A 72,089-nucleotide genomic window follows, 5' to 3' on the forward strand; every position below is an offset into this window, starting at 1 on the left:
AATAATAGAGTCTGGACGAGATACACCAATGATTGATATTATGAACAACGTCCAAAGCCATCGGGGTACGATCACACGCAATTAACCATGGCCAAATCTGAACACCCGATCCATTCAATCCCCTCTTGTGACAAGCTCAGGTTACTGGGGACCATTTCTTTCTCGGAATAACAACTTGCGTAACACAAAAATCGCAAAGGACATTCCAACGCATTCAATCCACCAGATGCTTGTCAAGCAGTATATTTGATGGCTATATATTTGTTTTATCCAGTTTACATATGTATGGTTCACCAGAAAAGTAAATTTGCTCCGTATACATCATATACCACTCACAAAAATGAAAGAACACATAATTTTTTCATATGACTATAGTTAACCTGTCATATCAATGACATACATGTATTAACAAGAGCCATATGAAAAGTCGGATGTTTTAACTTCTTTTGAGCAGTTTTGAATATTTATCATATTTTGATTTAGTTTCGAATGTCAACACACATACCCGCCAAAAGAAGGAATTTAATACATTCAAGTGAGTGAGTATGGTTTTACGCCGCTTTTAGCAATATTCCAGCAATATCACAGCGGGACACCAGAAATGGGCTCCACACATTGTACCCATGTCGGGAATCGAACCGGGACTTCGGCGTGACGAGCGAACGCTTTAACCACTAGGCTACCCGACCGCCTCTAATACATTCAAGGTTAACTTAGTCATAATTAACGTGTACATGTTACACATTGCTAAATTACCTACTTCCTTCAGGTGATAAGTCATATCTCTCTGAAATACTTTGACAAGCGCTAGCCCGCCATCTGTACTTGTACTACGTGACTGGAGCGGTATGCAATTAGACGTGCCTTATTGCATACACACCTGAGTCAGGGTCATTCTGTTCTGATGTTACTGATATGCAGACTTTGAGTAATTGTATCCAAGCCATTCAAATCCCTCAACACAATTTGCATACATGAACATTCATTGTTGTAGCTTGTAGCCTCATGGTATGTTCGCGCAATGTCATTGAACTGGAAGCATATATTTTATGTATAAGCCGCTGTAAAGTGTGACAATGTTTTATGGTAGACATTTGGCAGACATTTCCAAATTTGACGCATCAGTGATAAACATATTTACCGATGCAATTCCCTATTTTGACTTGTACCCGTGTGTTTTTCAGGTGAACATATGACGTGCCTTTGCATGTGTTTGTGATCGGTGCCACCTGTGGAGTAGGATACGCCCAGCTTTTAGCGAACACCTGGTATCATTACTAATTGATAGACCCGTGAAGATTCCGGGGTAGAATAGGTCTTCAGCAACCCATGCTTGCCGTAAAAAGTGACTATGCTTGTCATAAAAGGCGACTAACGGGATCGGGTGGTCAGGCTCGCTGACTTGGTTGATGCATGTCATCGATCCCAATTGCGTGAATCGATGCTCATGATATTAATCACTGGATTGTCTGGTCCAGACTCGATTATTTCCTGACCGCCGTCATATAGCTGGAATATTGCTGAGTGCTGGCGTAAAACAACAAACCAACCAACCAACTAATTGATAGTGCTTATGCTCATGTTATGGTCGGAATCGTACAATCAATTCTGCTTTTAGCAGAAATTTCTTGTGAATATATGGAAAGGTTGAGTCGTTTTTACTTACTTTCTAATGAAGGCAGCTAGAAACATGGACGGTTTGTTTGAAGTTTTACTGCAAAAAACAACATCAGTGATCAGAGATGATAAATGAAAATATATTGTTGAATATGTATAATGTTTCTGTTTGATTTTTAGCATTTTGATTGTTTCATAAATGACTTCTTGTTTCTCGCAGCAAACTGAAGTTAACTAAAAATTGGAATTTGCACACGTACCGTACGAGTATATCTGACAATGACAAATGACAAATGGCAAATGACAAAACATTTACAAAATAGTCTATTAGTCAGTAGTTCCGTGCATGACTGGTATGACTATTGAGTCATATCTGTGTGTTTCAAAATCACAAACTAGTTGAACAACTAACTCAAATTTAAACGGAGGAATGAAGCATATCTGAAAGTGGCGTAAAACCACCTCGCCCCATCCACTCACTATTCATTCACTCACATACATGCTCATTCGGTTCACCTATGTTAGTCTCAGGTGATTGTTGGCTGCAGGAATTATGATTTGATTCCCCGTGAAGACCCGGGTTATAATTGACCTTTAGCAACCCATGTTTGTCGTAAGAAGCGACTAACGGGATCGGATGGTCAAGCTCGCTGGTTTGATTGATGCATGTCATCGTATCCCAAATGCGTAGATGGATACTTATGATGTCAATCACTGGATTGTCGGGTCCAGATTGGATTATGTACAGGTATTTGCAAATTGAAATTTCAGGTTTCTCACCCGGATAGGGATATTACAAGAATTGCTTTTAGTGAGTGAGTGAGTTAATGTTTATAGTCACATCGGCAATATTTCAGCCATATCGTGACTAAATCAAGTTGGACATGAATCATATATAAATAAAGACAGTTAAATCTGTCGACGAAGGACAGTAAAAACACTAGACTATCACAGATGTAGATTTAAAACTAGCAGATCATCATAAAATTGGAACAATTCAAAACAGTACACAATAAAAAAGGGCTATAGATCACCAATAACCAAAGGTAGGTCACCATACTAGGTACCATGGGGACTTATGATACTTCTGCTACCTACATGGTAACCCAGCAGGATTTACACCATCGCTCTGGCTACTGGTGATTGTCAGTGAGTTTTAGCCACGTCAGTAAAAAACAACAAGAATTCTACGATTAAAAGCATGGAAAATTAAAAAATACTTTGAATGAAATAGGACTGACATACCTTCTCAGGGGGACAATTATTTTACGTTACTTCAACCCCCTTTGAAGGTACAGCCACTAACAATCTCAGTTATTACTTCATTCTACCAAATTAAAAGCACATACTTATTACAATACATATCAAAATTTATCAATCAATTCTATGTCTTTTAAAAAACCAAGAATTAAATGAGAATTAATCTGATTAAAAAGGTCCTTGATGGATGAAACTTTGAAATACTTATCCCTTGTGATGGAAAAATCAATACAGTCAAGCAGGACATGCTTGACCGTGATTCTTTCATCACAAGGGATACAGAACGGAGGATCTTCACCTTTTAATAAATATTCATTTGTATATCTTGAATGGCCAATTCGACATCGTCGTAAAATGACCTCTTCAAATCTGGACTGACAACCCAAGTAGGTGTAACCGATATTTGGCTTAATTTGATGTAATTTATTGATACCTACTTTGGTGTCCCACTTCTTTGCATCAGATCACGGATGTAAGATCTAATTGCAGGTTTAAAATCAGTGTAGGGGATCAGAAGTGGTGTCACAGATTTGTTGAGTGCTGCCTTTGCAGCAGCATCAGCCATTGTGTTACCAATGATACCAACATGGCTTGGTAACCAACAAAAGACGATGTCGTATTGGCCAGTAGCAAGATCATTAAATAATTCGAGAATTTCGATTAAAAGTGGATGTTTGGGTGACATATTTTTAATCGCCTGAAGGCATGAAAGAGAATCTGAAAACAATATGAATTGTTTATGTTTAGATTGATTACTGATATATTTAAGTGCTGTAAAAATGGCGTTTGCTTCTGCAGTGAATATGGAACTGTTAGCAGGTAAACGTGAAGATATAGTTCTGGATCCAATGACGGTGGCACTAGCAACTGAGCCACAAATCTTGAATCCATCTGTAAAGACAGATTTATAAGTGTCATAATTGTTTCTTAATTGACTGTATTCTTGTTGGTAAATTAATTCGTTAGTGTCTGATTTCTTTAGTTTTGTTAATGTAAGGTCTACCTCTGGCTTTACCATTTGCCAAGGAGGAGATGAGAAAAGTTTAGTAGGAGCTATATCTTGGAGTTGAATACTAGAAGCTGATATTGCAGATTTCATTCTGATTCCGAGTGGTGGAGTGAGTGTTGATTTCTTATTGTAAAGATCTTCGTAGAGAGGATTAAATATGCATTCAAAAGCTGGATTGGACTGATTAGAATATAATTTAGTGATGTATTGTAAAGATAATTTTAAACGGCGTTGTTTAAGAGAAGGCTCATCTGCTTCTATATAGAGACTGTGAATGGGAGACGTTCTAAAGGCTCCAAGGCAAAGCCTCAGGCCTTGATGATGGATGGTATCGAGTTTTTGTAAATTACTTTTACAGGCTCCACCATAGATGATGGAGCCATATTCAAGTTTTGAACGGATCAGTGACCTGTATAAGTGTAAGAGGGTTGTTTGATCCCCTCCCCACTTTGAATTAGAAACAACTTTCAATAGATCGAATGCCTTCAGGCATTTAGCTTTAAGGTATTTAATATTTGGAAGGAAAGTTAAGTGGTTATCAAAAATAAGTCCCAAGAACTTGGCCTCCTTAACAACTTTGATAGGGGTGCCATTCAAAAATAGTTCAGGGTCCTTATGTGGCTTATATTTTCTGCAGAAATGTATGCAGTTAGTTTTTGATTTGGAAAATTTAAACCCGTTTTCTAGACACCACTTGTGAATTTTATTGAGACATAATTGTAATTGCCTTTCTATTGTGTGCATATTTTTACCACGACAAGATAAGTTAAAATCATCCACAAAAAGTGATCCATCAACTGAATCATTTAAAACTTTTGACAAACTGTTAATTTTTATACTAAATAAAGTGACAGACAAAATACTGCCTTGTGGGACACCCTGATCCTGATTATAATGATCAGACAGGATTGTACCCACTCGGACTTGAAATTGCCTGTCTGTTAAAAACTGTGATATAAAATGAGGCAGACGGCCTCTTAATCCAAAATCATGAAGATCTTTTAAAATACCATGTTTCCATGTTGTATCGTAAGCTTTTTCTCAATCGAAAAAGATCGATACAGCATGTTGCCTATTTACAATGGAATTTTTAATGAACGATTCTAAACGCACTAAATGATCGATAGTACTTCTGTTTTTCCGGAAACCACATTGTATATTGGTAAGAAGATTATTTGTTTCCAAGTACCACACTAATCGATTATTTACCATGCGTTCCATCGTTTTACAAACACAACTAGTGAGAGATATAGGTCGGTAATTTGATGGATCAGAATGATCCCGCCCAGGTTTGGGTATGGGGATAACAATGGCATTATGCTATGAAGCTGGAAACGTCCCAGATGTCCAAATATCATCAAATATATTTAACATAGTTTCAAGGCATGATTCGGGCAAGTGTTTCAGCAGCTGATAATGAATATTATCAGCGCCTGCTGCTGTATCATGAGCTTGCCCTAAGGCAGTATATAGCTCATGTAGTGAAAATACTTCATTGTAATCTTCACCATTATCAAATTTTCTTTTTTCTTCTCCTGTTGGAGCTGATATTTTTGAAATTCAGGAACATAATTTGATGAAGACGAATGTTGAGATAAAGTTTTGCCAAGTCTATTGGCAATAGCAGTTTTATCAGTTAGTAAAGTATCACCATCCTTCAGATGGTTAACTGTAGAACGTGATCCCTTGCCGTTGATCCTTTTGATCATGTTCCATACCTTGGACATAGGAGTACGAGTGTTTATTTTGGAGACATAGTTCCTCCAAGATTGGCGTTTATTTTGCTTAAATAGACGTCTTGCCTTAGCATTTGAAATTTTGACAGTGTTTAAATTATGGACAGTAGGATGTTTACGGAAGTATTTCTCCGCCTTCTTACGACATTTCCTAGCTTGTTTGCAAGTGTCATCAAACCATGGTTTACGAACACGTGGGTTGACGGAGGACTTAGGAATTGATTCATCAGCAATTTTATTCAGTTGATCTGAGAACAACTGAATCGGGTCAGTAACATTCTGAAAAGACGTAGGTTTTAATTTATCCTTCATAAAATTCCATCGAGCTGAAGGTGGATCATCAGTGGGATTTATGGGTTTAAGTACAGTGGGGAAATGGTCACTTCCACACAGGTCATCGTGGACTGACCAGGAGAATTCGTTTAACAAAACTGAATCCGTCAGAGACAGATCTGGAGATGAATACGTGCCAGTAGCAGGGTGTAAATACGTGTCGGAGTCATCATTAAAGATGCAGAGATCATTATCAGAAACAAAATCCTCAATCACTTTTCCCTTTTGATTAATGATTGCACTTCCCCATAAAGGATTATGCCCATTTAGATCACCCATGATGACACAGGGCTTTGGGAGTTGGTCGTATAGTTTTTGTAGATCATTTTGCTGAAGATTTGAAGAAGGTGGAATGTATAAGGAGCAAAGTGTAAAGGCAATATGCAGTGTAAGTCTAACTGCAACTGCTTGCAGATTTGTGTCAAGCGGAACAGGACTGTGAACAACGCCCCGCCGCACCAAAATTGTAGCACCTCCAGTAGCTTCATCGCCCGGAGGAGAGAAGGAATGATACGAACTATACTGCCTTAATTCAAATTTATCAGTATTTTTTAAGTACGTCTCTTGTAAAGAAATTGCTGATGGACTTAAATCTGTTGTTAATAATTGCAGTTCGTTAAAATTGTGCCTAAGTCCTCTGCAATTCCATTGTCATATATTGGAATGGGTCATGGCGGTTCTATAGGAGATCGCTCACTGAACGTGAAGAAGAGTCACCACTCATAGAAGATGGAGTAACATCCATCTCGAGAGGATCAAAGAAATTCTGAACATCTACAGATGTTTCAGTGAGAGTAGGGATCTTAGTAGTAATTTTCTTGTTTTGTTTCTTCTTTTGTTTTTTGGGCATTTCAGTTGATGGTTTGATAGTTGCTGGTAATTCAGGAGTTGGTTTAGGTGGGGCCATAGTCTGAGTCACAACCTGAGATGCTGGAGAGATGTCACATGATTGATTATCTGAATCGTTTGTCTGACTCTCTGATGTTGTAACCACAGGCACAGGGTGTTCAGAGTGTGCCCATGTCAAGTCAGTTTGACATTCTATTGATCTTGTGGTAGAAGGTCGAGAGACAGCAGCAGCATAAGTTTGCACTGATGGAGGTGACCGGCTGGCAATGACTTTTTTTGCTTCCTGAAAAGAAATGTTGTTTTGACATTTGACTGTTAAGATATCTTTCTTATGTTGCCAAAGAGGACATGATTTTGAAGATGCAACATGTTTACCCTTACAATTCACACATTTGGGGTCAGCTGTACAATCTGAGGCGTCATGATTTGCACCACAACGGTGACAAACAATCGGCCGATCGCATGATTTGGAACCGTGTCCAAACTTCTGACACTTGTAACATCGGAGTGGATTGGGGACATACACCTCCACTCCGATGTGAAAATAGCCTGCCTTTATAGATTGTGGTATGGTCGACAGTGAAAAAGTGAACAAATATGTATTTGTTGGGACAATTTTATCTCCATCCTTTCTTGTAAAACGTTTCACTGAAGTGACATGTTGATCATTGAGTTCATCAAGAATTTCCTCTTCTGTCATTTCTGCCAGACAACGGGCTCTGTCGCGGATGATGCCTCGACTTGAGTTTAACGTTCTGTGCGCAGAGACAGCAACTTCAGTGTTTGCGAATGTAGTACATTTCAAAAGATTGATAGCTTGCTGTTTCCGTGCACACTCTACCAAAAGAGAACCGCTCCGGAGCCGTGAAACATTCTTGACTTCACCACAAATACCTGCAATGGCTTTAGAGATAGCAAAAGGATTAATTTTCAACGGTAGTTGATTTCGTGATTCAACTACTATAAAACGTGCCCAAGAATTAGAATTTTGTGAAAGCGAAACATCATCATCAGATGATAAAATCTCAGCTTCGAGTCGTCTCTTCTTTTCATTTCGGTTGGAACCAGGATGATTATGAGCCATGATGAAAGTAATTTATTCAGCACCCCTGCTCCCCACCCACCATGGAGTGCTACAAAGAGCGATGTTTTATTGCACCGGATCTCCAACATGCAAACATCAGGGATACAGAGGTGGTATACTCCAGTAAAAACAACATGAATAGCTGAATTTGTCTATCAAATAAAATGCCAGGCTGGTCCGGCCCATGACAAGAAATTGAAGACATACAGAACTCAGAGGTCGAAAGTACCAGATTGGCCCATGAGCCACCGCCTTCTGGCGTAAGACTCTAGGCAATTTAGTCCATCCAAAATTGGTAATTCATACAAAGTATGCATGGCCAAGACCAAAATATACATATTAATACAACACAGGTGTGCATATACAATATTACGCACAGGGCCTGGCATGACCAGCCGATTGATAAGACCGGGCCCATCTTACCACCCGTCTAGGCGAAGTAAGGGTCGAAGTAGTGTGTTGGGCAAAGGAACACAGTTCCAGTAACCAGTGCCCTCAACTACCAGACTCCCGTCCTCCGCCGACACAGGGACGCAACCCACGGCAAACGGGCTGCCCACTTTGGTCGCCTCTTACGACCAGCAATGGGAGGCTGTGGAAATATTCTGCCCCGGTTCCACACGGGGGAAGAGCTATTAGCGCTATCCAGCACTCACCACGAGGAGGTTGCTCTTCACGAGTGCCAATTGCTTTTAGGATTTATATACAAATATTACTCTGTAAGGATTTGTTTGTTTAACGCCACACTCAGCAATATTCCAGCTATATGACGGCGGTCTGTAAATAATCGAGTCTGGACCAGACAATCCAGTGAGCATCGATCCACGCAATAAGGATAAGATGACATGCATCAACCAAGTCAGCGAGCCTGACCACCCGATCCCGTTAGTCGCCTCTTACAACAAGCATAGTCGCCTTTTACGGCAAGCATTTGTTGCTGAAGGCCTATTCTACCCCGGAGTTTCACGGGTCACTCTGTAAGGATAAGATATATGGATGAACAACGTCTTTATTACAATTAGGAGCGACGTTTCGATGCAGGTTCTAACACCGTTATCAAGCAACTGATGATGTCAGAACCTACACCGAAACGTGGCTCCTAATTATAACAAAGAAGTTGCTCATCAATACATCTTATCCTTACTAAGTCCTCTAACTTCTAAATGCCTCTCAAAGAAAAATATTATTCGACCGATTTTACAACCCTTAATTATTCCTCTTTCGAGACCGCCTAATGGTAGAGCGTCCGCCCGGAGAGCGGAAGGTCCGGGGTTCGATCACCGGCCGCGTCATACCAAAAGACGTTAAAAGATGGTACTTGTTGTTACCCTGCCTGGCGCTCGGCATTAAGGGGCTAAAACAAGAACTGGTCGGCTCGGAGTCAGTATACTGTGTCTGAGTGGGGTATCCATGTTAAACTGCGGCATGGTATCTCAGTGAGCTAGCACTATACATCGGCATCAGTCCGGACTAGTACAAGCAGCCACACAAACACACACTCGTACATGCACGTCGCTATATAAGTGCAATAATCTTGGACGCGACGTGATATTGCTGGAATATTTCTTAAAAGCGGCGTAAAAACATACTCAGTTATTCACTCTAAATATAAATCATCGAACGACCAAGGTACAAAGTCCTGATAATAGTGCTCGTGGGCTGTAGTTTTGCACATGCGCAAATAGCCAGGTGCATCTGAAGCAGTGATAACCAGACACTGATTCGGTATTGAAAGAAATCAATGTTTCTCATCTTCAATGAGATCATTACAGTTGAAACACACACTGTCTTCAACATTTAAGTTTACATATCTGCCTGTTTCGATTTTTAGAGGTTCAATACCAATGATAAGTTTTGCAAAGGAAGAACGGTAACTCCGGGGCATACAACTCCTGACATAGCTTTTACAGCAACACCCATATAAACTCTATATGTGCGGGGTGGCTTGTACCAGTATTAAAAGTCTTTTTCCTGTCAGCATACTATTATAATATTATTTTCCATAAAAAAATAAACATCTTGCATTTTGGTCACAAATAACTTTATTATTTAAACCAGTGGTGATGTTAAAGATCATGCATGTTGTATTTTGCAGAAAAACGTGAATGCCAATCCTTACGAATAGCGGCAAATCTTTCCGTCCATATAAAGGCCGATCAGGCATTTTTATAAAACGACACCACTGTCTAGCTATACATATTCACTGTTTGACAATCCCCATTAAGAGCTAGATAAGATGCATATCTGACCACGCCAAGAATAAAACTGACAGCCAGATGGTGTACTGCAGAATGAAAACCGAGGTCTGTAATCTTATCTCCAGACATCGAGTCAGGACGTGTGATGGCTTCACGCTGGATATAACTATTGATATAAATAACACGCCAGGTGCACCGACTAAACAGAACATTACGTTACTATTGAGATTACTCATATTTGAATATTTGACTTGAGTGGTTTTCTATCATCCTCGAAGCCAAGGTGCCCACTTATATGATAACCAACCTCCTATGTCAAGATATGTATCACCCTCTCTTGTGAGCATTGTAACCAATCAGAGACTACAATATTAAGGACCTCGTCCGTGGACTTGTAGATAGTGTGTCTGCCCGGAGAGTGGAAGGTCGGTGGTTCGATCCCCGGGCGCTTCATACCAGAAGACATTAAAATATGGTACTTGTTGGACATTAGACAGTAAGGAGATAGAACAATGTCTGGTCGGTCCGGAGTCAGTATACTTTGTCTATATTAAACTGCGGTATTGTATCTTAGTGAACTGGCACTATAAAAACGACGTAAGTCTAGTACATGTCAGCACTAGCAACCAACCCACACATACGTACACGCACGTCGCTTTATAGGTGCAACAATCTTGAACACGACGTTAAACCCCCATTTCATCACACCTCACCTACAATTTAAGTAAAGTGATACTTTCTGCTTTGTGTTATTTGGACCTGTGGGACGTTTTGGATTGGTCTGTCACATGAATTTTGCTCCTCTATATGTTCTCTACATCAATTATCATCCCCCCCCCCCCCCCCCCCCATGTCAGAATGATGAGCTCTGATTGGTCCACGTGATCTTGTTAAATACTTTATCATACCTACATGTCAAAAGGATGAGATTTGATTGGTTCACGTGATCTTGATGAAATACTGGGTAACCCACCTTGGAGGGGAATACATTTCTCAGCGGGGGAATAAATATCGTATACCCTGCAACGAGCAAGTCAGTCTGCACGTGGATTTCTGAGAGGCAGAACACATCTCTTATACCCCGCTTCGAAAAAAACCCGCGCACGCTCTTTCCCCGATTCACGTGACACAGCACAAATAAACCCCAGCTCAATCGAACAACAGTTTCCTATCAATTTTAAATTCGTTTAATTCTTTTACAATGTTATATTAAAACATGTCTGTAAGAAAAATTCGTTGTAGCAGGATCACGAGGGGTACATTGGGTTTTATTCGTCCCGGCGCATAAAACCCCATGTACCCCAAAAGGTGATCCTGCTATAATTTTGACAGTAAGCATACCATGGACAGTAAGCATAACCTCAGGGGTATATAGGAGGCGATCGGTGGAACGGATGAAGGCTTTTCTTTCTGTGTGATAATTTACACCATCATATTGTTCATCATATAAGTCAAGGCCTTTATGCCACTGGTTCCTCTACAATATGACTGTACTGGTGTACATGCATTTTTTTCCGTGGTGTTTTTCAGGCGAACCATTTACTTGTCTTTGCATGTGTTTGTGACGGGTGCCACCGGTGGGACAGGATACGTTCCCTTTTTCGCGAACACCCGGTATCATCACTATTTTATAGTCATTCATAAACACATGCTCATGATATAGTCGGAATCGTACAATCGTCTCTGCTTTTAGCAAAGATTTCTATTGGATATGGAAATAGTTGTGTCGCTTTATTCAATCTGACAGAGACACAATTTGATTCAGCAACATGAAAAAAGTCATGCGTTCGCAAAAAGAATTGAATCATAAACAATGAATTGTAATGAAAAGTATGCTTGGTGAAGAATACAGCTTTTTTTAAGAACTGTTTTATCCAATTAAAGCATATCCCCAATAGACGCCCTTATTTTCAAAGCGTGTGAAAATTCTACATTGCCGTATATAATTAGTGTTAAACCATTCTGATGACGTCACGTTGTTCTTGGAGTTGGTTCTGGGCCATGGGTACACTAGTCATTCTGAATGTGCATTTTAGACAAGTAAACCTGACGCACCTTCAGGTCATTTTACAAAATCATAAAGGAATCAGGCAGGTACCATAACGTTATTTAACGTAAATCATTAGAAAAAATGTCTCGAGTTACTTATAGAATTGTCTAACATACTGTAGGGCGGAAGCAGGGACGCCATGGCCAATATTCATAACACCTAAAATGCTTACAAAACACTGTTTTGTTGAAGGTATCTTGAAAGATATTCAGGAACTCTTTGATCAACTGTAAGAACACTGTGTGAGGCGCCCCTGCGTGATGCACGTGAAATATGTTTCCTGAGCCTTTCGAACGTGCACCTCGCACTTTGCCGACTCGGGTTATGAAATGCATGTCCTGGGGCAAGCATACCTTTAATTTTGGACCAACACAATTTCCTGAATATAATTTGCCGATGTTGATGGGCCCATTATGAGCAAACATTGCCCTGATCAAGATAACAGCAATTTCTTTTCTATCTCTTCGTTTCGTTGAACGACACGCTACTAGATCACACGTACGTACAAAGCATAAAGTAACATAAAACGAACTGCATGAAACACATATGTCGCAGTTCATAAACGGATAAAGATTTAGTCCTGATGTAAGTAAATATTTAGTTGTTAATTTTATACAATTTCTTCCAGGTTGCCATGTTTACGTGTGTTTTGTAAAATTGCTCTGTCATCAAGGCACATTTTAGAGAAAAAAAGAAAGTTCCTTCATAGGACCAGCACAGGTTTCTGGGGACCTGTCCAACCCTGGCGCCCCATGGAGAAAATCCAATTTAATTCTGCGAAGCGGAATTTGATCTCTGATGTTACTTTAGTCCAGAAAGGACGATGTATTAAAATAGTAAATTTGTTGGCCCATGGGCAATGCATAGTTTAAGAAATCAGAAAAAAACCTCAAAAGAAATCATTATGAATGTGAATTACACTTGATTAATTTCAACAAATACAAGTTTGAATTTTTGTTAAGAATATTAAAAATGCTGGTTTTGGGTGTATCTAAAGCATTTTTTTCTAATATTTGGACACGAGCAAATCTTTGGCCGAAGCTGATTGTCTTCGGATATGCAGATAAACATTTAAATTTTGGTCACGAACTTGCTTATACTTAGATTTTCTCTTGAAGGTCGACACACCAGCCGGTTGGACTCATGTTAGCCATACTTGTGTGTCTGACCATGTCAGATGTCTGATATTTGCAGGTGTAAGAAAGGAAAAAAGGCTTGTCGTAAAACCATTTGAACATTTCTGAAAACTATCACACCAATATTTAATTGTTTTAGAATTTAACATTTCCAGTGGACCACAAAGGGTCCAATATCTCATCTCCTCCTTCAGGTGAACTGTAAAGCCCTGGTTCATTTATCAGAATTACCAATACGTACTTTTAACTACAATACTGGTTTACAATCAAGATTAAATGCGACATTTTTTCTGTGGCAGAGGTTAAAACGTGAGATAGGATATCCGTATGTAATCACAGAAGCACATATTATTGAATATTTCATTTTTGCGTCCATTGTTTTCAAACAAAAAACGATTTATACAAATTCTACAAGTTCAAGTGTCAAAATCAGTGAGTTTGAGTAGAAACTATTAATGACGTATCGAGACTATATCAGTTTCACAGATTAATGTAAGTGTTTTAGGTTACCGTGTGTTCTTGGCCTACCTGTAGGTATAAACCTACGCTGATTACGTTGTCTTCTAGATAAGACTTTACCTGAGAGTGTTTTGTTCACTTCCTTGTCAAAGAGACAATGGTGCCAACGCTCACATTCCTCACTGGGCTCTCCATATGTCTGCTGGTTAGCGGTACCGGTGAGTTGGCGATTATTATCGAACCGAGTCGAAATCAATAACTAGTGACAAGTAACGTTTTGTTGTTTTGTTGAGTGACTTGTATTTTGACATTCTTTTAACCTGTCAACTTTCAAATATACTGACACCGCCTCCGTGGTCTAGTGGTAGAGCGTCCGCCCGGAGAGCGGCCGGTCCGGGGTTCGATCCCCGGCCGCGTCATACCAAAAGACGTTAAAAGATGGTACTTGTTGTTACCCTGTCCGGCGCTCGGCATTAAGGGGCTAAAACAAAGACTGGTCGGCTCGGAGTCAGTATACTGTGTCTGAGTGGGGTATTCATGTTAAACTGCGGCATGGTATCTCAGTGAGCTAGCACTATAAATTGGCATCAGTCCGGACTACTACAAGCAGCCACACAAACACAGACACGTGCATGCACGTCGCTATATAAGTGCAATAATCTTGGACGCGATGTTAAACCCCATTTCACCTCACCTCACCTCAAATATACTGAACAAAAAAGTTTGGGATCATGAACATATGTGGGAATATTTAGTTGTAACGAAGACTGAGCACACAGTTTCATAAATAATATCCCCAAATATTCATGATCCTTCATTTGTTTGTTCAGTATACTTAAATCCAATGTAAGATTGACTTGATAGGTACCGTTTGTGATCGACCATTTGCATGGCATTCGAATTGTCTCAGGTTACATGATCATCGCTGAATGTTCCTGGGGGTGGTTCTAGACTATGACTAATAGTATGTATACCACATTTACGTGGGTTGCCCCTGAAATAAGGCATGTTAAGTGTGCTGACCAGTCTACATCATCAGTGTTGTCAAGACGTCATAGATACATGTATGTTTAACCCGGGTAATTTGCATTTTCTTATTACTACGAGTTGTCGTTGTCTGTACGAGCTGTCACTCGACGTCCTTGATGATGGAAACGGTTAGTAATCATGGATGAACTTCATCCATTATACACCTTTCGATTAACACCTATACAAAACCCTTTTCAATTTCCTCAGGATTTTTACTTCAGAGGGAATTATCCTATTCTCCAGAACAAGCAACATAGCTTTGATTCCATCAGATATTATTTATGATATACATTCTTTCCATTTTTTTCTGTGTGCTGTAAACATCGATTTTCTATTATTTGTCTTCCAATTATTTTCTTTGAGTAGATTCTTCAAAATCAGTTCTCATTGTTATTCATATTTCATTTTACGATTTAAGAGTGTCTATCTTGAAAATTCAAGGACCAAGTTCATTTTCTCATTTTATTTAAAAAATGCTTCTAAGTCCACATTTGTGGAAAAGACAGTTTTTCAACATTTGTTTTCTGACAACAGAATCTTAACGTCAATATGAAGGACCAAAGACACGAATGTACCACCAGGAACACTTTCATCTGGAGAGACATGGCATTTAAAAGTAATAATCAACCACAATAACGCCATCTTCCCGAGGCAAGAGAGTTAACTGACTATAAAAGTCCAGTTTCCACCCTTGCCGAACTTGGCTGGTACAATAGAGTAAGAGATTGTGTGAAGCCCATTTCTGGTGTCCCCCGCCGTGATATTGCTGGAATATTGCTAAAAGCGGCGTAAAACCATACTCACCCACTCTTGCCTCGGGAAGATGCAATAACACAGGGTAACAATATATACCACTTTTATAAGACGAAACAATGGCCACATGTTGAAGTAAGATTTGTCTCCCCTTAATAGCGACGCTACGACCTTCAGTTTCGATGCAAACCCTACTATGTATGTACGAGATCGCATGCAAATAGGTGAGACCACGTTTGAATACACTTCTTGAATTTGAGTAAGTAGCACTTACTTGCCATGTTTTGTCAGTCAAGGTCATGAAGTCATTTTGCGGAGATGTGGTTGTCATTCCGTTCCTTCAGCTCGTAGTCGCCATTTGGTGACTCTGATCGAGACGTTTAATGTTAACTTCACTCCCCACAAACTTTTGTGTGAAGTTTTGTGAACAAATATTTTAAACACTATAAATGAAGATTTAATTTGTATCTACATGTACCGAAAATAACAGGAACAGCGTGCCCCAGTCGTCTAAGGCGCCGTTGTGTGGGGCTGAATTCCTTCATCTTTCCGAGGCAAGAGAGTTAACTGACTATAAAAGTCCAGTTTCCACCCTTGCCGAACTAGGCTGGAATTACTGGGCTCGATCGTAGCGCCACCAGTGGCTATTACCAGTTATGTCCCTTCTAAGCCTCTCCCATGGACCAATCAGATTCCACCTCTCGTATCACTTGCGTTTGCTTCACACAAAATGGTGGCGCCCAGTCAAAACGATCTGATCGATAATCAAGTTCTATGTTGTGATAAAACGGGTCTTACATCGCGAAATGCATCAAATCACGTGAGCACTTGGAGTAAAAATTATGAAATGATTTGGAAAATATCGGCTGACAACGAGTTGGCGGTGCACATGTTTTGCAAATCCTGCAATCGACCGAAATCTGCACGAGTTTCCGAACCGGATTTCGATTTCGGTGCGCGAATTTGATTATACTATGCACAGACTCGTTAGTCCAGCCAAAATGTAACTCCATAATACCAGCCTAGTTCGGCAAGGGTGGAAACTGGACTTTCAAAGTCAGTTAACTCTCTTGTCTCGGGAAGATGAGTTCCTTAGGCTCACAGAAACGTGTGAGAGTGCTTTCGTATTCCAGATTATGTTTCTTGGTTTATCAGAACCATGCCCATGTTCTTGTGTGTTAACCGTCTTAAACTCACACATCAAACTAACACGCCGTGATAGAACGTCGTTAAATTGAATCGGTTGACTAGTAATGTAGAGACGTGTACTATGTATGTTAAAGGTCAGATTGCCAAAGTCGATCTCATGACTCCAAGTGAGGACATCCGACAGACGTGTGTGTTACCAAACAAAGTCAAAGTAGCCATTACCTCAGAGAACAAGACGGTGCATCTGAATCTGAAGAAAAACGAACATGTGGATCATGAGGCCCCAGTGTTTGTGATCAGACACGACGAAGGTGGACGTGCACACGCAACACAAGAGCCCACTCTTGAATTACAGGTCGGTCTAATGCCAAGTCTCTAATTGACATGTGTCAGCTTTCACTACCTAAAGCTTATAGTCAATAGATGATCAATATGCTGAATGTTTTGTTTTGTTTGTTGTTTAACGCCGCACTCAGCAATATTCCAGCTATATGACGGCAGTCTGTAAGAAATCGAGTCTGGACCAGATAATCTAGTGATTGACAACATGATCATCGATCCACGCAATTTGGATCGATGACATGCATCAACCAAGTCGGCGAGCCTGACCACCTGATCCCGTTAGTCGCCCCTTACGACAAGCATAGTCGCCTTTTACGGCAAGCTTGGGTTCCTGAAGACCTATTCTCCTCCGGATCTTCACTGGCATTGTTTTGTGAATGGTGTCTTTAATCAGCCACTTCACCAAATGTGTATACCAACATGTGTTCGGTATGACATACAACCTGTGCTTGATAACCTTGATTTTAACACTGTGTTGATAATGTTAACTTTTAACATAATGTTCCATATTTTTCACGAGCAGCAAAAGTATTTCTATAAGTCTTTGATAGGCAGGTGTGGTCGGGTAGCCTAGTGGTTAAAGCGTTCGCTCGTGACGCCGAAGACCCTGGTTCGATTCCCCATATGGGTACAATGTGTGAAGCCCATTTCTGGTGTGCCCCGCCGTGATATTGCTGTAATATTGCTAAAAGTGGCGTAAAACCAAACTCATCCACTCACTCTTTGATAGGCATTTTGAAGTTGGAAAGTTTTGTATGGATAACAACTTCTGCATCCTTTGTAACGACGTTTTAGACTTACTTCTTGTCCCTTCATCAGGTGTATTGATAGTTACAATAAAGTAGCATCATCTGTGAAAAATATATGTCACTAAATTGATGACGAGGTAAACATACATCCAAATAGATACATGAGAACAAATGGACCAACGTCACATTATTTCAGTCAGGTGTGATCTATTAAATTGTTGGTTGGTTGGTTTGTTGTTTAACGCCGCACTCAGCAATATTCCAGCTATATGACGGCGGTCTGTAAATAATCGAGTCTGTACCAGATAATCCAGTGATTAATACCATGAGCATCGATTCACGCAATTGGGATCGATGACATGTATCAACCAAGTCAGCGAGCCTGACCACCCGATCCCGTTAGTAGCCTTTCACGACAAGCATAGTCAACTATTAAATTGTAGTATTGACTTTTATATTTTGAGCTTATACTTCACAGGGTCTGGGAATGTTTCAAGACAGAGACAAAGGAGCCGCCATGAAGGTATCTTGCAAGAGACGACAGCGACAAGACATACAAATACAGCTGGTACGTATATTTATTGACGATAATATGTCTCAGATATTACATAGTTACAAATTAACATCAGCGTTAAATAATATCACATGAAATACATATGACCAAGGCTTGAGACATTGGTATTAATTTAATAAACTGCATGCTACATGTTGGTTGGTTGGTTTATTTTTACGCCGCACTCAGCAATATTCGTGCTATATGACTGCGGTCTGTAAATAATCGAGTCTGGACCAGACAATCCAGTGATTGACATCATGGGCATCGATTCACGCAATTGGGATACGATGACATGCATCAACCAAGTTAGCGAGCCTGACCACCCGATCCCGTTAGTCGCCTCTTACGACAAGCATAGTCGCCTTTTAGTCGCATGGGTGGCTGGAGACCTATTCTACCCCGGAGCTTCACGGGTCGCATGCTACATGTAATTTGTATAGCCGCCTTTAAATTGCAGGAGACCCGTGAAGATCCGGTTGAGAATAGATCTTCGGCAACCCGTGCTTGTCGAAAGAGGCGACTAACGGGATCGGGTGGTCAGGCTCTCTTACTTTGTTGATGCATGTCATCATATCCAAGTTGCGTGGATCGATGCTCATGACATCAATCACTTGATTGTCTTGTCGATTATTTACAGACCGCCGTCATTTAGCTGGAATATTGCTAAATGCGGCGTTAAACAAGAAAAAAACCCAAACAATCAAACACATTTCAGGAGTATTTCTGTTTCCGGCGTTAGGCAGCAAACGCTTAATTTATGAAAATTGTCTAAGTGGCGGGTGCTACCGGTAGAGTAGGACATGCTTACCTTTTTACGCGAACGCCTGGTGTCATGACTGATTTTCAGTGATCCATTCAATTTACGCCCAATGGAATCTATTTCGGCAGATGATCGAGACTCGTTATTCTCTCACGTTCATATTACACATCTTCAAGAATTAACTGGGATATTCCCTACGTTTACTTTATCTTAGGGGTCACAGGTGTCCCAGTCGTCTAAGGCGCCGCAATTCGCTGTGCAGAGTTGCGTCCCTTGGACACGCCAGAAACCTATGATTGTGGGTTCGAATCCCGGTTCGCCCCGATTATGTTTCTAGGTTTGTCAGCATCATACCCGTGCTCGTGGGTTTCACCGAAGTGGTAAACGTCTGAGACCTGCATCACTTCGGGCTTTCATCCCACATTAAGCTGACACGCCGTGATATATATATAACTTGAATACTGTTAAAAGCGGCGTTAAACACAACTCACTCACTCACTCACCCACTCACTACTTTCTCTTATGTTATGATGAACTTAATGTTTTGAATTTGAAAACGAGTACATTCTCTCAATATTGTTCTAGAAACAGAAGCATGTGTCATTGGATCCATATGACTTATTGCAGGAAGGACGTTTTGTTCACCCAAGTGGCAAGCTTTATCATCTTGCACCTCTTCAATCGCCATTGAAAACAGACTTCCAATTTGAAAAGGGGAATATGCACGAAATGACAACAACGGACCAGTTGTTTCATGCCACGGGTATGGTATTACGGTGTCCAGAAAATACGACTGATCGGTCTTTTTAGACGTCAGGACCATTGTCGCCATATTTAATTTGCAAAAATGTCTTATCATCAACACGTTTCTAGTTAATTGCTCGTGACTGGTCAATTGCTGGTTTATACAGGGAGAAAATGTTTATACTTGGTGGTGTACATTTATACCGCTGCAGTGTCACGGTAGATCAAAGTTAGTGCTTGTCCTTGAAAGGTCGCCGAATTACAGACTACTGAGTGAGTGAGTAAGTGAGTGAGTGAGTGAGTGAGTGAAGTTTTGGGCTGCTTTTATCAATATTCCATCAACATCCCGGCCTGGGACGCTAGAAATGGGCTCCACGCGTTGTACCCATGTGAGGAATCGAACCCGGGCCTTCGAAGTGACGAGTCTTACCCACTAGGCTACCCAACCGCCCCACATTCTCCTAGGAAAACCTACAAAACTATAGATGGAAAATATATACTTCTAAATTCAGATTGAAAGGCCCTTTTGACATAAGATATTGATTAATTGGAATAAAGTTAGAGTAACGTTGTGATCAGTATGATAGTGTGAGCAGTGCCTGGAGGAGTTTCTGGTCAGAATAACAAGAGGCGAGTAAATGGATCGGTGTTCAAACTCGGTGACGTATTCCGTTGTTAATCATATCACTGGTATGCATTGTCCAGTCGCCCGTGAAGATCCGGGATAGAATAGATCTTCAGCGACCCATGCTTGCCGTAAAAGGCGACTATGCTTGTCGTAAGAGGCGACTCACGGGATCGGGTGGTCAGGCTCGCTGACTTGAGTGGTGCATGTCATCGTATCCCAAGTGCGTGAATCGATGCTCATGATGTCAATCACATGATTGTCTTGTCCATTATTTACACTCCGACGTCATATAGCTGGAATATTGCTGAATGCGGCATTAATCAACATACAAACAACAACAGCATAGTCCAGTCTCGATTATTTACAAGCCGGCGTTATAAAACGTCAGTATAACTATTACTACATTTACAAATTCAGATAGGGCTGGACTATTCGTAGACAGACGACAAAAGAAGGCATCCGCGACACCTGACAGCAGAACAGTCGATATTGATACTACCACATTTCAAATAGACATCCTGGCATACGTCGACTGCCTGGAATTCCAAAGGTAAACTATTGTGCATTACTTCTTTCAGTGGTATTTAGAAGTTGGTGTGATGAAGTAAGACGAGTTTGATGAGTCAACAAGCAGAGTGGATCCACTGGCTTCCATCATCTCTATCAGTCTGCTTGTTGACTCTGTGTTCATTAGTCATCCACTGGCTTCCAATTATCTTAATCAGCTCTCTGTGTCCATCAATCAATTTACTGTATAAACTTTGATGTTAATAAGTATATATACCTATGTTGTTTAGCACTATCCATCACTTGCTTGATAAAGGTGTTAGGATCTACACCGAAACGTCGCACTAATTGTAATAATTGTCTTACTTTATTGTGCATTACCATAACGAAATCATATAATGTGTGGTAACCTTTTTTTCAACAAACTTGTTTATTTTACAACTATTTATGTTCATTATATCGCGAGTCGCACTGCCAGTTTGTTTTATCAGATGTTACAATTCCTATTTTTATCGTTGTGGCATACTGTGCATTAAATAAAACGAGTAACTGTCACCTGACTTATACACGGTATGTGAAAGTTAGCATGTGATCTTGATAAGACGACATCTTAGGGCAAATAATGTAGGCCATGATAAGGTTGTATACTTATAATCATACTGCATCTGTGATTTTCGGGGGCACGGGTGGCCTAGTCGTCTAAGGCTCCGCAATTCGCTGTGCAGAGTTGCGTCCCTTGGACACGCCAGAAACCTACTATTGTGGGTTGGAATCCTGGTCCGCCCGATTATGTTTCTAGGTTTGTCAGCACCATACCGTGCTTGTGGGTTGCATCAAAGTCCTGCGTCATTACGGGCCTTCTCTCACATGAAGCTGACACGCCGTGATATAGCTGGAATATTGTTCAAATCCGCGTTAAACCCAATTCACTAACTGTAGTTTTTATTGGATGATCGTGTTTCAGATGGATGAACATTTCCCATCAGGTTACACCAGCTCTTCGAAGACTCGACACTATTCAGCGCGTGAAACAGGCAGTGGCTCTCATTATGAACGATGTATGTAAATGGATCGTTTCACAAATAACTACTCTAAGAACCTGTTCTGGATCATCACTAGGTTACACTGACACGTGAAGATCCGAGTAGAATAGGTCTTCAGCAACCCATGCTTGTCCCAAAAGGCGACTATGCTTGGCGCAAGAGGCGACTAACGGGATCGGGTGGTCAGGCTCGCTGACTTGGATGATACATGTCATCGTATCCCAATTACGTGGATCGATGCTCATAATGTCAATCACTGGATTGTCTGGTCCAGACTCGATTATTTACAGACCACCGTCATATAGCTGGAATATTGCGGAGTGCGGCGTTAAACAACACACACACAAAAGAAAATGTTTACACTAGCTTTATTTTGCTCAATTACATTTACATCTCACAATATGCTGACAGATGAGGTATAAAATATTCATATGCGTATATGGAAAAGTTGCATGTACGTTCGTTCTCTTCCTGTCTGTCATTAAATGTATATTACCATTCCAGTTGTTTAATGCCCAAGAGCTTGTTCATTTTTTTCCATACACTGCAGATGAATCTTCGCTACAAAACGGTTTCTCCCAGTTTCAACATCCACTTGATAGGATTCATGATTGAGGTATGTTCATTTAGGCTCGATACATGCAGTGAGTGTGTGAGTGATTGAGTGTTGTTTCGCTGCAGTCAGCAATAATCTATCCATGTCACGGTAACCTTGAACCCAGAGGTTGATAGCACGAACAACAATTCTTGCAATCGGAAAAGTTGACACACAGTTACACAATTTTCATCGGCTATTATCAAAAGCATCTAATATTGTGGACATTTTCAATAAACTACACATAAACCTATCCTCAGCGTCATGATTCGGGGATCATGCAGATGATAAGACATAAAACGTCGCTTTTTCAACTTCCAAGAGTGCAGTTCAGCTGCAGCTGTAATGAACGATTTTATACCCACATTGAGTGAGTGAGTGAGTTGGGTTTAACGCCGCTTTTAACACTATTCCAGTTATATCGCGGCGTGTCAGCTTAATGTGGGAGGAAAGCCCGAAGTGATGCAGGTCTCAGACGTTTACCACTTCGGTGAAACCCACGAGCACGGGTATGGTGCTGACAAACCTTGAAACATAATCGGGGCGAACCGGGATTCGAACCCACAATCATAGGTTTCTGGCATGCCCAAGGGACGCAACTCTGCACAACGAATCGCGGCGCCTTAGACGACTTGGCCACCCGTGCCCCCTATACCCACATTGACTATTACTTGTCATGTTATGCACCACTGGTTCGGGTATTATTTTCCATCACCTTAAATCTTGTTCTTTTCATTGTTTAAATATTTATCATTTTTTCCAGTTTCATAAAAGCATCCAATCAGTGTCGCATGGGCGTAAACAACATGTTTGTTCTCCAACTGTTAATCACATTGTCAACATACTCAGACTTATTGACGCTTGTTGGACATGTTCATGTTTGATACCCTACAATGGAGGTGACGTTTCAATAATGACACCGAGTATACTGTTGAAACCAGGTTGTCCAAGGACCTTTCAAAATGTGTCACAGCTAACGCTGCCATTGACATATAAATTGTGTCACCGGTGGAGCAGGATACGCTCACCTTTTCGGGAACACCTGGTATCATAAAGTCATGCTTATGAAATAGTCGGAATCGTACAGTGGACTCGGCTTTCAGCAGATGATTATGGAAATGACTTTGTCGCTTTTATTTATATGCTTAAATGCAGGTGTACATAAACTTTCAGAACAGTAAGTAAGTCTTGTATAGTTGAACTGCTTACCCTTTAAAGGACACAGCGGAAGGGGGTTGGTTCCTGTCTGTAAATCAAAGGGAGAAAGATCCATCAACTGTAAATGGAATTCTCCTTCTTGACTCATTTTCGAATTGGACGAAAACAGTGCAAGATTTTCCTAAAAACGATTTCACAATGATTTTTACAAGGTAAGCAACATTCTTCTTTATATTTTGGTTTTATGTAAAACATAAACTGTAGTGATGTGAAGCTGTGTATCCTAGGGATCATGTGTCCTGTTCCGGGTCAGAATACGTCACCACAATGCCTGCATGACGTGATGGTGTTTAGTTTAGTTTAGTTTGTTTGTTGGTCAACACCGCACTCAGCAATATTCCAGTTATATGACGGCGGTCTGTAAGTTATCTAGTCTGGACAAGACAATCAAGCGATTGATATCATGAGCATCGATGCACGATGTCTGACCCGACGATGTCAGAGAAATATTTCCTTGTTCATCCAACCTCAAGATACAGGAGTGTTTTAACAATGAGTTATGAAGTATGACCTATTTTCAATATAATATACATTGTTATTTCTAATTTGACAACGTAGATTATTGTTTATCTTGTTATATGGTTGACTAAATAATAAATGTAATGAAACGATTGATTGGTTGAATGATTTCTGTATCGTTATTGCAGTCACAAGATGTACAGATATGAGGAAGATCTTTTGGGTGTGTACTCATTTCTACCCTTTTTTAAGTAACCACAGTCATTTCATCTCTTTCATTTTGACATTTAAATACTTCAACGGATATTACACACACACACACACACACACACACACACACACACACACACACACACACACACACACATATATATATACACACTTTTATGAATGTTTATATACACACACGCAAACATGTTATACATACAATGTATATAATCTTTTTTTCTTGGGAATTGACTTAATATACTTGGGACAATTAATATTCGCAACAAAATCGCAATTATATTTTTCGCATTACTTGCCTCTTCTGACCAGAAGTTTGTTTTTAACGATAATATAAACTCTCCATGTAATTCCAATGACCATGTTATTTAACAGGTATCAGTCAGACAGCATCTGTTTGCAAGGAAGGCAAGGGCATATCGATTGTAAAGGTTGACGGAAGCTTCATGACAAATACACGAACAGCGTCGCATGAACTTGGTCACGGGTAATACAGAAAAATTGAGACTATCACTTAATGTTCTTGGTGGAGGGAGGTTTATAGAGGCAGAATAGTATTCACGACATGTGTACGAATTATTTCTTCGGGTACAAACTGAGGTAACATATTTTATGCCTCGATTTTCGGGTACATTATAATGCTTTTAAATCCCAAGGCCTAACTCCACGAATATCAAATGGTCGGACCCTTAAACCTTTTATTCAATACCCTCTATAACTGTTGTAGGTTTCTTTTATATGGATATGAAATAAAGCTTACATGTGATGTTGAGCACTGTATTCCAACAATGTCAACAGAAATGGACTTCACTCATTGTACCCATGTTGCGAATCGAATTCGGGCCTTCGGAATGATGACCAAACGCTTTAACAACTTGGCTATCCTTCTGCCCAACAAGGGATCAGTTTATGGAACCGTAAAAATATGTTTTTATGTATTAAAGTAATCTCAATTATAGAGCATTTTGAGTAGAATGGTGTACAGATGATTACACAGAAAGTGACAACATGGCACTGAAATCAAAGAGTGTTTTTTAATGTGAAATTGAGTCGACTCATTGTGTGTTTGTTGCGATATTAAATAGAGTAGACACACGAAAAGAATCCAGAGAGATTGTTGGGATATCAAATAGAGTAGACACACGAAAAGAATCCAGAGAGATTGTTGGGATATTAAATAGAGTAGACACACGAAAAGAATCCAGAGAGATTGTTGGGATATTAAATAGAGTAGACACACGAAAAGAATCCAGAGAGATTGTTGGGATATTAAATAGAGTAGACTCATTAAGAGAATCCCGAAAGATTGTTGGGATATTAAATAGAGTAGACACACTAAGAGAATCCAGAGATATTGTTGGGATATTAAATAGAGTAAGCTCATTAAGAGAATCCTGAGAGATTGTTGGGATATTAAATAGAGTAGACACACGAAGAGAATCCGGAGAGATTGTTGGGATATTAATTAGAGTAGACTCATTAAGAGAATCCGGAGAGATTGTTGGGATATTAAATAGAGTAGACTCATTAAGAGAATCCTGAGAGATTGTTGGGATATTAAATAGAGTAGACACACGAAGAGAATCCGGAGAGATTGTTGGGATATTAATTAGAGTAGACTCATTAAGAGAATCCGGAGAGATTGTTGGGATATTAAATAGAGTAGACTCATTAAGAGAATCCCGAAAGATTGTTGGGATATTAAATAGAGTAGACACACTAAGAGAATCCAGAGATATTGTTGGGATATTAAATAGAGTAAGCTCATTAAGAGAATCCTGAGAGATTGTTGGGATATTAAATAGAGTAGACACACGAAGAGAATCCGGAGAGATTGTTGGGATATTAATTAGAGTAGACTCATTAAGAGAATCCGGAGAGATTGTTGGGATATTAAATAGAATAGACACACCAAGAGATTCCCAAGAGATTGTTGGGATATTAAATAGAGTAGACACACGAAGAGACTCCGGAGAGATTGTTGGGATAATAAATAGAATAGACACACTAAGAGAATCCAGAGAGATTGTTGGGATATCAAATAGAGTGGACTCATTAAGAGAATCCGGAGAGATTGTTGGGATATTAAATAGAGGGCCAATACAAATTGGGAAGGATTCCATAGTCGTCTGCAGAAATCTTTAAGGGCGTTGTGACATGTGTATATTGTGTACTCTTATGGAAGGTAAAATGTAGAGTTACATCAAAACAATTTGAGGATGTTGTGCTATCTCAAATTAAGCAAATAATCAAAACTACTATTAATTACACATTTGAATTGCATATGTTTTTCTCCATGGTCTCCCCAGTCGTCAGACATTGGTGAGGTTTGTTTATTTGATTCGATAGGTATATAGAAACCCACTTAACCCTGTTTGTGATTTTAAACTGTCTGACAAATTGGGAGGCACCGTATTTTCACGGATGAAAAATATCTTGTTACTACCCGGACAACATTTAAATTACCTTAATCAACATTGTCTTTTTCATGTGATTATGTTCAGGCTCGGTGCCAAACACGATGGTGACGGCAACACGTGCAAGGCAGAAGACCAGTACATCATGTCTGCAAAACTCAAGATTGACACCTCAGGTCATCAGTTCCAGTTTTCTTCATGCTCCTCAACATACTTTCGACACTACCTTCAAGGCGTTTTAAGAGATGGGTTTGTGCTTTTGACACTTTGCCCTGTACAGCTTTCCGTGACATTGTGCACATGGCTTGTGTGATTAATGTCTTTTTATGGATGCCGTTGTACAGTTTTCCGTGACATTGTGCACATGGCTTGTGTGATTAATGTCTTTTTATGGACATCATTGTACAGTTTTCCGTGACATTGTGCACATGGCTTGTGTGATTAATGTCTTTTTATGGACATCATTGTACAGTTTTCCGTGACATTGTGCACATGGCTTGTGTGATTAATGTCATTTTATGGACACCGTTGTACAGTTTTCCGTGACATTGTGCACATGGCTTGTGTTATTAATGTCTTTTTTATGGACATCATTGTACAGTTTTCGTTGACATTGTGCATATGGCTTGTGTGATTAATGTCTTTTTATGGACATCATTGTACAGTTTTCCGTGACATTGTGCATATGGCTTGTGTTATTAATGTCTTTTTATGGACATCATTGTACAGTTTTCCGTGACATTGTGCATATGGCTTGTGTGATTAATGTCTCTTTATGGACATCATTTAATTTTCTACGTACATGCTCGCGTGCACGTGGTTCTCTGATTTCACACGTGGCAAAAATGGTTTCGCACTCTTTACCTATGTGGGGAACTGAACCCATATAAGGCGCCGTTGATATTGATGAAAATAACTTGTACTGGAGACGTATTAACATAAGCCTTCTCGGCTTGTTTACCGATCCAGATTCATTGTATAAAAATGTTTAAATCATATTGATACCTAAAATCAAACTTTTGATATCTATTAATATTTTATATGTATAATGATGTTATGACATCATAAAATTAAAGTTTTGATACTGATACTTAATTTTGTTATAACAATTAATTAATTATTGATATCACAACATCGGGAACATTCAGTAAAACGGCGCCTAATAAACACGGGCCATCGGTGTGGTTGGTTGGTTGGTTTGTTGTTTAACGCCGTACTCAGCAATAGTTCAGCTATAGGAAGGCGGTCTGTATATAATCTGGTCTGGACCAGACAATCCAGTGATTGACATCATGAGCATCGATCCACGCAATTGGGATCACATGCATCAACCAAGTCAGCGAGCCTGACCACCCGATCCCGTTAGTCGTCTCTTACGACAAGCATTGTCGCCTTTTACGGTAAGATTCTGTTACTGAAGAGCTATTCTCTCCCGGATCTTCTTGGGTCCCTTCGGTGTGAGGAACGAATGTTTTACACACTAGCTTGTCTGTTACCCGAGAGCCCCCATAATAACCTGTTAGGAACTGGATAAAGATTTGCAAGTCGGATACGAAACAATGAAATGTAGTAAATGATAAAGGGGTGACAGGAAGATTTAAACATAATTGAAATAGTTAACTGTGTCTGTTTAGCATTCAAACTTGGCTTCCACAGGAGAAGTCGCTTGGGCGATATCAAGCCATGTCTCCAAGGAGATATCGCTGGAACGAAATTCTATCACAATGCTTAGCAGACCTTTGTGACGTCATCGGTTACCCTAATGTCACAATCAAATGACATCACTAATCCCCCTGCTACTTAAGCTGGTTATTTCCGTATATAACATAGCTACGCGATAAATCGCAAAGAACAATGAAGAACGAAGCATGGTTTTTTTCACGATACAACATTGTTCTTTCATGACGTCATTTCTTGAGATTCGAATATTCGCAACTTGATGACGTCGTAAATTGGACGACGCTATTTTTGAAAGGGAAGTGTCTTGTGAGTTGTTCACCATAGATGTAACTGGACAGCGTAGATGAACGCAATGGCCGAACGATCGCAACCAAAAATGGGGGAGATATGACAATCGGTATTGGGAAAAAAGGTACCGATAATCGACGTGAAACTTGTAAGAATATGCGGGAAAGACCAAATTTAACCCCCTTGTTCATAAAGTGGACTTGTCCGACATTGCCGCGGTCGGATTCTATTGAGGGAGTCATCATTATTTAAATACGGGTAAATATGTTTAAAGCGTGTACATTTTACTTACATCTGTATAGAGGCTGTACGAAAATTGATCTCTCATATAAGAAACAAACGACTCATGGTCGGTTTTTTCTTAATTACAAGCTGAAAAAGTTGGATATCAATGATATCAACACGTGAAAAGTATAAGCTACGAGGCTTATCTATTTGTTTTGCCATGTAAGCACTGATTCTCATGCTAATGTCTAACAGTGTGTTGCAAATGTAGTGGACACCAATTTTATCTTCACAGGACTTCATATTCAGTACAGTGTCTAACAACAAGCCTGACTGCTATCAACGTGTCGTCGACAGTACAGTTGCCCGGACAAGTCTATAACATAGATGATCAATGTCGAAATATTAAAGGCCCACGCTCTTACTTTTGCCGTGTAGGTTCATTTCCATTGTGTCAATCGTACAAAATGAAATATCATTAATGACATATTTTTATGTTGCACATCTATCCGACGGCAAACTTAAACCATGAATATATTTGAACAGTACACCCTGTCACTGATGCTGATCCACACCCCTGTCCCTTAATGGGGGTACCAGTCAGAATACACCCTGAGTAAACTATGCTTGTCGTACTTAATGGTTCGGGTGGTCGACTCTGTTGTCGGCATCCTACCCCAACATGGCGCGTTGCTCATTTGTTTGTCTGGTCCAGAATTTATGGTTACTGAAATATTGATGTGAGACCTTAAACAGCAAAGAAATCAATGATTTTTGTTTGTGTGTTGTTTAATGCCACACTCAGCAATATACCAGCTATATGACGTCGGTCTTTAAATAATCGAATCTGGAGCAGACAGTCAAGTGATTGACATCATGAGCATCGATCTACGTAATTTGGATACGATAAAATGCATGAACCAAGTCAGCGAGCCTGACCAACCGATCCCGTTAGTCGCCTCTTACGACAAGCATAGTCGCTTTTTACAGCAAGCATAGGTTTTTAAAGACCTATTCTACCCCGGATCGTCACATGAATGGACATTAATGTCCTGTAAACATTCATGCCAAGTAAAATCTGGTCAACTTAAAATAGTTATTTAATATTTGAATGAATATATATATATATCTACACTTCTTCACGTAACAATATTTTGTAAGTAAGTAAATTAAATCTGCATATTAATGTTAATTTCAATAGGCTTGAATATTAATAAGCAGATGGTCTTTAGATCCGATTGGGTGCGTAAGTAGAATTGTGATGGCCACGGCACCCCAACACGAGGACTCAGTTTCAGCCATGTGTGCTGCGGAGGCATTGGCTTCATATCGCTTTTCATTGATCTGAGAGGGGCGGTCGGGTAGCCTAGTGGTTAAAGCGTTCGCTCGTCACGCCGAAGACCAGGGTTCGATTCCCGACATGGGTACAATGTGTGAAGCCCATTTCTGGTGTCCCCCGCCGTGATATTGCTGGAATATTGCTAAAAGCGGCGTAAAACCATACTCACTCACTCATTGATCTGAGGCCCCGTGAAGATCCGGGGTAGAATATCTCTTCAGCAACCCATGCTTGCCGTAAAAGGCGACTAACGGGATCGGGTGGTCAGGCTCGCTGACTTGGTTGATGCATGTCATTGATCCCAATTGCGTGGATCGATGCTCATGATATCAATCACTGGATTGTCTTGTCCAAACTCGATTATTTACAGACCGCCGCCATATAGCTGGAATATTGCTGAGTGCTGCGTTAAACAACAAACCAACCAACCAACCAAACATTGATCTGAGCATTTTGTGAGTGACTAGTGGCAGGTTAATCTTTGACAATTACGATATATACTTATAATTATAATTACTTATATAATTTTGATATTTATAATTACGTACATAACTTTCCATCCAGGGTGTTGACATAGGCAGCGCGGACAACGTCTGCAGAAATATGCACTGTAACAACGTAGATGATCCTCAGCTGTGCACTTTATACTTTGCAGCCGATGGAACCCCGTGTGGTAACAAAAAGGTGATATGTTACCTACAATATTCTCATGTAAGATAAAAAGCAACATAATACAAAAAGTTCTACAACACGCACACGCAATTCGTTGGTTGTCAAAAACATAAATTTTCGTTTCAGTGGTGTTACGGTGGGACCTGCGTTCCTTCGGTCCTGGCACCATCTAAATACGGTAACACGTCACGTCATGTCATGTCACCGCCTCCATTATGTTAACATCAGGGTATTGAATAAATATTACATTGATGCTTACATCATTCAAATATCTTTAAATAAATAAAATTGAAAAAAAATTCAAATAATACATGCAACTGTAACTATTTGTAAAAAACTGATATAAATTTGTTTAAAATGAACCAGTAAACACATACGGACAACCGGACAACGTAATTATGAATTTCAATCCATCCTCATATCTGGCTGAAATCGAAACAGATTTACCAATGACTCTTCTGTGGTCAGTACCGCTCACATCTGACACCTTGGGGTATTGAAATGACAATATAAAATACATTTGTTATTTCAGTCAGAAATGTGGACATTATGAATGCGAGCTGATTGGTTTGTAGGCTTGTAATACAACGTGCACATACGTATATCACCCAAGCTGGACACATGATACTGCTTATAATATGCTTTCTCCTTTGTTTTATTTCCCCAAGACACCTGCGTGTTTGGTGACACTGTCAAAACAGTAAACAAAAATCAAACATGCTCTGAGTTCATTACTACGAAAAACAGATACTACTGCTACAACGACAACAACTACCGCTTATGCTGTGGGACGTGTGAAAGCATAACGTCCCCTGATAAAGGTCAGTAAAACCTTCAACTTTCATATACAGTAAACTACGGTTATAACGAACTCGAAGGGACCACCAATTGTAGTTCGTTGTAAGCAAACATACAGCATATATACAACAAATGGTCGGGATTAAAAATTAGTTCCGAACTTCGTTATATCGGTCGGTTCGTTATAAGCGTGTTCGTTATAAACGTAGTTTACTGAATATGTGCAAGACCTGACAAAACTAGTGCAACCACAGCGACAAGTGTTGTATTGTTTCCCGAAACATACATGTTGGGAATATTGAGCTGTATTTCGCCAATGAGTACGCCGCTTTTAGCAATACCACGACGGGGGCACCAGTAATGGGCTTCGCATATTTTACCTGTTTGGGGAATCGAAACCGGGTATTCGGCGAGAAGAGCGAACGCTTTAACCACTAGGCTACCCCACCTCCCCATTTTCGGAAAGTCAGCCTCAGTGTATAATTTGCTATCGATCAACATTTAAATTAAGGTCACGCCTATCGCAATTTTGTGTTACTTGTGATTCCAGTTTCAATATATACTACTCAAAAAAGGTTAAGCACCACCGATTCTTTTATATTACTTTAGTTGATCTGTCATGTCATGAAATAATAATTATAGGTATGTGAGTGAGTATTCCACTAACATCACGTCGTGTCAGCGTAATGTGACAGGAAAGCCCGAAGTGATGCAGGTCTCAGACGTTTACCACTTTCGTGAAACCCACAAGCACGGGTATGGTGCTGACAAACCTAGAAACATAATCGGGATGAACCGAGAGTCGAATCCGCAATCAGCGCATTCTGGCGTCTCCAAGGGACGCAACCCTGCACAGCTAATTGCGGCGACTTAAAGGACTGGGCAGCACATTCCCCCTATAGTCATATGAAAAAATCGGGTTGTCCTGAAATGTAATTCTGTATACATGCATTCCTCCCAATGCTGGCTAAGGTGAAGAATGGGATTAGCCGAGTATTCTCATTCATAAGAGGCTATCATAAGGTACTAGTAATCTACATTGGAAACGAATACTGTGTCAATCTTTGTTAAACACACGAGTACAATAGTCACACGCTGGCAGAAAAGTTCACTTTCTATTTAAAGATTGTCGATGGGGTAACAATTACTGGACAGTTAATAGCTGTGATGAAGACAAGTGCAATTCTACCATCAACGGTGCAATGTACTACGACATCTGCTGTCAAACATGCGCCTTCATGAGGCCAGCGCCAACATCATTGCCAACTAGCTCTGCCACAGGCCTAACTAGTCCAGGAACAAACTTGCCAACCAGCTCTACCAAGAACCCTGTAAATACAAACGTTGGCACAACCACATCGACGTCACATTACCAAGGTAAATGTTAAATGTTCTTCTGCTGAAGCTTCAAGAAATAATATACGTATTGACAATATGTGTTATTTAAGAACTGTGCATTCTCTAAAATATATACCTAAACTGGCCGGCAAAAGAAAACATATGTCGAGTTTGATCGACAAAAAAGAATCAACACAGGATTCTGTTGATTCTGTTGTCAATGTAATGTATTGTATTGTAATCCAGAGAGTGGCTACAGATGATCATTCAGTCATATCCTGAATGAATTAATGACAACACACGTCATGTGATCACAAGTAGAGCAATGGTGGGGAACGACTTTCCAAACGACATTTGAACTGTCGTGCAAGATTGTCGGGCTCACTTAAAGTTCAAGTTCATCCACGACACAGCTGTCCTTCTCAATAACGTCCGGTAGATGTCGTCAGATGCCTGATGACGTTCACTGGAATCCTTTTCCACTCTACTCTCAGGGCCTGTTCCAGCTCTTTCTATTGACAGTGGGTTGTCGGTGGCTACTTATCTGTCTGTCAAGGTGGTCCCACTGATGCTCTATCGGATTTATGTTAGGTGAATGGGCAGACCATGGCAGAAACGTGTTGATTTTGTAAAGGTGTGTGGGGAGGTGTGTGTGTGTGTGTGTGTGTGTGTGTGTGTGTGTGTGTGTGTGTGTGTGTGCGTGCGCGCGTAACTGACTGCAACACTTGGTCTATGTACTGCACAGCGTTTCCCTGCAGGTCTCGAGACATTCCGGCCTATACCATGAAGACTCATCTACCGAATGGTCGGATCTTTCGAATACATGCAGGAGCCTCTCTGGTGTTGTGACCCTTCCTGTCCTGTGTCCTCCCTGTCTGTCAATCTGTCTCGTTACATAAGCCTGGCTACCGTCACTGGCGTACCGTGTACACTCCATCTTCCAGAGGCAAGGGAGTTAACTGACTATAAAAGGTCAGTTTCCACCCTTGCCGAACTAGGCTGCAATTATGAGTTATCTTTTGGCTGGACTAACGAGTCTATGCAAAGCCCAATCATAATCGCGTGACGAAATCGACATCCGGTTCGTAAACCACATGGATTTCAACGTGCAGATTTCGGCCGACTGCGGGATTTGCAAAAGAGGTGTACCGTCAACTGGGCGTCGACAGATATTTTCCAAAATAGTTTCATGTTTAAATCAGGGTGCTCACGTTATTTGATGCACTTCGCGAGGTAAGACCCGATTAATTACAATATTTATCTTGATCATCGACCATTTTGTTTGCAGCAATTGCAAGTGATATGAGTGATGGAATCTGATTGGGCAATAGGAGGGGCATAGAAGGGACATAACTCGTATCAACCACTGGTGGCGCTAGTATCAAGCCAAGAAACTCCAGCCTAGTTTGGCACGCGTGGAAAGTGAACATTTAGAGTCAGTTCACTCCTTTGTCTCGGGAAGATATATATATCAATACTGAACTATTTTCAGCTGGATGTCTGAGCTGTCCAGATGATTGGGTAGCACACGATGGCTCTTGTTACAGCTTTGTAACCAGTCAGAAGACATGGTCAGAGGCAATGGTTCGTACTGACCTCGTTCTTGAATATAGTTACAATTATAAGTAGACGTGGGGGTTAACATGTTTCGTAATGTTTTAAAATTCAGTAAACGTACGACTAATATCTCAACACTTACTTGTACGTATGTTTCACATGTTGCTTCTACTACCTACTTAATGTAAGGCATCAAGGTGATACATTTGTATAACGTGTTCCAACTATAGACAGCCATTGGAGATACTGGATCAGAATTGGTCCCCATTATTTATGCTGGTTGTGAGAGCCGACTAACGCTGAGGAGATGGCAAGGATTGGGAACGTGGCTAATGACGTGGATCTGTGTTCGTTCTTTAAGTATCTCGTTTTTCATGTCCAGACTCGACTATTTTCATATCTCCGTTTTGATGCGGGAATATTGCTGACCGTCGAGTTAAACAACCCTTCCTCCCTCTCTCTTCACTGTGGCATCACTTCGACAACATGCACCATGATCTTATCCATTCCAGACTAGTTGCCAGGCCTCTGGTGCCAACTTAGTCAGCATAGAAACATCTGCAGAGAATGAATTCCTGAAAAAGTTTCTGCTCAGATTCTCAAGTGAGTAATATAAAGTCAGCTGTTGCCAATGCACACATCAACACACTTGTTAAATTCTATACACATGAATAACTCATGAGGTATTTCGGAGACGACCGTCAAGCTTCGAAGAACGCATTCCCACGCAACCACTGACACTCTGTAACTGTCGGCGTTCAGCATGTTTCCCTGTGAAGATCCGGTTTAGAATTGGTCTTCAGAAACCCTGCTTAACAGGATCGAGTGGTCAGGCTTTCTGACCTGGCTGATGCATGTCATCCTATTCCAATTGCGTAGATCGATGTTAATGTCAATCATTGGATTGTATGGCCCTGAATCAACGTCATGTAGCTGAAATTTGAGTGCGGCCTTAAACAACAACAAACAAACACTACATGTTTAATACCTTGGAACAAGACAAGTTTTATGATTATTGAGCATTGGTCTGTCAAGTATTAAACCCGGATGCTCGTGAGTGCCATTTGTATTTTCCGTCCAAACATAGCTCACACAGTTATAGAATGAAATGACCCGTGAAGATCCGGGGTAGAATAGGTCTTCAGCAACCCATGCTTGCCGTAAAAGGCGACTATGCTTGTCGTAAGCTAAGAGGCGACTGAAGGGATCGGGTGGTCAGGCTCGCTGACTTGGTTAATGAATGTCATCGAATCCCAATTGCGTAGGCGACTATGCTTGTCGTAAGAGGCGACTAACGGGATCTGGTGGTCAGGCTCGCTGACTTGGTTGATGCATGTCATCGTTTACCAATTGCGTGGATAGATCCTCATGATATCAATCACTGTATTGTCTGGTCAGACTCAATTATTTACAGACCGCCGTCACATACCTGTAATATTGCTGAGCGCAACGTTAAAACAACAAAACAAACAAATTATTAATGAAATACAACACAGTGAAATACCAAACTCACACCAACACGTGCTCTTCGTTTTGTGAAGCATGCTCCTCTGGTTGGAGTAGCTGGGTTGGAGGGACAGACAAGCTGGTTGAAGGACAGTGGCTTTGGTCCAACACCGGAAGGACAGTATCCTACACTGACTGGGGTGACAATCAGCCTGACAACGGCCAGTCTTCCAGTAACGACTGTATGCTCATGTGCTTCAGTGAAAAGTACCGCTGGGGAGGTGAAGACTGTGGAACCAAGCAAAGCTCCATCTGCGAAAAGAAGTAGGGTTATATAAGCGACAAAACTATTTTCATGATAAACGTATTTTTTTTCATAAAACATCCTTTGGAAACAGATTCCTTGGGGGGTAAAATGTAAAATAGGGGTGAAATTACTAGGAATTGACCACTGGAAATCAGGGAGGTACGTAAGAACTCTCTGCTAAAAGGAGAGTCTGGTCCAGACTCGATTACTTTCAAGCCTCCGTTGTATCTATAGCTGGAACAGTGAGTGTGGCGTTAAACAACAAACAAAGAAACTACTTGTTTTATCTTGTATATTTATTTTATATAAATTAATAGTCGGAAAGGAACAATAAGTTGACAACGCAACTAGCGTCAACTCATGGAATATAATAGTAACTTTCTAATGAGTGAGTGAGTGAGTGAGTATGGTTTTACGCCGCTTTCAGCAATGTTCCAGCAACATCACGGCGGGGGACACCGAAAATGGGCTTCACACATTGTATCCATATCGGGAATCGAACCCGGGTCTTCGGCGTGACGAGCGAACGCTTTAACCACTAGGCTACCCGACTGCTCCAACTTTCTTATGGGTCCGCAACACCTCACATCACGACTATAACATACATATATTTTGACTTTTGAACTTATATTGAACTAATGTTATATTGTGAATTATACAATCATATACTTTGCTGACGCAGTGGTATGTTCCTCAATCTCTAGTGACAGTATATTGGTAACATGACAGTTCATCGCATACCTTCCCAAACTTGATGCTGCATCCTCTCCAACAGGTTGTCACCTCTTCAAGTTCCACTGGTTGGCTAACTACACAACTATCCTACAACCACAACACCGAGTTTACAATGGTTATTTGCGTGAATAATCTGCATAACTCACTACAAAGATAATAAATTAATTATCTGATGATTCGGGACTTTGTTTTGTTTTTGCCATGTATAAATATCCAAACGGGTCTGACGCTACATAAACACCTGTACTGCTACAAAACATTTATCTCTTCGTTTTTTTGTGAAACCACAGCGGTACAATACAGTATTTCCGTAAACAATACCGCGGTAATTTAGCATTTGTTTTCTAAAGACCTATTCGTTTCCGGAAAAAAACACCATTCCTTGTATCTTGTGAGCATCAGTGTATGTGTTGCATATGATATGCATCCCCGTTAATATTCTTCCGAAACGTTTGAGCATTTTTACAAATCAAATATTAAATATAGTATGGGCATATAAAGTCTAGTTTCATCTGTGAATAATTACATAAATTTACAAAGCTCTTAGGTATAATGGAAATATACAAAGGTATCGCTGCAGGGAAGGGGAAGTAACTCTTGATGCTCTGAGATGCACGTCCTTCTGTGTCGGCTAATATATACCATGGAACCTGCAACCGTTAACTTTCATTATAGCTAAAATGGATAGAATTATCATTAAACCGCCCGCACGTTATCAGAAATGAGCGGGCCACTGTAACTTGATAATGCCCTCATAATGCTTGACGACGGGCCATTATCAAGCCCGTTGTGAGGTGACGTCATAAGGTAGAGAAAGTGACGTCACGTATTATAGTGACGTCATCTGGTTTGTTCTATGACGTTTCCATGTTTGTAAAATGGGGTCAGTGACATTCGTGTTGATTGCAAAATTTTTAAAAACCGATGTTGTTGTTTCTTTTTATTTGATAACAAATTCCATCCATTTTAGCTGTAATAACGATAACGCTATTTTTCAGGGCATTATCATATGCAGAAGCCCTCGGTCTTTTCAACTGCCCTCCTTCGTCGGGCAGTTAATGGAAAACCTCGGGCTTCTGCAAATGATAATGCCCTGAAAAATAGCGTTATCCTTATATTAAAACCCCCTGGATGCCAGAGGGACATATATGTCCTTCCTCTACAACCCTCACTTTGAAGTCGAATAAAATTCAAAATACATCACCAACACAAATACACTTCACAATTTTGAATAAGGTGGGACATTTCCTGTTCTGTGATATCATCCACTGGCATTTTAGGCCAAGCAAAAGTACTGAAAATGACCTCTGAAAATTAGGTACATTGTAAATGTCGCCATTTTTTACACATTACTAAATCACCGCTCACGGCGTTATTTACAGCATGTTTTGAAATCTATATTTAGGATATCTACTCGGAGAAATGAATTTCAAAAATAGCATATTAGTGATCACGGGTATCTGTCTTTTATGAAAACACCAATGATCATTCCAAAGCGTCTCCCATAACCCGAGAATCGTTTAGAATGTTTTGGAAAATACGCAAACACGAACGCCAAAGTGAACTTTCCGCCATATTGGCTAGTGTTTACAAAATCACGTTTCAGGTACACCGGTTATGAGGCGCCTGTAACATCGCGTATATGTCAAACTTAGCTGCCATGCACACATCCTTGAATTCCTTATACATTTTAGGATCAAATGACCAATGGTCTCTGTCACCAATACAAAGTGGCTGGATGAAATCAAGCAAAATATGTTATGTGTGAAAACGAACGCTGTCCTCGAAAAACTGCACTTGTTTGAAATGTAAACAAAGCAAAATTCAGATTTTACACAGTGTAGAATTTTCTCCTATTTTGAGCTATCCATTCGTCTATTCGTTAAGATATAGGCTCAACATTTTCAGAATATGCATGGGAAGAGAATCGTAGGAAGAATTAGGGAATTTCAAATAGATACATTGCAATGATTTGATATTTTCAACAGAAGTTGTCAAAGTTACCGTTCTGGTTGACGCCATGACTGACGCAAAATCACGCACAACGACAACGGTATTTATCGGAATTTCTGACTATTTCCGTTTGTTTCAATGAAAATTATGACAACAAACAACAGTACATAGATTGTCAGAATGTTTCTGATTACTTACATGTCACATTTATGTTTATACGATCCCTGAATCAACGAAAGTCCCCTGGTACAATCCCGCGTACTGTTGACAGTGTACACGCCATTTTGTAAAAGTGGGTCACAGGTAGTGATGTCATACGTCAACATTGTTGTACATATTTGGTAATTTCATTGAGGTGAAGGTCCTTGAATGAGAGTGCACACGATCATTGTATCATGCTGTTTACAGTTTCAGTTATGGTGTATATTCTGCATGTCTTTTATACATTTTTTCACACAATTAATTTTACTTTGGATATTTGTCAATGTTCAAAATGAAATCATACGTACATATAGGCCACAACATGTATGAACGAACCTTTGATAATCTCCTGTTTGTTTGAACATTGTTTACATAAGAATGTGATAGGTTTATAGTGTCGACTACGATATTTCTTATTTCCTTTGGACAAGTGTTACAAGATGAAGTGTAAATGTAACTGCAGCATGTACGTATTTCTTTGGATGTGTAATAAGTCAATATTATAAGATCATATAACCAATGTCCATGAATAGCCGTTTCATTTTATTTTATAACTAAAACTGATTATATTACTTTAACAAAATGGATAATATTTTTCGGTAAAATATATGCACACATTTCTATAATGTCTTGGTCTTGGAATTGTCTTTTATGTCGTTAGATACAGAGAAAAGTGATATCTTACGATTCGCCAGGTGCGCGTTAGTCACAAACAATTTACGAATTATTCCTCTCGTTTTGCATTATATAATCAATGGTTTCATTCTTTTGTCAATATTGTGATCACAGGATAGTAAACAGTTTACTTTATTTCTCCAGGAATTGTAAAATGTATAAAAATAAAACCCATGCCAGGTACCCCGTTGGTTCAACCGTATACGATTATCCTGATAATTCTATACCAATAGAGCTTTCTTTGCATCTTTTATTGTGTAAGAAATAATAACATAATAATGAACAAATATTTGTCCAATATTGAATATATGTTTGGTTGTTTTAAAATATTCTTTTGGGAATTTTATTACGTAAATTTATGCTAAACAGGTGCGTGTCTTGTCCAATTAAGATACACGATAAACTATCTAATTGTTTACATATTCAAGACATTATTAGCTTGGTGGGGAGCAGTAATTTTATGTTGTGTCGAAAAAGCGTCAAATTCCGTTCCACACATCGAGATTTTCCATACCATGAAAGAAAATTAGGGGAGATATATATTAATCAAAATACAAGTGTCGTCTTTCTCCGACGTTATCAAAGACATGAAACCAGCCATGACGTCAAAAGGAATCGTGTTATTTTTCGGGTATTTCATTACATTTGATGATAAGGCATGTGCTCCATTAATAATGATGCAACATTAGTCAAATTACACTTACACAATCAGGAGAATGTTGGAATCTAAGGACTAAGTTATAGGTTAGATAAGGCCATCCATTTCTCTATTAACTCCTTTTTAATGAAGTACGATTTCATAATTTCTTATGGGTATATTTTATAACTAAACGTGTACAGTTTCAATATCGATATTTGTGTTGGAATAGTTTGGTTCCTCCTGAACAAAACACCACGAAAATACATTGACCTTACCCACAGCTAATTCTCACCAAGTGACCTGAGTTACAACAAACTAGAGCTAAGCATAGCGGAGTTATGTCCCCTTTTCTTTGTACGTGTGAAATCTCTCTGTCACCTTTTGACGTCATAGAGAAAAAGCAGTTTTCGTCATTTACGGCATGCTATTTTTGGAATTGAATGTATGTCGATATACAAACGCATATAACTCCATTTGATATGTAGTTATGTCCTTCAGATGTTAGGCAGTATTTTGTTCGCTCACAGTTTCCGTAAAGCTTCTTAATTAAACAATTTGTCGCACAGTACTTTTATCGGTGTACAATAAAAAGCAGAGAAATTAACTGTTTTTAAACGCAGAATATATTCTCGGACAACACTTAGGAGTGTCTTTTTTTGTAAACCGGTTTGATATTTACAGTTAAATTTACACCATCAAATAGGAAATTTAATATTCTTCATCTCTGCGTAATTTTATAGCCAGAGGTAGATCCAGTGCCGCGTGAGCGCAATTCTCGCACAACCTTCACTTTTCCGATCTTAGGAAAATGTACGTCAGAAAAAAAACTCGGCATCCAGAGGGTTAAAGGGCAAGTTCACACGGAAATTAACCTATTTTTCTTGTACTTTTTCCACATTAAAAGTGTTAACCTAGAAGTATCATAGACAAAAATATAAAAATATCACAATTAATTAACATATTTTTCGCATTAAAACGATTTATATTTTTCACATTTACCAAGTGTTCTATTTCCACAACAAAAACACCATGGCTTATGCCCCTTGCAATATGACGTCATTGGTGCCAATTGATAAACATTATGACGTCATCATGCTTTGTTAGAGCCGCTTCACGTGGTGTAGGTCTAGGTGTGTGATTCTAGCGTCTCAGATGCCAGCCAGCATAGTGTTATGCTGAGTCACTACTGCGCCGGAGTGTGTCGTAGGCCATGTTGTTTTACCGCAAACTGGTACTTGATATCTTTTGCGTTGAGAATAGACAGGGACCCAGTTGAATTGGCACCAATTACGTCATAATCTAAGGGGGATAACTCAGGCCTGTTTAGCTCGAAAAACGAAGGCCTCATAACGGCATATCATTTTCACACTATTGTGAGCTTCCTACTTTCACTGTGAAAAAAATGAGTGTATATTTTCAAACACAGATACTAATTAATTCTAAAATTGCGTTTTGTTTAGAAAAAGAAAGAAAGTGATTTTTGCGTGTACACTTCCCCTTTAAATGTGTTCCACTTCCATTTAGGGGCGGTCGGGTAGCCTAGTGGTTTAAGCGTTCGCTCGTCACGCCGAAGACACGGGTTCGATTCCCGACATGGGTACAATGTATGAAGCCCATTTCTGATGTCCCCCGCCGTGATATTGCTGGAATATTGCTAAAAGCGGCGTAAACCCATACTCACTCACTCCACTTCCATTTGACAAAAAAACATGTTAAAAATCCAACAAAATGATAAACAAACGAAGGAAGGTTTTCTCTTAATGTTACTACACACCAAAATGCACACATTAACCAATGTACAGTAAAGTACGGTTATAACGAACTCAAAATGACTACTAATTTTGGTTCGTTATAACCGCAGTTCGTTATAAGCATATATACAGCATAACTACAGCAAATAGTCGGGACCAAAAAGTAAGTTCGTTATATACGTCAGTTCGTTATAAGCGTGTTCGTTATAACCGTAGTTTACTGTATGTTGATATTGAGATATGTCTTTTTCAGGCCTTTTACTTTAAAGAGAACTTATCCACCTTGATGCTTGAGTTGGGTTTTCAGTTCAACTGATCATATGAACGTATGTGTCAAAGAATCTTGGTAGAATGAGTGTCACCCTTCCCCAAAAAGGCGGAGAATGTAACTCATAACATCAATCACTGGTTTGTGTGGTCTACACTGTTATTTTTTGTCGCAGACCGATTAATTCTTTCAGTCCGGCCCATTATGTTCTACGTCAAGGCCAAAACTGTTAAAAAAGTGAAAAATGGAACATATCATATAATTGTCATAATAAAACCGGAATCACTGCTTTTAAAGATAAGTATGTCAGAAATGTGATAACTGGAGGGTAATGAAATCTTAGATTTGATTCCACATGGCCAGGGGCGGTCGGGTAGCCTAGTGGTTAAAGTGTTCGCTCGTCACGCCGAAGACCCGGGTTCGATTCCCGACATGGGTACAATGTGTGAAGCCCATTTTTGGTGTCCCCCGCCGTGATATTGCTGGAATATTGGTAAAAGCGGCGTAAAACCAAACTCACTCACTCACTCACTCCACATGGCCAAAACAGCGTTCATTTCAGTGGTTTTTCAAAGTAGTCATGTCGTTCCGACAACAAGAAATCTGTCAGACATGTAATATTACTTATATGACGCAGTAACCATATAGCTGCAGTGTTGACCTATTGACATACAGCTTGTGTATTCACCATCAGAACATCTGTCAGTAACAATACACCCCTGCATCACCCACTACCATGCTATCAGCCACTGTGTCCTTGTTCCTCCCTGTTTAAGGGGCGGTCGGGTAGCCTAGTGGTTAAAGCGTTCGCTCGTCACGCCGAAGACCCGGGTTCGATTCCCGACATGGGTACAATGTGTGAAGCCCATTTCTGGTGTGATATTGCTGGAATATTGCTAAAAGCGGCGTAAAACCATACTCACTCACTCACTCCTCCCTGTTTACACAGCTGAACGTATCTCTTTATAATTACGTTCCTCTGCCTTGTCCACTCAGTCTCTTAAGTCACCGTATTCTTGAAACCTGTCTCTCCAGATATTTGTCTCTCGGATCACGGCCTGTTTGCATCCCCGTCTGTGTCTAGCTGAGTTCGATCCCACATAGGCACACAGTATAAAGTCTATTTATGGTGTTCCCGGTATACTTGTGTCTCGCGATTAGCGTTAACGTCATTCAAATATTGAACCATTCGTCTATGTCGGGCTGATCTGTTTGTCCATCTGTCCATTCCACGTGGGTCTCGCAGACAAGTTTGGCCACCAGTGACCTTTCGTAATGGGCAGCAAATTAAATTCCCCGTTCCAAAGCACGTCACCCTCCTTTTGGTCTTGCAATACAATATAACCGATGTGGGTTCCATACAGGTTGGAATACGTAACACGTGGAACAGTCAACAATCGGACACATCAATCGCAGCTGAGCGACAAGAACAAATAATTCAGTTTGGCACGGGCCATTCGGCGCAAATTCGATTCAAAATTCGATTTAAATATTCTCATTAAAGAACATGTGTTCTATTGGGACCAGTGATATACCCACTTGAACACGAACCTGCACCAGGGCAAGTGGTTTCTTGGAGCAAATCGCATTGATTAGTGGTGTTCATTGTGCCTTCATGCCTTGCAAGAGATTACTTCTACTGGATGGGGCGTATTTCCTTAGACCGGGCCAGCCTTGGAAATTGCAGTACCGAATTTGAAGTATGTCGGTTAATTAACAGCTTTCGATGATCTTATCCCTCAGCATGTAGATGTGTTTGAAGAGAATTTGGAAGAATTATTTGAAACATATTTGAGGACATTTTAACTGAAGGTATGAGCTGAACGTACACGACTAGTGTACAAGGCATCAAAATAAATATCCCAATACGTCTACCGGCGATAAAAAGCGAAAGAGCCAGTGAATGTTGTTTTACGAGTCTGTTGGAATTATTTCCAGCCTCATCTTGGTGACCTATAAATATTCCCGACTGGGCCAGGGAAATCGACGACAACAACAGCACCGATCCTCAGCTACGTTGCCAGGTGATTCACAATCGGTCAGGTCAGAAATAGTAACCACGCGATCCTCTGTAGTCGGCGGGTACAATAATCACTGGGAATTTTTAATTTATTCTGGGGCGATACCTAAAGGATTCTGATGATTATGACACTTTGTGCGATGACACCATGTAATGTAATGTCGGATCTTTGGGAAGATGACTTAAGACTACACTTAAGTCTCCAATACTTATCTGAAATTTTGTGTGTGGTGTAAAAGATGATATGATGTTATATTGCGTTTGGGACGAATATATACTCACCGACAAAAGAAACACGAATTCCATACATGTATGTTTGTTTGTTGTTTAACGCCGCACTAACAGTATACATGTTATATTGCGGCATGCCAGCTTAATGTGGGAGGAAAGCCCGAGTGATGCAGGTCTCAGACGTTTACCACTGCTTGCCGTAAAAGGCGACTATGCTTGTCGTAAAAGGCGACTAGCGGGATCGGGTGGTCAGGCTAGCTGACTTGGTTGATGCATATCATCGTATCCCAATTGCGTGGATCGATGCTCATGATGTCAATCACTGGATTGTCTGGTGCAGACTCGATTATTTACAGGCCGTCGTCATATAGCTGGAATATTGCTGAGTGCGGCGTTAAACGACAAACAAACGAAACAACAACATACGCACGGTGTAACCAGCGAGGGGTTCTCTCCTGTCTAACAACTGGCTTTACCATTCTGATATCGATGATTTGTAAGTCACATTTATGCATTCCTGAAATATTTGTATGCTAGAGTATACATGATATGTGATATTGTTATGTCAAATATATTTTGTGTTGTGTCTTTGTTGTGTCCCATACATGTACACATAGGTTATTTTGGTTGGTCATAATCAATAATGTGCTATCTTCTCCTTATGTTTGATCAGGGAGTCTATATAGGCTATATTTGTACAGTCTCCCTGGTTTAATACATAATATGTCACCTTTGTCTGTCATAGACGCATGTTTTTTATGTGTCAGTAACAGCTTATTCACTTCAAAGCTATCTTTCTCTGTTATATATAAACTTATGGGGGAAAAAGTATTCCCAGTTTGTCTTTTGTGAAACTTAGAACTGAAAGAACTGTTGTTCATTTGTTTATAACTATTTAACCATCACTCGTTCCTGCAACAGTTTGTAAAAGTAATGTCTGACTGGGTAATTTTATATAATTTTTTAATGTAAAGGTCAATCACATGGCCGCGAAATTGACCTTCATAAGCGTAGCGTATGACCGACACAATTTGACGTTTATAAGTTTTTGACGAGACTCTTTTTCATACAGTTTGGCCTCCAGTCTATGAAGGTTCATACTCCAATGAACTCACACAAATTAAAAGTCAATTCTTCAGTAAAAATATATTGGTTCAATAAAGACTGGAGTAAGAAACGAATTTGCGACTTATTTTTCAATTTTTAAGTCAAATTATATTGTAGAAGTATTCTATAAATGCCCACTAAGCGCCAGTACAGTTCATTGTTAAAATAATATCGCTAACGTAACGTTAACGAGCCTAAATTTATATACCAGCTGAAAAAAGTAAAATGTGTTTCATATAAGTGAGTGAGTGAGTTTGGTTTTACGCCACGTTTAGCAATATTCCAGCAATATCACGGCGGGGGACACCAGAAATGGGATTCACACATTGTACCCATGTCAGGAATCGAACCCGGGTCTTCGGCGTGACGAGCGAACGCTTTAACCACTGGGCTACCCGACCGCCCCTGTTTCATATAAAATGTGGTAAATGTTGTGTTATTGACGATAACAACATGGTATTTGGTCATTCGTTTGATCAATGTTTTATCGTAACAAATGTATTGACAAGACCCATACCAAGTAAATGAGACAGAGCGAGAGGGGTGGTGTTACAACTCAATTAACAATGTCAAATCGGGTGTGACCACCAAACGCGAGGGAGTGGCAGTGTATTGAAATACATCAGACTGGGAGATGTTGTTCCAAATGTTTACCAACGATTGGGCCAACTGAGCTAGCGTTACCTGGTTTGGGTCCTGCCGTGGGCGTTGTTCCATCTAACCCCAGACATGTTTTCTTGGACAGAGTTATGGAGAAACAGCAATGTTGTGCTGCCTCGAAAAGTCTGTTACAACGCGAGGGCGTGCATTACCCTCGTGCAAAGTGTCGTTTCGCAGCAAACCCACGTGTCGTTGACGTTGATTTCAACAAGCCGTGGCATTAAGCGTTATTGTAAGGTTAAACAAAAGTGTTTTTATGAGCAACTGATAGCTTCACAATCATTGTGTGATGTGCACATTAAAAAACCACGTGAGTATCATGCTCCCGAAAAATACGCAGACATCCAAATTGTGCGCCATGCATTAACGTCGAGGAGATGTCTTCATGAATATGTTTAATTCATTTCAGAATAAATTATTTTTTACTGAATTTCATATGAAACAAACGTCTCTTTTCCAGAATCTCCCTCTCTCTGTTTCTCCCCTCTCCCTCTCTCACCCTTCTGTACTGATGTAACTGTTATCAGAAAGGCTGTCCCCGAAGGATTCTTTGACATTTATTCAGAAAGTTATTTCAGAAACAACTACACCCTGTCACGATAAGCACCTCCACGTTGAATTTCCGATCCATCAGAAATTCGTAATCCAGTAATTCACATCTATTTCCCTGCAAACAGAACTTCCTTCGCAGCGCCAGCTTCCAAATTGCATATAATTGTCGGGTCGCGGAATATAGCCCAATGCTATTAGTCACACGTCAAATAATCAAAGGGAACACGAGACTTGGCGATTAATAAGAACAAACATCTAAGCCCGTCTAATGGACATGTTACAGGGGAATCCGGGGTCTCCTTCAATAGACACAACGATGGCAAACGAACCTGATACATCTGAGATGAGAGCTAACAGTCTTGCAATATTCAATAATGGATGTACATCAAAAACATGTGTCTCCATTGTTATCATTAATCTGGGAAATTACAAGCGTGGGGCTTCCAGTCACTAGAGCTGATATTTGGTCAGTTCTACCAAACCTCCCACAGGGAGTTACGTGTTCTACCAGGGCATCTCCGTTATAGTTGTTGACTTCTGGTTTTACGCCATTGGTGTAAACCTTTGAGCTTTATTATGAAGAGTAAACACTATACACAAGCAAAGGCTTACTTTCGCTGATCGTACTTGATAGGATCAGTATCGATGGTTCACTGTCTGAAGCTATCCCCGTCTCTCTTGGTCGCCCTTAAAGGGGTGCTGACATCAGGCAATGTGAAGGTTTGAAGGATGTCATTACCACACTTATACAGGGAATTGGTATTAAGATTATCATAAGATGTAAGGTGAGGTGAAATTGGGTTTAACGTCGCGTCCAAGATTATTGCACTTATATAGCGACGTGCATGTACGTGTGTGTGTTTGTGTGGCTGCTTGTACTAGTCCGGACTGATGCCGTTTTATAGTGCTAGCTCACTGAGATACCATGCCGCAGTTTAACATGAATACCCCACTCAGACACAGTATACTGACTCCGAGCCGACCAGTCCTTGTTTTAGCCCCTTAATGCCGAGCGCCAGACAGGGTAACAACATGTACCATCTTTTAACGTCTTTTGGTATGACGCGGCCGGGGATCGAACCCCGGACCTTCCGCTCTCCGGGCGGACGCTCTATCATAAGATGTAAGAATTGCAGTGTCCAGATTGGGTGACAGATTATGAAGTAACGTCTGATGCTGCTGAGATGCTTTTTTACGCCGCAGTCAGCAGTTCAGCTACATCACCGCGGCCTGTTCATGCTCGAGTCACACCATTGGTGGATAGCACGATGGAATATACCGGGGTACGATGACACACGGCCAGTCAAGTAATAGCGCGTTAAACAATCGTTCACCACATCAGGCATCAGACAGGCATCGGGTCGGAGTACCCACAGGGTGATGGCATGGGCTGCATGAATAAGCAACTGACGAGCAGATCGCCACCCAAATATCCCAGCCATCGGAGTGGTTACCATTGTGCATGCAAGCTCCTAACACACAGAGTTATTATCCCATTGTGCAAGATATCTCGAATAAGAACGCATAACACAACTGGTAATACATGACAGGACAAGTTTACCATTTTCGCGAACACCTGGTGTCATCACTGATTTTCAATTATCCATTCATGTAATGTTCTTGCCTTTTTCTCCCAATGCAGTCTGTTTCGGCAGATAACCAGATCAGATCGATTATTCACTGGCGTTGACTTGTGAATATGATAATTATGCAATTAACTCAAACATGTCAGAGTCTGGTCGACCATTGGGTCATATTCAAAATGTTAATGTAGAATTCAGGTTAGGAGACTGAAGCAGACACGGATTCAAATATATTCAGATAAGACTCTGTATGTAATAAGTAGACTATTGAATTCGGTAGGAAGTATTTTCGAGACTGCCTTGCCAATGTACTAGAAACGAAATTTACTTCATGCTCATTGCATTGACTCATATATGACGAATATATTTCGAACGTTTTTCTTTACCTATTAACAGCGGAATCTCTGAACTTGTACACTGAAGACGTAGTTGAAACTTAACATGTTTTTATTTGTTTCAACAACATCAGTAAATGCACTATCGTGTCACCGGATGTTCTGGTTCATAGGTCACGTGATTGTCTGGTTTGTTTGCAGGCTGCCGTCGCATTTGTTTTGCAGGAGGACTGCTGTGCGGCGTTGGGCAATATAACTTTTTTTTAATGCAAAATGTGTGTATGGCGGGTGCTCCCGGTAGGGCAGGACATGCTTACCGAAAACTTGGTGTCAGCACTTATTTTCAAGAGGTCCATTCATAGAATTTTCACAGCAATTTTGCCCTTAACGCCAAATGGAATCTGTTTCGGTGGATAATCTAGCCTGGCTATTTTCTTAAAATGATCATTTCTATTTGCAAGGCTTTCTCTGGCAAAGTTGTAACCACTACTGCTTTCATTACTTTGTATTGCAGGAGCAAACGTCCCAACAATAGATGTTTTTGTTTGTTGTTTAACGTCGCACTCAGCAATATTCCAGCTACATGACGGCGGTCTGTAAATAATCGAGTCTGGACCAGACAATCCAGTGATTGACATCATGAGCATCGATCCACGCAATTGGGATACGATGACATGCATCAACAAAGTCAGAAAGCCTGACCCCCGATCCCGTTAGTCGCCTCTTACGATAAGCATAGTCGCCTACAACAGATGTAATCTAGCATTCGTGTAGGCTCGCCATCACGTGGGGCACCTTGACGTGGAGTGACATGGACCCATTTGGCTATGATGAAAGTTATTTGCAACTTGCGATATCGCTTGACTTGACACTGGCAGTCCTAAGGAGCAGGGATAAGATGAGAGGCCTTTACATCATCCATCTTCCTTGTCACATCCATCACCGAGTTATCCTCATTGTTTCAGCAGCAGACAACATCCCCCATTCACTAGCGTGTTGAAACAAACAACAAACACACATGTACTAACATACATGTATTTGACATCAGTAGTGTGGCTTCGTGTAATACAAGGTAATCAACGTAGTCTTGTTTCTAATATAGTCAAGTCAGCAATTACGGCATGCACCACACATGGATCTCTATCTATTCTAGTGTTTTCGTTGCTGAGAGTCTCATGTCCTGGTCTTGCATATGATACTGCATATGTGTGTTGTGGCTTCTCATATTTTCCGATAGAACACGAAATTCCTTTTAGGAATTGGTGTAGCTTTAGTGTAGGCCAAAGTGGACTTTAAACCCACTTCAATCTATACCTCTCTGACACTGTGATAAGGTTCAACCAGATGTCACAGAGGGCTATAAAAAACACGTTATCCATTTACGCCAATTTGTTCCAACTCTATCTTAAGCCTTCTCCTAAATCTCTGCCAATTATAGGATAAAACATTAAAGCCGAGGGCAATTTTACACCAATGCTTTCACAGGGAATCTTCGTTGTTGTCACTGGTATCCATCACAAATCCTCAGTTATAACGGATAGCTCCATACAAGGGACACCAACACCCACAATCAGCCGGCAAGAAGTAACACCAATTTCCTCTTCATTAACGGTATCAATCCACGGCTGTCTCACAATGTCCGAAATTGTCACCGTCTTTAACTTTACACATTAATCCTTTTTCACACGGGCACATAAAATCCTCTGTTATCACCAGGCAAAAATATTTCAATTTTCGAAGTGGTTGACACTCCGTGAATCCAATTGCATATTTACTGACATCTGCATATGTGATAACCTGTAAAAATCAAAATATGATATTTGAATCAAATGTTCATTTCAATATTCATATATACAGTATAAGCGAGTAATTATAATTGTGCTGCAAATGTGAGATGGTAATATTCATGTAATGTCTCTTGAAGTTACATACAGGAGAATATATAAATGTCCATATGTATTGAATAATTATATTTTGTATCTAGCATGATCTATTTTTAATCAAATTAGACTTTTCAGTATTTTGCATACCCACATGTATATAGTAGGATACATTGATGAGACAAAACATTGATGTCAACATCCTAGCTTCATTGCGGACATATGAACTGGACACAAATATCAAGTTGTTATCAATATACAATCTGGAGCCTAGAGTGTCATAAATGACAACTCCGTCTCGTCTTGTAATCGTTAATCCCTGCACTAATAGAGCCATCGAAGCAGTGGACAGATCGAGGGATATTTGTACTTTGTATGACACTCATGTAGGATTGATATGTTAGTTCCGTTGATTGAGTGTTGGATTGCAACAAAACTGGTTCGATTCCAACATTCGTTAAAACAGTGCGAATGTCACCTCTCCTGACAACAAAAGTACTACAGTAAACTACGGTTATAACGAACTCAAAGGGACTACTAATTTTAGTTCGTTATAACCGTAGTTCGTTATAAGCATAAATACAACATAACTACAGGAAATAGTCGGGACCAAAAAGTAGGTTCGTTATATCCGTCAGTTCGTTATAAGCGTGTTCGTTTTAACCGTAGTGTACTGTATTGCATTATCAACTAACCAACACGCCAGTGTCACTGTATCTCAGGGGGCACGGGTGGCCCAGTTCTCTAAGGCGCCGCGATTCGCTGTGCAGAGTTGCGTCCCTTGGGCACGCCAGAAACCTTTGATTGTGGGTTCGAATCCCGGTTCGCCCCAATTATGTTTCTAGGTTTGTCAGCACCATACCCGTGCTCGTGGGTTTCACCGAAGTGGTAAACGTCTGAGACCTGCATCACTTCGGGCTTTCCTCCCACATTAAGCTGACACGCCGCGATATAACTGGAATACTGTTAAAAGCGGCGTTAAACCCAACTCACTCACTCACTCACTCACTGTATCTCACATGAACAAAATTGCTTCACCTTTTTGACACAACAGAAGTGGTCAGGACATGTGGAGTTCCTGGGGTCGCAGGACATCGCAGGTTGGGGGATGTGGTCCCCGTGACCAGGGGCCGAGGAGGCAGGGAGCACTACAGCTAGCATCTGAAATATATGATACAAGTCATAAGCTTCTGCTTAGGGTGGGAAGACAAACATTTGTCGCTAATTCTTCACAGGCAACGTTCACCAACTGTTGTTTAACAGATATCTACATTAACCATGAACACACTCTAAACCTTCGTTACTGTTAGGTGCAGTTACATCTACGAATGACTGATGCGCAAGATGTTGGTATAGTGTGAATAACAATGTAATAATGTGTGAATTTGTACAGCGACAAATCCATCCATTTTAATACTCCCTGGGGAGTACACAACCTTGAGAGGCGCAAGACAGTTACCACTCACAATACTATCTCAATCTACCGGGTACCCATTTACTGCTGGGTCAACAGAAGCATATTTCGAACAAAGCCATTTGACTGAGGAGACACCAAATGAGCTACATGTGCTTCAGTGTGTGGTAGGGCCGAAACCCTAGAAACTCTCAGAAGCCAAGATATCGAACGAGGCCCCCATCCAACTACTCTCCGCCGCCGACGTTGCTTAACTTCAAGTTTACAGAATATCTTATATATTCTCATCATATGGACGTTCAGTTCAAATCGCGTCGATTCCAAGAATGAACAATACGAATTTTAAATATATATACCTCAGAGTATTGTTTTCTGTGAAACCTTTATAATCTTTGTAAAGAGATACTTAATGTTTATATCGAGAGCAAACTGATTCTTACTTACGTTTATCATATGCTGGGATTTAGCCGCGCTAAACTGAGTTTGGAAATGTGCACAGTAAAGTTTCACATGTTACATTTAGCGTGCGTAAATCTGCAGGTAACCTGGCTCTACATTAAAAACACAGTATATTTATCTCCATTCTATGTTTTATCTTTCAACGCGAACTCTTTGGTGAAGATTTTGAACAAAGCGACATAGGCCGTGTCCACATTTTTTGCGTGGGTTGTCGATCTGATTAAAGAAACACCGAAAAAAGCCTTTAGGGCGAGTGTCACTGTACATGTTCAAACATAGCTTTTTACATCCTAATAGTCACACGCATATACGACAAGCATTGAATGTGCGTAGCCCATCTACTTTGCAAGCCAAGATGGAGTAGCTACCCTAAAGGAAATTAAACAAGCCTAGTTTCGTACTCCACCGCGCGTCACTATTCTGACGAGCCACCGCTCATCCGGAAGCAAAAGATGTGACGTCACAGACGTCAAGCTCTCGGTTTTCCCTATATAGATCACTCTCTTTGTCGAACTGACAAAACGTGAATGATGTAGTAACCGCAATTCTGCATTTGTAACCTACAGTTGTAAACGTCGTTATTCTGCGGTGATGCGGCCGTCAAATCACCTGTTTCAATAAGAAGCGGTTTGAGATTTGAAACCTCTGATTCACTTCAGATAAATCGACTCATGCGACCAAAGAAGGTTTCACTGTAATAATTGTCTTATTACAAAATATGAAGTGTTAATTGAGATTTGAAACCTCTGATTCACTACTTAGAATCCAGTATTTTCTAAAGTCATAGTAGAATTGGGCTTTATGTCGACTTGTGCCGCACACCACAGATAAATGGACCCATGCGACCAAAGAAGGTTTCACTGTAATAATTGTCTTATTACAAAATATGAAGTGTTAATTGAGATTTGAAACCTCTGATTCACTAATTAGAATCCAGCATTTTCTAAAGTCATAGTAGAATTGGGCTTTATGTCGACTTGTGCCGGACACCACAGATAAATGGACCCATGCGACCAAAGAAGGTTTCACTGTAATAATTGTCTTATTACAAAATATGTCCCCGTGTTGGTTTCACCTGCGGCACTGTGCGAAGATTACAACTTTGGAATTGATTTGAAGTGACCAATGATATAAATGAGGTTTTTTTTCATTAGGTTACAAAACTTTTACATTGATCAAAATCCAGTATGGATTCTAAAGACTGCAGAAAAGGTTCTCATCCTATTGGAATCCAAAAGCACTTCGACCATTTTCTAAAATGTTTTACATCACGTTCTACTAACGCCTCTTTTCTCGGCTGCAGCAATCAGGGTATTTTCATGGAGCATCACATGAAACCCATGTCTAAGACCTAATTCCTGTTCGTGCCGTTTACAGCAAATTACATCTGTGGCCTTTCTCTGCTACCCACAGTCCATGGCCATCAATTACCCTGACAGTGTTTTGTAGATTAGGATCCCAACCTAAGTATTTTCTATCCCATTCGCAGACTATATTCCACCTATTTATGTCCTATTTTGTAGTCCGTGAGTGACTGCTTATAACCCTCGCTCATTTGGTCTGAGTGAAATATACCGCTCGTGTTATCGGTCAGACACATACATTAGAGTTGAATAACTCAGCTATGTAATTCGGTTCTATCCCCTTCTGAACAAGCTCAACGTCAAATCTGATTTAAACGCTATTATTGAATTGTACATGGTCTATTTGAAGCAGTGCTTTCACTCCTGAAGGGGTTGATACGAAGGTGAAGCAGTGTTTTGCAATCAGTGAACATGGGTGAATTATTGAAGACCTGTCTTTCCAAGGGAAAGTAGAAATGTGTTGTGGTAATTGTGGCGATCGAAGCTTCTTTGTGTGTGTCGTTGAGGAGTAAATGCTGACATGATTCTACAGGGGATTAAGCAACCGGTTACATCAGTCACGCTGATTTACAGGCAGCGTTTATAGGCTTAGAGTGTGATATGGAAACACCGGTCACTGATACAGTCATCCTTATAAGGAAACTACGGTTGTAACGAACTCAAAGGGACTACTAATTTTAGTTCGTTATAACCGTAGTTCGTTATAAGCATAAATACAGCATAACTACAGCAAATAGTCGGGACCAAAAAGTAGGTTCGTTATATCCGTCAGTTCGTTATAAGCGTGTTCGTTTTAACCGTAGTTTACTGTATAACATGCCAGGCACAAGAACGTATACACTTGGAAATTGGATTTGACCCCAAAATTACAAATGGTCTAGGCGGAAAACAGTCACAGAAACACTGCTTACTTAAGGTTCAAAACAAATCTAAGGATACCCGTATCAAATACGTTACCACCCAATAACCATTTCTTGTTCATTCTTAGCAACAATCAAGTATGGTTCGTACACAAAATGTATTGAAGGTCGAATAAAAAAGCATTGAATACTTTATAAAACTATTAATGTGCTGATTGCCCAATAGCATAAACTAAGCTCAACACTTTTGTACAGAATATCAGACATGACTCGCTTTCTTTACGGTTATCCTACAGGGGTGCATTTCATACAATATTGAACTGGTTTTCAATTTCACTATGTCTTATATCGTATGAAGGAAATGCACAACATCTAAATTATCATCCAAATGAGCAAACAAGTCGAAATGTTTGTTTTTCCAAATTCCTCATTCCAGTTACTGATGATGAAACAGTAGATATGTGGTCCTCTCTGTTTCTCTACAGATGACAGATCTAATTTCAGGGATGAATCCTATAACTCCTCATTGAATCAGATAGCATCATTAGCTCAAGGGATGTAGAGTGACACTAGCAGCTGTATGACAAATAATTAACAGCAGCACGAGATTTGTCGATTAATATGAACAAACATCAGCGTGATGTTAATGGAGCCTGCTAACGACGTTGCTGAAAGAAGCGATGAAGGACCACATGCTCAGCACACAGTGGAGATTTTCAGATATTGTCTCAAAAACACATCACAAACAAGGTTAAGATGATTATCATCATAGAATTTTACTTGCATAAACTCACAGTGGTGAGACGCAACAATAGTTAATATTCAAAGGAACGACTGTATTTTTTTAAGTGTTTGTTTTCAAAAGTCAACACAGCTGAAAGGCTTCTGTCCAAAAAACTGAGAAGTCAGCACTAATAAAAATAATATTATATGAAGGTCAGCTGGAGGACAATAGATGACTTTAAGTGATGACATCATTGTTTCTATCAACACATATAGTCGTGCAATGAAAACAGTTTGTATTAATTTTAAAAACCTTCTTGTGATGGTTTTCGTTAGATTCTTGTTTATGACTTGCAAAGGGAGATTCATATATAACAACTTCTGTCGACAACTGTTTCAGCACACAGCAACAATTTCTGATCTTAACATGACGTTACGTTTCTTAAGAAGGCGAGAGAAGATTTGACAAAGAGTATCTTTGTCCATCTTCCCGAGGTAAGGTCGTTTACTTACTCTAACAGTCCAGTTTTCACGCCTGCCGAACTAGGCCGGAATGTCTTTGCTCGATCGTAGCTCCACCAGTGGCTAATACGAGTTATGTCCCTTCTATGCCCCTCCTATTGACCAATCAGGTTCTTCTTATATCACATGCATTTGTTTCAAACAAAACGGCGGCGCCCAGTCGGGACGCTGTGATCGATGATCAAGATATATGTTGTAATAAAACGGGTCTTATCTCGCAAAGTGCATCAAATCACGTGAGCACCTTGATTAAAAACATGAAAAGATTTGGAAAATATCTGTCGACGGTACACATCTTTTGCAAATCCTTCATTCGACTCAAACTCTGCACGTTGAAATCCATGTTGTGTACGAACCAGATGTCGATTTCGTTACGTGATTTTGATCGGACTATGCATCGACTCGTTGGTGCAGGCAAAAGATAACTCCATAATTCCAGCCTAGTTCGGCAAGGGAGGAAACTGGACTTTTACAGTCAGTTAACGCCCTTGCCTCAGGAAGATGATGCTTGTCTGGCATGTGAAGTTTAGTTTTTTCTGATATATACCCGCTGTAACAAGAAAAGCTGTCAATACTCGAGTCTCTACTGACTATCCTAATTTTAGTCGATTCCTACGACAGGAATTGTTATATTGGGGTACACATCCGATTATTTCTGAGACTTGAAAAAGTCACGGATGTTTGTCCTCGCCTTTTCGCGAACACCTGGTATCATCACTATTTGATAGTGATTCAGAGACATATGGTCATGATATAGTGTGAATCGTATAATCGACTCTGCTTTTTGCACAGATTTCTTTTGAAGGCTTTTATTTTCCAGTGTAACCTTTATCTTATTGCACAGACACCTTTGTGACGCATTGTGCGAGAATTATGTAAATTAACATATATGTTTGCAAGGAAACCTTCGTTTTCAAATTGTTCACTCTATTAATCAGGATCTAGTAATTTGTAGTCTGAATATGTTGCTGTTATGCTGGAGGCCTATTCTATCCCGGAATCCCGGAAGATGGTTCTGGCCTCCGAATTGACAAAAATGTTCAGAAGAGAAGCTAATGCGCTTCATTTGACGTGATGTCTGTTGCCACTGGATTTAAACCAGTAAAATGAGCTTATGTCTGCCAAACCTTACTGTAAATAAACCCCAAACAAGTAGATCTACCCATGCATTCAGTTAATCCATATCAAGGGATTATTATTGAATGTGATTTGATGCATTAAGCTTAATGCCAATACTTCAGTTAGTTGGTCATTTCAATTTTACCACGGAGAAAAGCTTCGGTGAAAATGTTTCAGGTCGTAAACGTTTTCCTCTTGGGTAAAATAAAACCCTTTCCATAAACAAAATACATCTGTGCTAAAAGCAGAGTCCATTGTATGATTCCGACTATACTATAATCATGTGTTTATGAATCATAAAAAAATGTCATGATTCAAGGTGTTCGCGAACAGGTCAGCGTATGCTGCCACTCCAGTGGCAACCGTCTCAAACACATGCAAAGGAAAGTCAAGCGTTCACCCGAACAAACACGACAGCACAAGTATGGTGCTGACAAACCAAAAATAAATGGCGAATGGCGATTCGAACCCTCATCCAAAGGGTTTTTGCGTGCCTGAGGGATGCAACTGTTGCGTCTTCTAGGACGAGCCGTGTCCACCCTCATGAGGCGTTACACGGATATGAAATGGAGACGTACTTTGTGTTGTGTAATACCAACTTCTACAAACAGCGGCGACACACACCATCCTGTGTATAAAACAGGGAAATTGATGTGTATGAAATAATGTACATCTGTCTTTTCTGGAGCATGTCATTGATGCTTGACGTACGGAGAATCTCACCCGAGTGTCTTTTGATATCAAACACATCAACACTTGTCAATAAAAGTTTAATTCTCTTATCGATGTGTGATATCACATGGATGAGGTTATATTTATCCTCCAAAATCCAGTACAGCTAACCAATCATTTGAAACGTCGTTGTAACCAAATGATGTTACAATTGGTCAACAAAGGATTGAGATGCAATTTCATCCTAGGAGGGGCGGTCGGGTAGCCTAGTGGTTAAAGCGTTCGCTCGTCACGCGAAGACTCGGGTTCGATTCCCGACAGGGGTATAATGTGTGAAGCCCATTTCTGGTGTCCCCCGCCGTGATATTGCTGGAATATTGCTAAAAGCGGCGTTTAACCATACTCACTCACTCACTCACTCACTCATCCTAGGAGATATGACATGATCTAACCCATCTGATATCTCCTGTGGAAGCCAGTTTGGGGTGATAAATAGTATGATATCTTCAGTTATAATAACAGCAAAAGAATTCAGGTCACGTACAACTTGATCCTGATTAATAGAGTGAACAATTTGAAAAGGAATCCTTCCAAAAATGCAAATATATATGTTAATTTATATAATGCTCGCCCCATGCCCACAAAGATGCCTTTACACACACATAAAGGTGGCAGTAAACACTGAAACATGCACAGATTGCGTGCTTTCCGCGAAAAACTTTTCTTAGTCACACAGACCATTTGATTATCTTGTCAATAAAATGCTCCTTATCAAATCAATGAAAATCGACTTAAGCTCACTAAACTTCTTATCAAGACCCTTATAATCTGTTTAGTCAGGTCATCGGTGCAGGCTACAGAAATCAATTAAACCTTGATATGGACGTTGAATTAAACATCAGGAAAACCAAAGGCATCCGAAAGGAATGAAGATCTAACTAAACCCTCGCCTGAGATATTTCGACTAATTTCATTGGATGAAAAATAAGCCGATGTGTGTTGATTCGATTACATTGTTCGTCTTTTAAGACGAGACAGCAATAATTTGCACTCTGTGATTAAACCAGGTCTTCAATTTCCCGCAAATCCTGCAAATAGTTTATAGAGGTTGTTATTTCATCCGCTGTTTGTCTTTTCTTTCAAGATGTTTCTGTATTAACAGTTTCTATATGATGTGGAAGATTGTGCCACCGTTGTTACCGTGCTTATGTTTATTCAACGCCTGGTGTAAAATTGCTTTAGGCATAAACGTCATTGCTGAGATTTTTAGGTAAATTTGTTATCGTTAAAAGAGCGCATTGCCTGGAGATATAAACAACATGTCATTGAGCTTAAACCACAAATCCAGCAAACCTGCATGTTCTATTTATATTGCAAACATTCTCTCAGTTGATGGACAGGTTGGTTTAAACTTGTCCACACATTACAGTTCTGAAGGAATGGCTCCTAACTATTAATTTATAACGTCAAAGTAAGAGAATAACCAGTCTCGATTATCTGCCGAACCAATTTTCGGTTGGGGGTACAATGCAAAATAGTATTGAAAATTATTAAAACGGATCTCTGAAAAACCGCGACATCACCAGATGTTTGCGAAAAGGGTATAATACTGGCATTTGTCCGGACAATTATAAGCAGCCACACACGCACGCACGCACGCACGCACGCACACACACACACACATAAATACACACATGCGCACGCACGCGCTACGTAAGTGCAATAATCTTGAAAGCGACGTTGAATCCGTTTCATTTCATTTCACCTCACCTACTTCACCAGTTATGTTCGCCAAAAGAATACTAGCATCCGAACTATTACAAGCTGCCCCTCCCCCACCCACCCCCTACACCCACCCCCTACACACACGCACGCGCTACATGAGCGCAATAAAAATCTTGAAAGCGACCTTCAATCCATTTCACCTCATCTCACCTGAGGTGTACATACAACCACTGTTTGCTACATCACAGTTCGCTGTGTCCCATCTTCTCGACACCAAAATATCACCTTACTAATTTTGCGAGATAAGACTGCGAGATACAGATGACCTTCCCTGCACCCGATTTCGTTTTAAATTATCTTCTCAATATCCAACTTTGGTGAGTTTTCATTTTCCCCAAACTCTTGTAACAAACTATTTTCTCTATATGGCCTTTTTTCATAGCTTATCGCTGCTTTATCCGGAGCTGATTGTCTATGACGTCATGCATGTAATATGTATGGGGAAGCTCACGTAAAAGAAAATACTAGATAATTTGATCAAAAGCAGCGTAGACGAGTGTCTCACAGAACTGTGTCCAGGAATATCTTGAAGTACTCCGATGGCGCGATACACTCCATGAATACAGTAATGAGACTCCTCTAGGTGTTTTCCTTCCTTCTTTGGATCAAATCGATCAGACATTGCTGTAAGTTGCAGTCAGAAAGCAGAGAAGGAGAACTGTTAATAATTCATGAAGGAATCGGGCACCGCGGTCTCTGGAACATGTCGGGGACGGTGTTTTGTTGCTTGCTATGCAGGACACGTTTCCAAATGAGCATAATTGAACGAATAATAAATCGTACGTCACGCGACTGTGACGTGACGAGTGCTGGATCTCGTCCGATACCTGACATGCTTAATGGTAAATATATGTATGGGTTTCTCAAACCAATTTCCGGCTTAATTCGGTTGTACATTGATTATCAAACTGTCATTTATTTTACAGTAGAGACATGTTATTTTCCTCCACATTGCAAACGCACGTGTCAGGACAAACGGGGTTCTAATTATTTCTAATATATGATAGGTTATAATCGAATCTGGAGCAGACAATCCAGTGATTGACATCATGAGCATCGATATACACAATAATGGGATGCGATTTCATGCCTGAACGTTGGTCGCCTTATCCAACAAACATGGGTTGCTGAAGACCAATTCTAACCCTGATCTTAAGAATGTTTTTCACCAAAACAAGCAATTTTATTTTTTTATTGGTTTCTTTTGCCTCTTTACTGCATCTAAGAAATCTTTTCGCTTTAAGCCCGGCGTAAATGAAAGTAATAATTGTCATCTCAGAAGAATTATCCCCATTTAATTCGTGAGTAATGTAAGGATGGTTTAACGCCATTTTGACCAGTATTTAGGTTATATCACGGCGTGTCAGCACGGGAGGAAAGCCCGTAGTAAGAACCCTTTTTGCGAACACCTAGTTCCTACACTATTTGAAAGTGATTCATAAACAATTGGAATCGTTCAAGGGATTATGCTGTTTAACGGATATTTCTTATGAGTATGCAACGGGGTTCGTCACTATTATTTAGGCGTTTACCAATTTCGTAACACGAGCGCGGGTATGGTGCTGACAAGAAAATTAATCACAGCGATTTACGGCTCCTTAGACGACTTAGCCACCCGTACCCGCAGATATGATTCTGAAAACTGGTATGTAGAACGTGCTACTCATAAGCAGTCTTGGAATCCGTCCACCCTAACAATAGATGCACAATTTCTATATGTACCATTCACTTTAACTGTGTATTCCATTTACAGAGCGCATCCATGGTCTTGAGGTCAGTGGTTCAATCCCCTGCCGCGTCATACCACAAAACGTTAAAATAATGGTATTTGTTGTTCCCCTGCCTGGCGCACGGCTTTAAGGGGATAAACCAAAGATTGATCAGCTCGGAGTCAGGATACTGTATCTGTGTGGGGTATCCGTGATAAAACTGGGCCATGGTATCACAGTTGGTGAGCAAAAAAAAATTATTAAAAAAATAATCCGGACTAGTACAAGCAGCCACACACCCACCGCATGTATAACAAAATTCGTGGTTACCCTCTGTAATGTGGGTTATTTCAACGGACAGTATTCATTATTCCTTTATTGCATTTTCTTTTGCTTCAGTTGTGATTACACGTGGAGGGAATCAACATTTAGAAAAACACAGCATTTTCCCCATTCCGACAGTGATTTTAAGGAAGCTAGAGCTATAAATGATATCGATTTTTCTATACGACAACCTTGCGTAATTGGATGTTAAACTAATTTCTGTGTTTATTATCAATAAAGATAATTCTTACGTCGCTTCAGTGTTATTAATTTCCATGACAACAAAACACATTCGCCCTAACTGTCACACAATTTTGACTCTTGACATTCCAAATTCGCTTCCAAGGCGTGCGTTATGGGTGGTAATTGCATCAAAAGTCTGTCATTCGGACCAGAATGGTTTTCGGGTCACATTTGTAATCGAATGACGTCCTGACCAATGCCTGTGATCCTTCCAACAAGTATTACTTCCTGGTAACATTCCATGATTTAAAGATACCACGGATAGAACCGTTACAGATCTGAGATTGATCTGCATTCAGTTTGGGCTAATTCAAAGTAGGAATAATAATATTGATCAAACCTGTGAATGCAAAGATTGTCAGTCATGGTGTTTGACATGTAGTTCTCATCCAAATGTTAAGACTTTCACTAAGCCACAGTGTTTTTGACACATTTTAGAAGAAAGGAAGGAGCCCAATGTTTCTTTGTGTGCCTTGACTGATTGTGTGTTGTTGTACCAAGACGGCAATCCGTGACTCGACTCATTTATACCAAGAAACGCCTCCTTACATGTTACATATGGAGATCCCAGGACAAGTCCCCTTACACATGTACATGTTACACATGAAGATCCCAGAACAGGTCTCCTTACATGTTACATATGGAGATCCCAGGACAAGTCTCCTTACGTGTTACATATGGCGATCCCTGAACAAGTCTCCTTACGTGTTACATATGGCGATCCCTGAACAAGTCTCCTTACATGTTACATATGGAGATCCAAGGACAAGTCTGCTTACATGTTACATATGGAGATCCCTCAACAAGTCTCCTTATATGTTACATATGGATATCCCAGAACAAGTCTCCTTACATGTTACATATGGAGATCCCAGGACAAGTCTCCTTACATGTTACATATGGAGATCCCAGAACAAGTCTCCTTACATGTTACATATGGAGATCCCAGAACAAGTCTCCTTACATGTTACATATCGAGATCCCAGAACAAGTCTCCTTACATGTTACATATGGAGATCCCAGGACAAGTCTTCTTACATGTTACATATGGAGATCCCTCAACAAGTCTCCTTATATGTTACATATGGATATCCCAGAACAAGTCTCCTTACATGTTACATATGGAGATCCCAGGACAAGTCTCCTTACATGTTACATATGGAGATCCCAGAACAAGTCTCCTTACATGTTACATATGGAGATCCCAGAACAAGTCTCCTTACATGTTACATATGGAGATCCCAGAACAAGTCTCCTTACATGTTTCATATGGAGATCCCAGGACAAGTCTCCTTACATGTTACATATGGAGATCCAAGAACAAGTCACCTTACATGTTACATATGGAGATCCCAGAACAGGTCTCCTTACATGTTACATATGGAGATCCCAGAACAAGTCTCCTTACATGTTACATATGGAGATCCCAGAACAAGTCTCCTCACATGTTACATATGGAGATCCCAGCACAAGTCCCCTTACATGTTACATATGGAGATCCCAGGACAAGTCTCCTTACATGTTACATATGGAGATCCCAGAACAAGTCTCCTTCCATGTTACACATGGAGATCTCAGAACAAGTCTCCTTACATGATGCATATAGAGATCCCAGAACAAGTCTCCTTACATGTTACACATGGAGATCCCAGAACAAGTCTCCTTACACGTTAGCAAGATCTAGCAAGATCAATGTGTCAGTCATTTACTGTGGAATAGACCCAACCTAGCAAGATCAATGTGTCATTCATTTACTGTGGTATAGACCCAACCTAGCAAGATCAACGTGTCAGTCATTTACTGTGGTATAGACCCAACCTAGCAAGCTCAATGTGTCAGGCATTTACTGTGGTATAGGCCCAACCTTGTAAGATCAATGTGTCATTCATTTACTGTGGTATAGATTCAACCTAGTGAGATCAATGTGTCAGTCATTTACTGTTGTATAGACCCAACCTAGTGAGATCAATGTGTCAATCATTTACTGTGGAATAGACCCAAACTAGCAGGATTAATGTGTCATTCATTTACTGTGGTATAGTTCCAGCCTTATGAGATCAATGTGTCAGTCATTTACTGTGGTATATACCCAACCTAGTGAGATTAATGTGTCAATCATTTATTGTGGTATAGTCCCAACCTAGTTACTTCAAGATGACATGGTCAAATAACATCGGAAGTAAAGTTCTTGACAGAAGTGGGGAATGTAGCCAAAAGGTTTACTGAACTTTAATGAAGTTCGTTTAATCACAAATAGACATCTGCGAAAAAGATACGTGCATACAGGATTTATACGTGTCTAACAAAATCTTTAATATAATATACATTAATACAAAACCCCTCATACGATGTTGTTGAATGACCGTTATAAGGAGGACAAGCAGTACTGCTTCCTGGTTGCAACACTAATACTATTAGAAGTGGCAAACAAGCCCTTTCTACATATTACATCTTGTCATATCCCACAACTACAAAATTGATGCATACGTCAAGAGGTTTGTAATTTTTGCCATTTCGACATTAGCTTGTTAGGCACATGAGAACGTTTTTTTATGACTATTTGACTAGGTGATAATTATTTTCAGAATGCCTGTTCAAAATTTGGATCTGCGTAAAAGTTATCACATGTAAACACATTATGTATACTTTGCCATCAAAACACCAGTCAATGTCAGTTTAGGATTATGCCCGTTCCCGCACTTTATCAATACCACAAATACCCCCTTTCAAGGAGAACTGACGTAAAGATGATTAATGACATTACTGGTGCTGCTGACCTTTAGGTTTGCACAAAACAACACTTCTATAGCTGTGTTTTTCAGGACTCAGACATGCAGGTTTATATTATACAGTTTTCCCTGACATTGACTAAGTGGAGCTTGTTGAGTCATCGATCTACATTTCAGAGTGCTGTAATATACAAGGGTCAAAGATGGGAAATATTTGCGTTCCAGAAATGGTAATAGTCTTCTATGTCAACGATACCACGTGGGTCCATGCGCGCAACTGGAGCTTCTTGAGCTAGCTCGAGGGTAGACGCGGACCTCAGAGTAGACAACTTGAAATATTCCAACCAGTCGCGGATCACTTTGAAAAGGGCACGTCGATAATTGCATATATGTAGTGGGTGAGTGGTGTTCCTTCGTGTTGCGTTCTAGGGCCTTGTCAAACATTTCTTCCTTCTTCCATTATTTGTTTTGTTGATGTATCATTGCATGTACCGTTCGAAGGCATGGATACAGATAATTGTCAACATTGTACAAGCCGTCAGAAAAACATATTTTTGGAAACTCTTATATATATATATATATATACACACACACACACACATATATATATATATATATATATATATATATATATATATATATATAGAGAGAGAGAGAGAGAGAGAGAGAGAGAGAGAGAGCCACTTCGGTCATAGGAGATGAGTAGAATCGACCATAGCCTTGGATATTACGGATATGAAACCGATGAAACCGATACTTGATTTTAAGAAGCGATAATTACCGCTGTCAGTTTCGGAAAAAAAGCGAAATCCGGATATAGCATACTATATTTAGAGAACCGATGACAAGTTCAGTTTCTAGATTAATCAAAATTTTATAATACTGAACGTATCATTGGCCACGTCTTTAATGATACTGCGCTGTGTGGGCACTCTGTGGCTTTAGTTACAATTCGACTCAATCAGAGTCTCTCATTCCTCCGCTCGTGGAGACTCTCATTCCCCCCTCGTTTTACAGCAGGATATGAAACTGTGCAACTACACTAAAGGTATTTACACGCTTCCAGACGGGCGTAATTAATCTTATGGTAAAGGGGCGTGTATCTCTATGGGGCAGTCGAAAATACACTCAGTTACAACGCAACTTCAAGTAACTCTGTGTGTAAAAGTTTACTTTGGGTTAAAGAGTATCGAATATCTGTCACAGGAGGAAAATTGATATCCTCAGTCGGAACCTAAGCCCTTGTGACAGAATAATTTATCTCCTCATATAGCATTGCAGATGCTCTGCTGTCAGCCAGAGCATCAACATGCATCGAATGGTACCTGATGAGTTTTTATGATCTTTCGTTTCAACCTGAACCCGTGGTGCATCAAACAGACACGTGCCTATTAACGATTTCGGAATAAGATAGTTATTTGAGACTAAGATTTGAATTTCTTTTGTAAGAATCTCCGTGTCAAATGTCCACAACTAAACTGTGTATGAGGACCTAATATACAACTTACATCTAAAACGTTTCTTGAATGCACTGTAATACAGTAAGTTAAGAATGCAACATAGATGGGCCAAATTTGGGTATCAGAATAATGTGTGTGGTCACTGTATTGTATTCATTTTTATCTACAGATTCAAATAAAAAATGCAGCAAAAAGGGTGTGGATGATCCTGGCACAGTCTGGCTGTTTAGGCTCATCATCAGCACGGGGCCCTTGCCCCCTCTACACGCAGCCCAGACAGCGAATGGAACTTCTCCAAAAAAGCGTTGCTTAGTCAAACCCACCTAGAACTTTTCGGAGAATGTGAAGACTCCCCAACACTGCAGCCTTCTGCATTACCCAGATTGTCAGAAGGGCTGTATTTCTTGTAGCAAACCCGGGTACTCTCCCAATGTCAGTCAACAGATTGGGAGGTACCAAACCTATAGTTAAGGCACCGAGAACAATGGGGAGACGGACAACTTTGTACTTGGGATGCAAGCGTGACATTTCGAAAGTTGAGGTCTGCATAATTGTCATTTTCTCCTCAATCTAGTCAATCACAGAAAATTCAATGATATAAATGTTGTTTTTATTGGATATATTATACGTCTGAGGCTGTATACGGACCTATTCCATAAACAATTGTTTTTATCATTTTCAATGACGCCCTCTACATATTCTGTGTCGTACCATATGTACCATGGCGAAGACGGTAATAAAAGGATCGAGCCACTCCATCATGTCGCTTAAGATACTGTGTTTGTGCCAAAGCTGGGCATCCAATGACAATGTGTTGGACAGTCACATTCATTGCATATTCTACATTTCATTTACATTTTGATGCAAAAATCACACATTGACGGTTTCGAGCGGGAAGTGACTGATCCTGAGCAACAAACAGAATGACTACTGTCTCACTCTTCAGGCCAGCCGACTTCACCCAAGCGGAGGACTCACACAAACTAAATACAGTTGTCGTTCACATGGCCTCTCCTGGGCCGGTTTGATATGGCACTTCGCTTGGTTGACACTAATTTCTGTACCGTCCAGCAGTACAGAACCATCAACAAAATCAACATTGACATTAAGATTATGTCCCGCATCCTTGGCTCGAGTAAGAATGGAATGCCTTGTTTTCATGAGTCTTGACAGGCTTCACAAGAAGATCATAAGACAAATAAATGTGTGCCAAAGTGCACAGTACAATTCTAGTAGTAATAATAAGTAGTGGTAGTGGTAGCAGCAGCAGTAGTAGTAGTAGTAGTTGCTTAAAACCAATTATTACCCGGTTCTGCAGGGATCAGTACTATTAGCAGTGATAGAAAGAGCAGTAGCGTTAATTTGTTCACTTATTTTATTATCATCAGTAGCAGTATGTGGTAATAATCGTATTCTACCTGTGACGACGAACTGCCTAAGTGAGTCAGTTTATATTCATGCCTTTCTGATCACTCAGTATGTCAATTATATCAGGGCCTGTCAGCTTGATGTGGTAAGGAATGCCGAAAGAGGAAAACGTATAAACAAAATCAAGGCGAACATGGATTCGAACACATATCATCATCATGATCATCATCATTATCATTATCATCATCATCATTCTCCTCCTTTATGATTATGGATATAATTATTATGGTCATGATGATTGCGCGTGTCTTCTAAACCAGTGTTGGAATTCATTTTTATTTCGTTTGAATATCGAATGTAGTAGTCTGTGTTTGTTGCAGGTTGTACCAATTATATAATTCTCAGGAACCCCTTCTTTCTGCTGACATAGTTGCTATGCTATTTCCATGATAATATAACAATCCTTTATGTGTATTTCGCAAGACATCGAACAATACGAAGAGAGAAACATGTAATATTGCATAGCAATCATAAACCTTAGAAACGAAGAAACTCCATTCGTTCTCCGCAAGCATGTCATGTATAATCTCTATGAGTCATCATTGTTGTCTTAACCCCGAGGGTCTATTACTGGCTTTCCTATACATTTCTCAAATAGGATCCTTGACAAGAAGACGGTTCGTCTTGAATGTAACCGTGACGGGATATGAGAGTGGGAGTCTTAATGATCCAAAGTCTTTGTCCCTTGAATATCATCTCTGCTCCACATCATCAGATGTGTCCGTATACCTTTATAGCAAGGATATATTTAGATATTCCAGCGACTCCTCCATTAGACTGACAACGATTGACCGTCGCTATCACCGGTCTGCACTTTCATTACTTAGCTATAGATATGCTTACACTACCGTAGATGTGGATATAAATGAGCCCCAATTACCCAAAGACTATTCATATATTCCAGACTGATGGCATCTATTAATGAAAACCAGATCACATTTGGATCTTTGTCATTAATGCTGGGAAGATCAAAGACAATCTCTGGCCTAAGTTTGCATTTACATTCATTTTCATCGTTTAGTCTCAGATCTGATGCGAAATACATGCAGCCAGGCGGAAGAAATCGTTGATAGCGGAACGCTTATCCAGTGATTCAGATAAAAGAACAATCATAATGATTCAATGTGAACGTCCAGTATCAATACTAGACAACAGAAGCATAACTGATGGTGACGATGCAGCCAGGCAGGCAACCATAATGGATGATATCGTTTAGAAAGCGGAACGTTGCCTGATTCAGGCAATAAGAAGGAAAACGCGAAATAGAGCGTCGGTTATCCCGGCTCCACACTACTTGGGAAATCAACTGTTCGGTTTGCCTTCATTTGTTAACTTATGAGACATTACTCACTGCAAACAAAACGGTTTTATAATTTGGTTGGTGAGTTAGGCTAGCGCCTGTTTGGGTAGGTAGTGTTTGCGTTTTTTTCATATGGCACAAAAGTTAAAGTCGTAGGTCAAACCAACCTGTGTGTTGCTTACGAATCAAAGATTATAATAAAGGATGTATTACCGCATATAGATAGAAATAGCAACATAACAGTTATATGTAAACTGCATTTAGATACCAGTGTCTGGACTAACTAGTGTGCGTGAGTTGGTTTTAATACCGCTGTTCCAGTCATATCACGGCGAGTCAGCTTACTATAAGGGGGGAGGTGAGGGTGGGGGGAGACGGGTAAGCCTGTAGTGAAGCAGGTCTTCGCAGAAACCAACGAGCACGGGTATGGCGCTAACAAACCTAGAAACATGTTCGGGGTGAACTGGGATTCGTACCCACGACCATAGGTTTCTGGTTTACCAAGGGGACGCAGCTATGCACAACGAATTGCGGTGCCTTAGACGACTGGGCCACCCGTCAGGATTGGACCAACATGAGGTTGATAGTGTGAGCATCAATCAATATCATCGAGGTTGAAACTACAATTCAAGGTTTCAGTTTGAAGGCTTATCATTGATCAACGGATCAGTGGAACCATCCCCTGGAGTAAAGTGTACATGTACAATGCATCAGTTCTTTGTGAAAGATGATTGTGCTCGTGGGTTTCCCAAAAGCTGTAACCCGTGAAGATCCGGGAAAGAATAGGTCTTCAGCAAACCATGCTTGCCGTAAAAGTCGACTATGCTTGTCGTAAGAGGCGACTAACGGGATCGGGTTGTCAGGCTCGCTGACTTGCTTGAAGCATGTCATCTATCCCAAATTCGTGGATCGATGCTCATGATATCAGTCTCTGGATTGTCTGGTCCAGACTCGATTATTTACAGACCGCCGTCATATAGCTGGAATAATGCTGAGTAAGGCGTAAAACAACAAACCAAACAAACCAAAGCTGTAACGTCTGAATCAAACGTTACGTTCCTCCCAAATCAAGTTGTCACGCCGCGAGGTTACTGAAATACTGTTCAAAACTTACTCACTCACTGTAGGATATTCATTCCTAACAATCCACACCAATAACATTATTAATGATCCCACAACCTTCGATTAATTTGAACCGACCACTCGGTTTAACCCTTGTACCTTGACGAGAAACTATAACGTTTCACGGTGGTATGCACCATGGATTATGGATGTTTGTTTTTATGATGTATGTTTTATCTACATAAACACATATATCAACCAGCAGTGAATAACAAATGAGTTAATAAACACTGACCGAGAATCAATGCAGGAAACAACAGGCACATAGCGATGTAGGTTTCTAAGAATAAGTATGGTTTAACAGGTACATTCGTTCAATAAAATCGGTAGCATTGGCTCTATAACCTCAAGCCGTCTTTCGGTATGACGGTCTATAAATGTTTGAGTTTATATTGCAAACAAATATAATAATATGATATAAACAGACATATTAAGCCAAGCTCCCATGTCTTCTTTGGATAATATTACTTGAAATGAAGCTTAACGTCAATTCCATGCCCAAATCGGATCCTATTTGTACGCCACCATCTCGCACATCCAGTTACAAAGGACGCTAAGAATATCTATCAAAGGTTAAGTAGTATGGTATACCTGTTGTCGATGATCCACGATTACGTGCATTTCGTACAAATTATGTATTTCATTCTTGACACCATACACCATTATAGTGAATGCGTTTGACGTTTAAACACTCAATATCAGGTAATATGGTTTACACACCAGAGAGTATTCTTGAGATGTCAGACACCAGAATATAACACAGTACACTTAACCTACTCAACATATGATACTGAATCACATTGTTATAACATTCAAAATACGCAACTATTTACGTTGTTTAAAATTGTTTGAATAATAAACCTCCATTTCATAAAGAACAAAATTCATTTACATGTATTCGTATCACATTAAATGCCCTTTATTTATAAATATTATTGATCGCTAACAATTTATTTTACAAAGGAGATGCTAAAATTAAACCCACCACTAAAACAGGATTATATTGAAGAACGGCATTTTCTTCTCGTTTACTGCATACCATTATAAGAGGCAGTCATTATAGTACACATATGCCACATTGTTACTGTAAAACACACAGGTAACCCTTAACATGGAGCATCAGTAATTACAGAAGAACTCACCTGTACAAATACAAAGCCTAATAAAGCGAGGTAGGCCTGTGGCATCTTCCTTGGTTCCACGTCAGCATGCATCAGACCTGCTCGTGCACTTCATCCCGAGCCGAGGCACTCGCACGAAAGAGGCACACTTTCAGATTGGTTAGGCCTTGGACATCGGCAATGGTCGCGGTTCCTTGGTCGGCACTCATTAGTCCGTGTTATAATTGATCGACCCCATACGGTCTGGATAGATTTGCCATCACCACCCAAATGTCCGTAAATTAGATAACACAGTTCGGCATTTGGTTTTTGCAGACATCAACCACTGACTGTCGATAAATCGAGTGTTCCATAAAATTGCCTAGAACTCTTTGGGTTGCAGCGTGGAGGAGTGCGCAGTTCGATTGGAACTCGGGTGTCTCAGGTGCGCGTGATTGTTGAATAGCCTAGACGTGTCACTAGTTGTACGTATCAGTGTATAATAATTGCTGACTAAAAGTCACAACATTCGGCCATATTTGACCTATGAGACACACTTGTAGAAATGTAAAGTTCATAATAATATGAGATGAATAATAATAACAATATA

The 72,089-nt window shown here is 40.1% G+C and overlaps 2 protein-coding genes across 3 annotated transcripts; one reads left to right on the plus strand and one right to left on the minus strand.

Annotated features, from left to right (window-relative positions):
* Positions 1-13,824: 13,824 nt before the first annotated feature.
* Positions 13,825-37,466, plus strand: LOC124138274 (A disintegrin and metalloproteinase with thrombospondin motifs adt-1-like). 2 transcript variants are annotated; one of them, XM_046504835.2, is made up of 20 exons: positions 13,825-13,949; positions 16,797-17,017; positions 18,232-18,321; positions 19,697-19,832; positions 20,859-20,991; positions 21,913-22,006; positions 22,542-22,607; positions 23,805-23,956; positions 24,452-24,486; positions 24,864-24,975; positions 26,993-27,154; positions 29,394-29,532; positions 31,002-31,121; positions 31,236-31,287; positions 31,778-31,930; positions 33,033-33,284; positions 34,738-34,829; positions 35,315-35,405; positions 36,344-36,572; positions 37,331-37,466. In XM_046504835.2, the coding sequence occupies exons 1-20, from the start codon at positions 13,889-13,891 to the stop codon at positions 37,362-37,364; spliced, it is 2,424 nt and encodes an 807-aa protein (XP_046360791.2). In that variant the 5' UTR covers positions 13,825-13,888; the 3' UTR covers positions 37,365-37,466. The 2 variants fall into 2 exon arrangements, with proteins under 2 accessions (XP_046360791.2, XP_048240434.1); XM_048384477.1 differs by lacking the exon at positions 31,002-31,121.
* Positions 37,467-50,287: 12,821 nt separating this feature from the next.
* On the minus strand, positions 50,288-71,877 carry LOC124138324. Its single transcript, XM_046504915.2, has 3 exons — positions 71,522-71,877; positions 52,185-52,307; positions 50,288-51,063 (listed from the first exon to the last, which is right to left on the minus strand). Exons 1-3 carry the CDS (start codon positions 71,591-71,593, stop codon positions 50,881-50,883), a joined length of 378 nt encoding a protein of 125 aa, XP_046360871.1. The 5' UTR covers positions 71,594-71,877; the 3' UTR covers positions 50,288-50,880.
* Positions 71,878-72,089: the final 212 nt, after the last annotated feature.

The sequence above is a fragment of the Haliotis rufescens genome, unplaced genomic scaffold (genome assembly GCF_023055435.1).
Source record: "Haliotis rufescens isolate VD_foot unplaced genomic scaffold, xgHalRufe1.0.p SCAF_5, whole genome shotgun sequence".
NCBI classification, from domain to species: domain Eukaryota; kingdom Metazoa; phylum Mollusca; class Gastropoda; order Lepetellida; family Haliotidae; genus Haliotis; species Haliotis rufescens.

What these genes read in the sequence shown, in the direction of transcription:
- LOC124138324 (XM_046504915.2), bottom strand. Translation starts at nt 71,593, where the DNA reads ATGCATGCTGACGTGGAACCAAGGAAGATGCCACAGGCCTACCTCGCT. An exon ending in TAGGCTTTGTATTTGTACAG is followed by an intron (nt 52,308 to 71,521) that starts GTGAGTTCTTCT and finishes CATATATTTCAG; the next exon opens with ATGCTAGCTGTAGTGCTCCC. An exon ending in ACTTCTGTTGTGTCAAAAAG is followed by an intron (nt 51,064 to 52,184) that starts GTGAAGCAATTT and finishes TGATTTTTACAG; the next exon opens with GTTATCACATATGCAGATGT.
- LOC124138274 (XM_046504835.2), top strand. Translation starts at nt 13,889, where the DNA reads ATGGTGCCAACGCTCACATTCCTCACTGGGCTCTCCATATGTCTGCTG. An exon ending in ATATGAGGAAGATCTTTTGG is followed by an intron (nt 24,487 to 24,863) that starts GTGTGTACTCAT and finishes GTTATTTAACAG; the next exon opens with GTATCAGTCAGACAGCATCT. An exon ending in AGACATGGTCAGAGGCAATG is followed by an intron (nt 34,830 to 35,314) that starts GTTCGTACTGAC and finishes TATCCATTCCAG; the next exon opens with ACTAGTTGCCAGGCCTCTGG.